Consider the following 61,071-nt stretch of genomic DNA (forward strand, 5'->3'; position numbering starts at 1 on the left):
TTCCTTTCCTTCCCTTCCCTTCCTTCCCTTCCCTTCCCTTCCCTTCCCTTCCCTTCCTTTCCATTTCCATTTCCATTTCCTATTTCCTTTTCCCTTTCCTATTTCCCTAATTTCCTTTCCTCGCTGCCACAGTCCCACATCCCTGTGCTTGGTGCCTGCAGGCCTGTTGGAGCACAGTCTCTCTGCTTTCACTGCAAACCCATTTCCAAAAAGCTCTCCAAGCATTGCCTCAGGGACAGGACAAAGCCGAAGGAGTTTGAAAAGCTCACTTCAGCAGTTTTGGAACAGAGTTCCCCTTGTCCCCTATCCTCTCCCACTAGAGAGCATTAATCCCTTTGTGCCTCAGTTTACCCATCTGCATATCTGCATTAAAGACCCAGAGCAAACCTGTTGCCATGGGGTGGGTTTTTCGCACTGGTTGGCTGTGGGCATTTAACTCTGCTCCCCAAAAATCCACCTCCTCTCTGAGCCATGAAGAAGAGACACCACTACAGAGCAGCTATTATTCATCTCTGCTTAAGTAGCTCCTGTTTCCCTTCTCCACACCCCATGCCCATTACCATCCCTTGGTGCAGCCCCTGGCAGGGCCTGGAGAGGCAGAGGCGTTGGGTTGGAGTTGCAGAGCAGGAATTAATTGTTGGTAACTATTAGCAAAAAATTAAAAAAAATTGGCATGGACTAAACAAAGCGGTTTCTAGGGTGGGATTTCAAGTGTGTAATGTCCTCAGCCTGAAGCAAATGTGGAGACAGACACTGCCTTTACAGGATGCCTTTTTTGCCCCCTCCCCTTCCTGTGAAACTTGGGTTACACTGAGTGCATAAAGGATAGCAGGACGTGGCAGTGCTGTTTGCCATGAAAACTAATAGGGCCATGCCTGCTTTCATCAGCAGTGTAATTAGAGCCACGGATAATGTTTTAAAAAGCACAGCAGCTTCAAGTGCAAGCAGGGATTTATTAGTGAAAATGAAACCATGCTCAAGCCTTTGCAGATCTTATTTTAAGAGTCTGAAGGAGAAAGGAGCGGGCTGGCTGGCTGGGCGGCCGGGGAGGTGAGGCAGCCAGAGCTCTGCCACTGAGCAGCAGTGATTAGCAGCAGTGATGGTGGCTCATGACACCACTGGGCTGCCATTCTCGCTCCACCACAGGTTGTCTGCACTACCTTGGTCATATCACTTAACCTCACAGTGCTTCAGCTCTTAGCCTGCACAGGGGGGCAAAAATCACTCACCTACAGCTCTGTAGAGAGATTCTATTTCTGTATAAATAAGGATAATGCTTCGGGGGCACTTCCAGCTGCTGCAGTCCCTTTGAGGGCCCAGCAGGACCCAAATGGGTGGCCAAGGGACCCCACTGCATCCTATAGGTCCAGAGAGCAGCTCTGGAGAGTTCTCCCACTCTGGCACTGCCACCTGACAGCACAACCATGTATGGTGGGGTGGTGACAGAAGGAGAAAGAGAGAAAATGTCCCAGCAGGTGATCATAGCAAGCAAATGGATGCACAGACTCCTAGGGTCTCTGGTTCTACTACAGACCCAAAGTCTGCTCCAAATTTGAGTTCCCTGGTTTCTGCTGTCTTGACCCAGTGCCACCACTGGAAGGCTGAATTCCCGGTTTTGGCTGGCTCTCCATGCTCCTGATGCTACTTTATAGACTCAAATATTTCCTCTGTGCTGATGGACAGAGGATGTCTCATCAGTACTCAACTAGGCTGGGGGAGGCAGAGAACACAGCTCCTTTGGGTTCAGGAGAGACCTGAATATGACAGAAAAGTGCATTTGAAGGCTGATTTTGGTGCTAGGAAGAGAGGAGACTGTGCTCCTGAGAGCACGACACATGTTTAGGGTCTGTTTCTCCACTCTGAGAACAGTGTGGCTGGTCAACAGGGATAAGCTGTGCAGAAAACATAGTCCTGCATCTATTTTTCTCTTTGTGAGAGAGTGGCAGACTTGCAAAGCGAGCAGTTCTCTTTGGAAAAAGCTTGCTGGAGGGGCTTTCTTGGCCTCAGATGCCCTTGCCATCTGCACACATAAGAAACCCTTCATAAGGTTCTCATTTCCTCTTTACCTTTTTTATATAGTCCATAATAAGATCCCTAATTTTAATGGACTGTATGGATCGCACTAGCAGGGAATGGCTCCAGCAGAGAGGCTTTAACCCTCTGTTTCAATGGGATCAGCATTGGAGCTTTTGGTCCCTTGCTCGGCTCCAGTGCAGGTACTGTAGAATTTCTGTGGCCACCTCCACCAAAGCCTTCCGTACCTGCCAGGAGACGCTGGGGTGCAGGTGCCCTGTGCAGCGTTTGTGGGAACTAACCCCACACCCTCAAATGCTTATGAAGCAGTACAAGAAAAATCAGCAGTACTTTGCCAAATTGGAAGGTGTGGAAGGAGCTGGGCTTGTTCGGCCAGAGGAGAAGGCTAACGGGTGGTTATAGAGAAAACAGAGCCACACTCTTCCTGGAGGTGCCTGGGAGGCAATAGACACAAGGCACAGCACGGGAAATTCTACCTAGATGTTAGGAAAATAATTCCTAGTGAGACTAGTGACAACACAGTTTGAAAAGAACATAGAAGGGTGACTTCCCTGGGCCAATCCTCTAGAGAAAGAAAGAGCCGAAAGATATAATACCAGGGGGGTGCAAGTGGTCTCAGCAGGGCACCACGCCAGATCTGGATCTGTGTTAAAACCCACTAAATGGCTTGGGTGAGAGGCAGGGGAGAGCGTAACCCAGGCTGAAATGTGTTACGGTGTCCCTTGTTTGGGACACAGCTCAACTTGGATGTCAGTAGCCTGGCTGGGATCTCGGCTGGGGAAAGCAGCGCACAGGAGCTGATGGAGCCGTTACGCCAGATGAGCCAGGCAGCGAGGACGCACAGAGCACGTGTCAGAGGCTCTGGGCTGGTTCCTGACAGCTTCTTTCTCCCAGAGCTCCTGGACAGGAGACAAAACGTGATTTCTTGCTCCTTCCACTCAAAGGCGGCTGTGAAAGTCTGATTTATGCTGAACACTCTGGAAAAGAAAAAAGCTTGGCTGTGGAACGAAGTTCAGCTCCCAGCCAGGAAAACCTTGTATGGGATCAACAAGTTTTAACCATGCAAATCAAATTTGGGTCCAAACAGAGCCCTGTTTCACGACTTCTGCCTCTCCCTTCCTCACTGCACAGGGCCAGGATACCTCCTCCCTTGAACAAGCCCTCACATCCATTCCCAGTGGCAGAGACAAGCCAGGATGTTGTAGACAACCTTTTTTTCTTTTTTCTTTTCTTTTCTCTAATCTTTTCTTTTCTTCTTTTCTTTTCTCTATTCTTTTCTTCTTTTTTCTTTTCTTTACTTTTCTTCTTTTCTTTTTTCTTTTCCCTTTTCTTTTCTTTTTCTCTCTTCCATTCCCTTCTCTTCCTTTTTTCCAGGTGCAGCCAAACATGTCACAGCTCCATCTTTCACCAAGATGATTCCCAGCCACCAAAATGTACTGGAAGATGTCTGCCCACCTGTGAGCCTGTCATCAAAATCCATGGCTGAGCATGCCCTCATGCTGTGTGACCACAGACAGCACAGATGGGTGCTCAGGGCACTGCAGAGAGGGAATTGCTTGGCTCAGTTGCCAGCAATGAAGGTGGGCAGGTGATCTTTTTATCCATGCCTTTGTTTCCCCAGGTGGATGCCGCAGACCAAAGGCCACTGTATGTCCTCTTCCCCCAGACCCACCAACTCCTGGATGACCCTGGAAATCGGTTGTGGGAGCAATCTTTGGAAGTTGTTTGGGGTGTCTCCAGTCATAGCAATAGCAAATCCTCACCCTGTCCTAGCACAGGTGAGACTGATTCAACAGCAGTACTGATACACCATGGAAAGGTGAGACCTCGCATCCAGGCATGCTCACAGGGGGACAGTTCAAGGGCCTCAGGGGGTCCAGAAACAGCTGTCTAAGATGGGACCATCTGAAGCTTGTGTCTAACAATCTGGCTTACAAGGCAGGTACAACAGGACCTGAATAGGCCCCTGATGGACCTGGACATCCACCCATGGTGCACAGTGGTAGAAGGAGAGGCAATGAACACATGCTGCAGAAGAGAAAGCTTTGATTAAATATTAGGGGGGGAAATCACCCTGGGGATGGTTAAACACAGGGGACCAGAGAGGTGGGGGAATCTCCATCTTTGGAGACATTCAAAACTTGGCTGGACAAAGCCCTGGGCAACCTGAACTAAAGTTGGCTCTGCTTTGAGGGCTGTTAGACCAGAGAGCGTCAGAGGCTCCTTCCAACATAAATTATCTTGCGACCTACAGCCACAGCACAACCCAAGATGCTCTTGCATCATCTGGAGTTCAATAAACCCATCTGGGCTTCTGCTTCTAAATCAGCAGGATCCTAATTCTCCCTTATGATTTAATCCCTTAATTCATTTGCCATAATCCTGTAGTATGTGGCTGGAGGAAAAGGAAACAACACAGCAAAGCAAGCAGAGAAATGCAACCAGTGCCCCCGAGAATAGTATATTACTCCTCTTCTTTCCTGTTTGCCTTCCTGCCGTTCTGCTTCCATGAAAATTTGTGGGATTTCATCCAAAGCTCCAGTATCTCCTCTCCAGCAGTGGCTGGGGATGGATGCTTAGAAAGAAAATATCAGAAACAGTGAGCACACAGTGATCCTTTCCCCACTGCACCCTGCCAACCTCTAGCAGCTGAAGCTTCAAGGACATCTGAAGCTAAAGGCCACATCCAAACTGAGTGCTTAGTAGTTACCAGCTGAGAAACTGCCAGCAGAGTGAGAGCCACAGCAGAGTGAGTTTTACAGGTCTTTCTTCTTCTTCATATGAAACAGGCTGCCTGGTCCTTTCACCAGGCACCTGCCTGTGCCCTCTCCCCCTGGTCCCAGCCCCAGCCTTTGGGATGGGAACTGGAAAGGGACCAGCATCACTTGTAGATCTGCTTATTGCTGTGAGCATTGCATCTGACCCACAGACGCAGAGCCTGAGCATTTCATCCCTATTCTCCCTTTCCTCTACTTTCCTGTGTCCCTGGTCCCACAGTGATCTTGGGAATTCTTAATAAAAGCTGTCTCAGAGGTAAAACACAAGACCCCTCCCTTGACAGGCAGTGGTGTGATGCTTCTCAGCAGTGCTGTGACTCAGCCCCAGCCATTGTTCCCCCGGAGAAGTGCCATGCGCCTTTGCAGTGTGTGTTCAGGTTGAAAAGCCTTTTGTAGACAATTTATCCACCAACCCAGAACAGGAGCATTTTACACTTTGCTGTTCCATTGTGCTGCCAAAGGAGAGCTCCCCACATACACACACACATACAAATACACCTGCATGCACCCACACCTGTGCACACACGCATACACACCTACGGACATACACACACCTGTGTGCACACATGCACATACACACCTGCACACAGCTGCACACATGCACATACACACACACACCTGCCCACACAAGCACATACACCCCTGCAGACAGGCACAAATACACCCCTTCAGACACACACAAATACACCTCTGCACACACGCACGCACATACACACAAGTGCACGCAGAGCAGAGCCTGCAACAGGAATGGCTGGAGCAATCAACCTGCTGATATTTTAAAATACCACACCCTATGCTGGCAACGGTGCTTCCCTGGGGATGCTGAGCACCCTGACCCTGGGCTGGGGTGCTGGGAGGCAGGAGGTGAGTGCTGGGCACATACAGTGCTCACAGGCAGCAGGTCCTGCCAGCTCACACCATCTTGGGGGAGGAATGATGAGGGATGCTCCAGTCAAGGACATGGCCCAACACCACGTGTGTACCCACAGTTCAGGCACAGCTGTGTGTGCCGACAAGGCAAGGGGAGCTTTACGCCAGACCTTTTCTCCTTCTCTGACCTCCTTGCTTTCCACAGACCCCCCTCTTCTGCTTCCTCCTGCACAGCACCAAGGCACTGATGCTGCATGGCAAAGGTCATCTGAAACGTGGTTATCTGAGGAGCTGGATGTGTGCGTCTTCAGAGGTGTGTTTCTTCAGAGGTGTCAGTGAGCTGAAGTGTAACTTTATGGAGGGAAATAAACTACATGCATATTCACAGCTGTTGCCCACTAATGAAGCACACACTAGCAGTACGAATCCCTCTCTGTGGCATTTCTGGGTACTCGAAGTTCACAAGGAAGACAGCCGCTTCGAGAGGAGAACAAGAGGATGCCTCTCCTGCCCCTGCACTGACACACGGGCTGGTGTAGAAAAGTTGTCAGTGGAGTTTGGAAAAGAAGCAGAAATATGTATTTCCCCAATAATCTCAAAACTTCAATAAATATTTTCCCTCAGTAGGACATAGCTGAGGAATCTGGGGACCATTGCTGGAGCCAGCCGCTCTGAGAGGAGAAAGTGAAAAGCCAGTCCAAGTGCAACAACTGCCAGGACAATAAAGGGATCTGAAGGGTTTCAAGGGTAGGAGGGGTTCTTTTGTTTCTTTAGTGTTGTTTCTTGACTAATATTTACATCTCAGAACCAGCAAAGCACACCTCCAGATCAGGCACAGGATCTTTTACTCCTTACTTGGGCGACAGAACGTATAGGCAGGACAACTGTTGGAACAAAGATGTGTGCCAAGCCCAGTGCACCGAAGGGAAGAAATAAAAATACGGGTTATTTAAAACACTTGTATTAACAGAGGGGTTCACCTCTCCCTGGCTTTTGTGCTCTGCTGACATTGTGGAGGCAGATGAAAAGCCTTGCTCTGGAGCATCAGGCTGGCCCCAGCCCCTGGGGTTTGTTCCGCTGGCCCCTGGCCTCCCTGGGCCACCCATTGGCACCCACACTGTCACCCACACTGTCACAGGCACCTCTCTGCCCCAGCAAGGTCCTGACGAGCGGGACACAGGTGCAGGAGGTGCTGGTTGAAATTCTCACCCCTTCCCTGCCAGGGAAAAGTACAGCTTTGTTTTAAATTGGCGGGCAAGGCGAGGTGGGTGCAGTGTCATGATACCTGATGTGGGAATGCTTCTCACAGGCTGAGCCTCATCTGCACATGGTTTACAGCATCTCCAGAGTACAGTGGTGGAAGACAGCCACAAAGGGACAGGATCCAGACAAATCAACTTCGTGCCAGCAAGACTGTAGCTCTTTCCCCTTCCCATGTCCTTCTCCCCACCCTCCCTCTCTGCCCCCCCTTTTCAAATGTATTCAAAAGATTTCAGCCCAAATGTTCCCAATTTGGGGCTGAACAGCATTCCCAGAATTTGTGCTTTGTAAGAGGGATGGAGGCATGCAGAACAGCAAAGGGCTGGTGCCACCCAGTGCCTTCCCACAGCCTGGCTTTGCACCAGGAGGCTAAACCCTGAAGAGAGGTGCCAGGTCCTGCCTGTGGGCCCTCCATTCCCCAGGCAATTACAGGACATGATCTGGGTGCTTCAGCATGTGGTTAGGAGGGCAACACAGGGCCCTCAGGGAGATAATGGGAGCCAGAAGGTCTTATCAACTTCCTGGAGGGCAGAGCCAAGCCCTTCAAATGAAAGCCCTTGAGAGAGCGGAGAGGATCTTCCCTCAAGTGTCAGGCACGTTTCAGCAGTTTATAAATACCAACATCCTCCCTCTGCCACGCTCAGCCTCACAGCACCACCTGCATCCTCAGCCCTGGACCTGGTCCTGATGGAGCTGAGCATCTGAGCTTAACTTGGCCAGGGGAAGGCAGGATCAAGCCTCAGGGGTGTGCATGTGCGTGTGTTTCTAGAGGCACCTTCAGCTGCTGTTGCTTTGTTCAGCCTTCTCTTGTTTGAGCTACATTTTTTGCTTACACAGACCAAAGAAGGGGTTAAACCGAGCTCACCTTTCCAGGAGCAGGACTAGGCAGTCACTTGGCAGGATCCAGCCCCTTTCTCTCCCCCTTCTGCCCCATCCCTCTCCCCCACTCTGTTTCGCTCCTGCCCATCCCACCGCTGAGTGCAGAGACTCCCCAGGCGCCCAGATGATGAGCTGTGCACCCTAATGATGGGAAAGGGGACAACTGCATCAGACCCCAGGGCCAATCCCAGCCATGTTGGAGGCTCCCCAGTGCACCCGTACTGAGGATCCAACACACAGGGGGGGCGGTCACTAGCTTCCTACCCCCCATCCAGAGATGGGGCTCTCTCCAGGTGTCTGATCCCCATGGCTCCACCACCCAGCCCTTCCCCAGCTGATGCTCTGCTGAGCAGGATCCCCTGAGGACACATGGGGGGTTGCAGCCCCACAGACCTGCTCACCCAGCACTACCAGGCTAACCCTATCCCTCTGCTGTCGCATGCCCAAACCTGCTGAGACCTGAAGAGGATGGGGTGTCACAGGGTGGCCAGTTAGTTAGATCTGGTCTCACCTTTGCCAGGAACAGGACTGTAGCAGCACACCTACTGCCACCTGGGAGCATGGCTAATAAAAGGGTCTGCGTTTAGAAAAAGAGTAAATAAAAAGCTCCTAGGGCTGTTTGTCACACAGACTGGGGAGAGAGGGTAGGCACAGGCATTTTCCTGAGAAGCCCCAATACCTCTGGCCTCCCCGTGAGGCCCCGGGGAAGGAGGTGCATTTGCTGCCGGTTGCAGTCCACATCCAGGCTGCAATTTCTGTGCTTTGCTGGAAAGGGAGCTGAGCCCCTGGTCCTGTTTATCCTTGCCAGCTCCTGCCGCCTGTCAAGGGCAAGGGCTGACAAGAGGAGGAATTAAACCCAGCTGAGTTCTCCCAGCCCTTCTATGAGGTACCTAGCTCTGGTGCCACTGGTTTCCAGTGGGATCCCAGGTCTGGGTTGCCCCTGGATTCACCCAAAGGGTGTGCAAGGTTTTAGGGGTTGCTGGGTTTATTCTTCCAGTCCTGGGAACAAAAGATGCATCCCGAGATGGAGACCTGAGTCTCTGCAAGGGCGATCAAATCCCCCGAATTTTGGGGGCTCGGCAGACACCCCCAAAATTGCACTGGGACTGGTGGTGGGATGGGCTCCCGGGAGAGTGGCTGGAGGGTGTTGACGGGGAGGGGGTGAGACGGGGGGAATGGGTTTGCCAGCGATGCCTCCCGATGGACACCGGCCAGCCCGCCCCGCGCCGGTTCCTGCCTCTGCCCCCGGGTTCCTCCTAACGAGGTTTCCAGCTCGGCTGAACCCCCGCGTTGCCTTCAGGACCGCAGCCGTCCGGGGCTGAACAGGGCTGGCGGCGGGGAATCGCCGTCCCCACCCCCCGATTTCTCCTCCCCAGTATTATCGAGGGTTCGGGTTACATCAAACAAACGTGAAAGCGGGGCAAAATTGAGGACGGGGTGCAGAAAATGTTGTTACGGACTCATGGAAAGACGGGGGGATGGTTTAGAACCCTGTGCCGACGCTCCCTTTGAAAGGGGGCGGCTCGGCTGCTTTCGGCGGTGGTCCCCGCGCCCTGCGCAGGAGTTTGTGATGGAAAGTCTGCAAAAGCCATTAGGACTTTTGTGCTGGGGCACTAGAAAAGCAACGCAGACACCACTCACTTTTCTAAATAAACATTAGTCTTAAAAAGTTTGCACTGCTGACCCCCGCAGCTCTGATTACTTGTAATTCTCTGAACCATATTTTAAGGCTTCAAACCTTTTTTTTTTTTTTTTCTTGCGGGGAGGGGGCGGATTTTGTTCGTTCCGCCCTGCAGCCGTGCCACAGATGTGCCGCCGGTACTGTGTGCTCCGGGGGCGGCGGGCCGGGGCGGGGGGGGGCCCTGCCACCCCCCAGGCAGGTCCTTATTCCCCAGCTCCGCAGCCACAGCCCCTCCGCGTGTTCACTTCCTCCACATTCCCCCGGAGAAGCTTTTTCCTCCTTTCTTCTTTTTTGGAGGGGCTGGGACCACATTCGCCACCCCGGTGCAGAGATGCTGTTCCCCTCTTCGGGCTCCCTGGGAGGGCAGAGGCTTGCGGGCTGCGGCCCCATCCCCACCAGGCTGTGCCCCAAAACAGCCCCGGGACCCCTCCTCAAACAGCCACATCTTCGCAGCGCGGCGGAGGCAGCTGCACCGAGGTATCATCAGTATAATTGGAAGGGTCACATGTTAAACCCTCGCTGTTGTTCGCGGTAATGTAGCTGTGTCCCTCGGTTGCACATTTACCGATTTCTCTCAAACCAACCATTGTCACAAGGTTCATTCCAGGAGGAGTGAGCCAATGGGTTACCACGGCAACTATAATGACATTAAAATAGAGGCGGCAGCCGCCGCCGCCGCCCCCCGACTCCCGGGCACAGCTCTCCGTCCCTCTCCCTCCTTAAAAACCGGCACAGCCCGGCAAAGCCCCGCACCTTTCCCGTCGGGGCAGCCCGGGAGATCACACCGGCACCCAGCTGCAAACTGAGCGGGGCCGGGAGGGGGCTGGTTTGTTCGAACCTTCCCGGGGAAACCGAGCGCACCGCGGCGGGAGCAGCGCGGAGCCGCCCCCGCTCCCGCGGGGCTGAACTTGACCAATTCTGGTCAGTTTCCAGCCGGGGCGCAGGGCGCGTTCCCGCCGGCGGGAAAGGGGCGCGCGCGGCCGGGGTCTGGGAGCGGGACGGAGCGAGGGCCGATCCTGCCCCGAGCGCCCGCCGGCAGCGGGGAAACCGGTACAAACCTGGGGGTTATAAAGCCGCCGCCGAGGCACCTGCGGGCTGGGGTGGGGGGGTGAGATCCTCTCCCTCGGCCCGGCCCCGTGCTGGAAATCCACTTTTTGCCGCTTGGTTTTCGTGGAAACGTTCGTTTCCGATTGATTTTCCTTTATTATTTCTCATCGGCGCTGCTACACTGCTTTCCCGCGTTTTTATTTTCCCCTTGAAATTCCGGGCGAGAAAAGATGTTTTAAAAAAAGGACCCGTGTCCTTGTGTTACCACAAGATACCCTCCTCTCTCGATGAATATTTGCCATCTGTTCTGTCCCGGGCATATAAAAAAAGCGCGACAAAGAACTACTGTGCAAAAGCAAAATTCTGGGAATATCGACTATAACATCAACTAGAGCTGGCGGGGGCCTCCAATATGAGTATTTTCCGTATGGGAGAACACACCGCCTGTCTTTCATTGCCGGCAGCCGATAGCAGCGCCTGAAATCGGGCTCTCCGGGATTTCAGCCACGCTTTCCCCAATATCTCTCCCGATCTCTGAGCGGGGCCGGGAAACGAGTCGTTTCTGTCAGTTTCTCGCCATTTATTTTTTTCCACGGGAGCCCGTGGGCAGAGGCTTGTCCGTGACCGGGCAAGGACGGAGGGGAAAGACCAGACAGCTCTGCTCAGAGCTGTGGTTTCATTTCCTCCACCAAAATGTGCCCGACACCTGCCCGCGGTTGGGGCAAACCCCCACTCCGGGCAGAACCCGGAGCGTGCCCACGGCTCCCAGCGCCAAAAAAATAAATAAATAAATAAATAAATAAAAGTAAAGGGGGGGGATTCGGCGCAAGCAGAACCGGAGCCGCCCGCAGCCAGTTCACACGCTGTTTGCAGCGGTGGAGCGGCTTCCTCCAGCCGGCCCCGACGGCGGAGCTGGCGCCACCGGCACCGGGCCGTCCCCGCCGAGCACCCGCCAGCGCCCCCGCCCAGGCGGGGGGCTCCGGGCACCCCAGTCGGAGCGCCCGTGGCGGGCGGGGAGGGGGCCGAGGGGCGCTGCGACAGGGCGGCGGGGCCCGGCGCTCCGGGGGTGCAGGGTCTGGGGGGCACCTCTTGGCCCCGGCCTCCCTGATGGGCTGCACGGCCTCCGGAGCTGCCGCCCTCGCACAAAACCTCTGCAGTCGCCGTGCTGCCCCCGGGAAAGGGGGACACCCCTATTCCTAATGCCACCCACCTCTCAGCAGAGATGGGGGAAGACATGGGGGGGCCCCCCACAGCCTGGCCACGGGTTCCCTACCTCCAGTTGCAGCTGGAAAACACACTAGGGCTGGGGGCGGGGGGTACGCGGGGTGAGCAGTTTCACCAGTCGCTGTTCCCCGGGGGGACCCGGGCGTGCAGCCTCCCCCCAGGAGCTGGGGCGGGGAAGAGCCGCCGGGATGTGGGGAAGGACCGGCCGGAGCCGCGGGAGAGACGGAGAGGCGGCCGCGGGTGGGTGTCCCTTCCCGCAGGCCTTGGGGGTGTCCGGCCCACTCCACACCTCCACCTCCCCCGGGCAGAGCGCAGGGGCTGTGGGACCCTCCGCGGTGCGGCGGGAGGGGACCCCGGGGCGGCTGCCGGGAACGCGGCCGGGGCTCAGCTCGCCGCAGCTCCCGGGAGGCCAGAAATGCCTTTTTCGACGATCTCCTGAGCTCAAGAGCCATTAGAAACGTCCCTCTGAAGTGATCCTCTGGGCAGGGGCGTATTGAAAGAGATACACAGAGCAGGAGTATGCCCGAGAGGAGGTGGCAACATTGTCGGGCAGGGGAGAAAATGAAGTTAAAACCGAAATAAAAAGAAGAGGGAAAGACAGAGAGAAAGGTGGGAAAACGAAATTATCCTCCTTGTGAAACGTGTAGGGCTTCTCCGGAGCAACTGCGGAAAGGAGGCCTTTCCACCAGGGTGGATAAATTTACTCGTGTCCCACATGACCGAGGGTGGGGGACCCGGGACGCGGGGGGGGGGGAAGAGAAAGGTCATGGGACTGGGATTTGGGTTGTAAATCACAGAGGAGACGTGGATTTCAGTGCCGGGATCCGCGTTAGGTGGCAGCGGCCTCGGGTTTTGCAAGAGAAGTAATTATATAGGAAAAAGAAAAAAAAAATAGAAAAAAAGTGGGGGTTGGAGGGTGGGAAGAGGAAAGGGCATTTCAGAAATAACCCCAGTAAAATCTCGGGGGGTTAGCGGTGAGAAAGTGCGTTTGGGGGGCACAGATCTAGGAAAGCGTCGCTGGGAGACCCCGCTGGCCTAGGAAAGAAGTTGCCCCCCACATCACCCCCGGGCCGGGGTGGGTGCTCAGCACTGCACCCCGCGTCTGCTCGGAGGACGCCCTCCTGCCCGGCCCCGGCTCTCGGCCGAGCCCTGCCCGCTCCCTTTGTTGCCTCTATTTTGTGGCCGTGTCTCTCTCCTGGGAAGAGGAGATCACAGGGGCGCTGCAGGGGTGCGTTTGGGGGGGCTGCGCTTGCCCCACCAGCCGCTTCACGTCTCCCTCCCCTCGCCCCCACGCACCCTGCCGGGACCTGCCGCGGAGGGGGCGCCGCGGCCCGAGGCGAAGGGGGTCCGCCTGCCTGGACCCTGGCATTTTTTGGCCCCAACCCCAGGCGGGGGAAGTTTTTCCTTCTCCACTTTTTGTTTAAATTTAAAGCGACAGCGGCGGCCCCTCCGTCCCCTGCCCGCCGGGGGTCCGGCCCTCTGCGGCTCAGCTGCGGCCGCGGGTGTCACCAGCGCGGCTGCGCTCCGAGGGTTTCCTACACCCGGGGCCCTGTCCTGTGTCCCCCCCGCCTCCATCTGCCCGGGGATGAGGGGGGAGCACGGGGAGGGCACCCCAGGTAATGTCGTCCCGGTGGGGGGAAAAATTCCCACGGATTTTGCAAGGAGTCCGGCTGGAGTTAATGGCGATCGTGTGCCCCGCAGACGGCTCTCGCTGCTGAGGAGTGATTTGGGGGGGGAGTGGGGCCTCATTCAGGTTACACGGACTTTCCGAGGGCTCTCCGCTGGCCTCCGTGGGCAGGGAAAAGCGGAATATCTGGGAATTTTTGCGAGAGTGAAAGGAATCGCCGGTGTTGGTTTAACCCGTTTCAAAACCCCGGTACTAACGAAAGAGGAACGTAATTTCACTTGACAGGCGAGTTAAAGCGGGGAAATCGAAATCTGATCGAAACGGACAGGGACGGCCCCGAAAAGCGCTTCTCTGCCACCCTGCGACACGGAGCCAGACCCTCCTTACCCAGAAAGGCTCGGGGAGTGGGAGAAACACCACCGAATCGGTAATTAGGAAGATCCCGAGGCACCGACACGAAGCCTCCCCTGCAGGAACGGACCCACAAACTCGTTACACCCCTTGGGGCTCCCGCCCGACCTCTCAACGGGAACATGATCTCCCTCGCAGGTTTTCCTCCGGTTTTACGAGACCTGCTTCGACACACGGGGAGATGAACGATTACAATGCACTCCATATCCATTTATCGGCATCCCAGGGGGGCGGGATGCGGGCAGCCAGGGCGCCTGGGAAGCGAGGTATCCCGCCTGGCCGCGGCTCGGGGAGGCCGCCGAGCTCCGGGATCCGGACTCCTCGGTACCGGCGGCCCGGCGGGGAGATCCGCTTCCCGGGCGGCGGGCGGGCGCACCCCGGTACGGTCCACCCGAGGAGGGGAGATCGTTAGCATCTCAATGATGAGGAAGAGTTGAAAACGCGCGATCAAACCCTGCCGAGAGTGGTTTTTTTCCTCCCGCCCCGGATCGCAGCGTCACCTGTTGCCGCCACGGGTTTGGGGCGCCAGGTTGCATCTTATTTGATAAAATAATAAAATGCGAACTGGTCCCGCGCGGGCGCCCGGCCCCGTCCGAGCCCGGGGCAAGGGGGACCGGCACACGCTCGCCCCTGCACCCCCGCTGGGGCCGGGGCCGCCGCCTCGCGCACGGCCCCCCCGAGAAACGCACCGGCGGGACGGTGAGAAGGGGTGTGCGGGGCTGTGCTCCCGAGCCGCCGTGCTGCCGGCCGGGGTGCTGGGCGCCGCTGGGAAGGGCGCCCTGGGCTGCCCCGCAGCCCACCAGGCACAGGCAGGGGAACCGCCGAGCCCGGGGGGCCGCCCGTGTCTCCCCTGGCTCAAAGGAGGGGAGACGCCCCCCCGCTGCGGCCGGGAGAGAGATTCCTGGGGGTGGACAGTGCTGGAAACGTCCTAGGGAGAGCGGGGAAGCGGCCCTGGGTGAACCCGAGACGAAGCGGGTGAGACTGGAGAGGCCGACAAGGAGAGAAAGAAGGAGGAAAAAAGAAAGGTGACAAGAGGGAGAAAGAGAAAAAACAAAAGAGATAAAGGAACGAGGAAGGGGGGAGGAGATAGAGAAAAAGGAAAAGAGAGAGAAAAAGGAAAAGAAGGAGGAAGAGAAAGAGAGATGAAAGAAATAGAAAATAAAGAGATGGGAAACAAAAGAAAAAGAAAATGAGAATAAGAGGGATAGAAAGAGGGGAGGGGAGCGAGAAAAAGAGATAGAAAGAGGGAGAAAGGGGAAAACAAGCAGGTAAATAGAAGAGCGAAAGAGAAAAAAGAGAAATCGAGAAAGAAAGAACGAGAGAAAGAGAGAGAAAGACATAGAAATAAGGAAAGAAGGGAAGAAAGAAGAAATAAAGAAGAGGGAGAGTGGGAAAACAAAGGAGGGGGGGGGAGAACCAAGGAAAAACGAGAGGACGAGAAAGAGAAAAGGTGAGGAAGAGAAGGAGGAAGAAAAGATGCTCCCGTGGTCCGGGAGGTGAGGGCAGAGCGCGGAGCCCCGGCCCCTCTCCTTGCCCGACAGACAGACGGAGGGGTGAGTGAAGGGCCCTGACCTACCGCGAACATCTCGAGGAGGATTTCGAAAGCACCAACTTAATTTCCAATGCAATTTTCCTGCGGCTGCGACAGCTCCTCCCGCCCTCCCCACATCGGAAAATGTTTGGTTTAAAAAAAAAAAAAAAAAACCAAAACCAAAACCAAGTCGTTTCCCTGCTTTTTGTGCCGGGAAAGGAGAGAAACGAAAGGGAAATGGAGAGGGAAAGAAGATGCTGGAGGGCAGTTATTTTTCCAAAGTTACGAGGCAGGAAAGTGGTTTTAGGTCGGGCACTGGGGCACAGGGAGACTAGGCGTTATTATTAAATCCTAAATCCACCGTGAAAACGGGAGTTTCTGCGCAGTCACGGGGAAGGGCCAGGGCAGGCCCAGAGGAAGGGCCGAGCTATTGGAAAAGATGCTCTTGGTGTCTAAAGGTGGTTTCTATAATCCAGGTTGATTTATTTTTGTTCGGGGCTGCGAGGAACTAGAAAGAGAAAACCAAAAAGCTACCGGATAAAGGAATAAGATCTTGACCTTTCCTAATTCCCCAAATCGGCAGTAATGGAAAGCAGAAGGTGCCAGGGGAGGAGGCAGGAGGCGAGGGCCGAGCGGGCGGTGCGGCGGGGCCGGCCGGGCCGGGGTCCCGGCACCCCGCACCCCGCAGCTGGCGGGTCGGAGCGAGGGCCACCCGCGTCCTTCCTCGGGACCCGCTCCGCTTAACACCGGCTTAGTTAAGCGAACACAGAGAAAGAAATTGCCCACATCCCACACACACTTACACACCCCCGCTGCTGTCCCGACGGGGATATTCCGAGGCAGGATCGGTTTATCCCGCCCCGATAAACCCGAGGAGAAACGGCCGTTCGCCGCCTCCCCGGGGCTGCGCGCACACGGAAAACCGCCGCGGAGGAAATCCGCAGAGAACATCGCGTTTTTGTTACAACCCCTTCATCTGACATATAGAAAGGAGAGGAGTGGGGTCACATTTTTAAAAGAAAAAAAAACAAAACCAGAAAAAACCCACAAACTCAGCTCCGCAGATGCCTGACCAAAGCCAAAGCGAGGCGGAGCAATCCGCATCCCCCGGCCCCGCTCGGGAACAGCCGCCGAGACCAGCCCCGGCGCCGAAGGGAGGCGGGAAAAAAAAACCCCAAACCTGCGGCAAAGGATCGGGCCCCGCGGCGGGAGCGGGGTCGCCGCCGGCCCAGCTTTGCCCGGGGTTTAAAGCTGGCCAAAAAACCACTGAAAACAACATCGAGAGCCGAGCGGATTCGCCTACGGACGAGGGGGAAGGGAAATGCCGGGTCGCCTTTTTGGCCACGGACTCCCAAGCAGCGACTGCAACAGCTAATTATTTTCTTTTCAGTGCTCGGTTATTGCTGGTGTCCTCCCCGCCTCCCCCCACCCCCCCCCCAATAAATAAATAAAACCCTCCTTTAGGCAGCGAGGCGTGAAAAATGATCCTCGCTGAACGCTTAAAAATAATGTCCCGTGAAGATCGGGGCTGCGGAGCCAGCCAGCCCCGTAATTAGGAGCCATTATCCGCCGAGGCAATATTTCGCCTTAACCCTGCAAGCCGAGCCCGGCCAGGGGTTCCCGACCTCAGAGGAGCTCTCCCCGGCGGCTGGGGGGGAGCCGATTCCCGGGGGTCTCCGTCGATCCCCCCCCGCCCCCCCGCCACTTTCCCCAAGCGACGCAGATATTTGCAGGCGGCGTGAGTTTGACCGGGGCACGGAAAGAGCTCGGGTGCTTGAGGGAGATTTAGGCGATGGGAAGAATCTGAAGTTAGAGCCACTTGGGGATCTCCCCCCGCCCCCCCGAAAAAGGAAAAAAAAAAAAAAAAAAAGAAAACACCACCAAAACACCAAAACCAACCCCAAACCCATCGGCGCGGGCGCTGGCAGCCCCCCGGGCCGGGAGAGCCGAGCCCAGCCGGGGCGGCCCTTCCTGCGGGGGGAACCGCGGCTCCCCTGAAGGGGGAAAGTCCCCCAGCTCCCGAGTCAGCTCAGCTTCAACCCCGGCCGCGACCTAAAACCCCGCAACGGCTCCGCAAAGTAAAAGAAGGGGAAGGGAGCGGGGAAAAGGTGTCCCAGCCCCAGAACCGCCGGATCCCCCTCCCCTGAGCGTGTGGGGGAAGGGGTCCCTCCGGGGAAACGCCGCTTCCCTGCAGAGCGGACCCCCCTGCATCCCTCCAAAGCCTGAGACCACCAACTTGGAGAACCCTCTGCACCCAGCGGGGGCTGCAGGGCCGAGACGCACCCGTTCATCCCCACGGGCACCGGCCGCTACTTCTCAGCCGCCCCTGCCACCCTTGGCTCATTTTCTTCCCGCACTTCGCAAACAAACAAGCCAACAAAAATTTAAAAAAAAAAAAAGATGCTACTTTATATTAAAATAAGCCACCCCCCCTCTTCCAGACACACAGCCACCACCCAGCCTGGCTGCACATCGCTTTCTTCCTTCGGATCCCGTCCCCTCAAAGCAGGCTCGGTTATTAAAGGAGGCTGAACAAAGATAGCCCCGAGAGCAGCTATCAGCGCATTTTAACTTCATCAAAGACTTCGGGGGAGAGGGAGAGGAGGGGTCTGGCACCTTCTAGTAATGAGCTTGTCAGGAACACCCCTGCCAGAGCAATTGAACAATTTGCACACAAGCAAAAGAAAAGGAGCGGGGAGGGAGGGAGGAAGGGGAAATGCTACAAAAGCCCCTTCAATTTCCAACCATGTGCTTGGCAATCTGGAAAATAGATTCATTGGCCTCCTCTTTTCTCCCATGTCGAGTCTTGTAGCCCCTTTTGTAGGAGCTGGACATGAAAGGGAGACAACCAAGTGCCGGACACGAAGATCGCTTTTCAAAAGCAAATGTGTGTGAAGGCGAGATGTGAGACCGCTCGCTGCGGGGAGGCGGCACGTTCAGGAACAACATCAACAAACTGCGCGGAGGTTCGAGGTGGCACAGAGAGGGGCAGAGGAGGGGGGGGGGGATTAAAAAAAAGGGGGGGAGGAAGAGAAAAGAAAGGCCTTCCCCCCCCCATCCCCAGCGCACACCGCCCGGCTCCTGCCCGCGCCCCGGCGGGCCCCGCACAAAGCCCCGCTCGCCCGGGGACCGGCTCCGTCCCCCACTCCCTGCCTCGTACGTCTCAGCTTTTTTTCTCTTTCTCCTTCTTCAGCTGGCTGCGCGGGCAGAAAGGCCTCGATTCTTTAGATCAGGGTCCCTGCCAACAAACAAACCAAAGAGCACGTTTGGTCCCTGAAATAAATAAATAGGGGAGGGGGGGAGAGAGGTTTGGAGAAGGGAGCGCTTAAAGATGTTTATTTACTTTGTAAGTTGTTGCAAAATTTAGGCGGAGATCAAGTTTCATTCGGTCATTCAAATGCTGCAGGCCCAAGGGGGACGTGTGTGCGGGAGGGGGGGGGGGGGGAACCCTCGAACTTATTTTCTCATGTGTCAACTTTTCCAAACAAAATAAAGGGAGGTGGGGGGGGAGAGAAGGGATAACGTTTCTCCCGGCCCCCATCTCCCTCCCCCTGGAAACAAGCAGAGGGTTGTCTGACTTCTTTTTGTTGTTGTTGTGGGGGGGGGGGGGGGGGGGTGTATGCACCAACCAAAAAGCAAACAAAGAAATAAAAAATAAAATTAACAACAACAAAAAAATTCCGGAGGGTCCTTTCCCTTGCCGGCCCCTGGACCCGAGGCGGGCCCCCCCCGCACCCCGCCTGTGCGGCAGCCTGCGGCGGGGGGAAGGGAGGCGGCGCGGCGCGGCGCGGCCCCGCGCAGGCTGCGCGCCCGGCCGCGGCGCGGAGGGGACGGAGGGCTCGGCCCCGCCGGCTTCGGGCGGCGAAACTCCGCGAGCGGCCGAGCGTCGCCAGCCCGAGGCGGGAGGCACTCGCTTCCCCGAGGCCCGAGCGCGGCTCTGGACTCTCAGCGTGACAAAGGACATCTCAAAGAACGATCGGGATTATTATTATTATTTTTTTAACCAGGTCACAAACATTTATTAATTTACACCAACGGTGGACAAAATTCTGTTGCCTTTTCCACATCAAATTATTCACAGATTCTCTCAATAAAATAGATATGACGGATGCACAACCAGTGAAGAGTTAACTGGACTCCGCTCATTAGCTCCCGAATAATCTATATACAAATAATTACCAATACACCAAAAAACCCACGCACGGAGGGGGTGGGAAAACGGGGGATTAAAAAAAAAAAACACACCGGTGTGGGAATTCTCCAAACTTCCTTACGGATCGGATTTTCTTTTAAACGTGCATTTGAATCCTTCATTGAGGGGGAAAAAAAAAAAAAAAAAAAGGAAAAAAATAAACCGCAGTCCTGAGTTTCACTGACTTTTTTCTTCTTAAACATAAAGAAACCCTAAACAGTGCCTTTTAAAACCAAACCCGAAGCTTCAAAGAAACTAAAAATAAGATCGAGCCATTAAAACATTTTCTTTGAGAGTAGGGGAGAGACAGACACACATGGCAAAACCGCCCGGGAGACAGATTTGCAGGAATTAAAACGGGCTCGCTGCGACCGGGGGCGGCTGCGACTCCCCTGGCCGCCTTCCCGGGCGATTTGGGGGACCCCCGCGGCAAACCCGCACCTCTCAAAGGAAACATTTCCGACCCTAAGACCGTTTCTTTCTTAACATCCCCTCCCTCACCTCCCGCAAGACGTTGCGTGTTCAACCAGCCCAGGTCCCAGCTTATGTTACGGCCACTATAAATACGCTTTGGCGCTTGCGGGACGAGCTCCTGTTATTCCTTTCCCCCTCCCGCCATCCCGATTTATTTATTTTTTTTTCTTCCCGAGCAAGGAGACACAAACAGATCTGGATGCCACAGAGCCTGGAAATAAAGTAAAAATTAAAAAAAAAAAAAAAAAAAAAAAAAGAAATATTTCCTACCTTAAAACACAACAGGAGGAGATTGTGGGGGGACGGGGAGAGGGAAGGGGAGCAGTTTCGGAGGAGGGGGGAGAGCTGGGAAGGGGCCGTTTGCTTCGCGACTCTCCCCCCCCCCCCCACCCCCCCCAGCACACTTTAAAAATGACAGCTGCTCAGGGTTGTGATTTTACTGGAAAAGTTCTGGGCCGGCTGCAGGAGGGGCTCGTGTGCCAGGCTGACCTGGGGCTGTGCCGGGGCCAAGGCGGGGCTGAGCACGGCCAGGACCTGCGCCGGGGGGCCCGCCTGGCCGGCGGGGTAGGGCGCGGCGGGCGCGGCGCTGGGGTTGGTGCTGGGCGGCGGGGGCACGGCCCCCCCGATGATGTTGTCTATGGAAAATGAGGGCCGGGAGGGGTGGTTGGTGCCGCCGCCGCCGCCGGCGGGCGTGGGGTCCGGCTTCAGGGTCTGGAGGAGGGCGGCGGGCAGGGCGGTGGGGCTCAGCTGGGGGTGGTAGAAGGACTTCCTGCAGTTCAGCTCGCCGCCCAGGAAGGAGGGCAGCCCCGAGGCGGCCGAGAAGACGGAGGCGGCGGCGGGAGGCGGCGGAGCCGGTAACGGGCAGTGCGGCGCCGGGAAGGGGAAGGCGCCCGCGGCGCCGCCGCCGCCTCCGCCGCCGGGGTGGTGGTGGTGGTGGTGGTGCGGGGGGTAGCCCTGGAGCTGCAGGCCGTAGTTGTAGCCGTAGGGTCCGTAGGCGAAGCCGGGCAGGAAGGCGGCGGCGTCGGCGGCCCCGGCCCGCAGCAGCAGCTCCGGGTGCGGCGGGTGCAGCTGCTGCTGCCGCTTGAAGCGCTTCCTCCGGCGCAGGAAGCTCCCGTTGTCGAACATGTCGGCGGACTCGGGGTCCAGCGTCCAGTAGTTGCCCTTGCCCGGGTTGCCGGGCTCCCGGGGGATCTTGACGAAGCAGTCGTTGAGGGAGAGGTTGTGGCGGATGCTGTTCTGCCAGGCGGGGAACTTCTCCCGGTAGTAGGGGAAGCGCCCGCTGATGAACTCGCAGATCTCGCTCAGCGTCAGCCGCTTCTTGGGGCTCTGCAGGATGGCCATGGTGATGAGGGCGATGTAGGAGTAGGGCGGCTTCACCAGCGGGTTCTTCCCCACCGCGCCGCCGCCGCCGCCGCCGCCCGCGGGCGCCTTCTCCCCGGGCGCGGCGCCGCGGGCGCACGCCGGCTCCGAGCCGCCGGCGGGGGAGAGCCGTTCCGGGGACCCCCCCATGCGCGCCTTGGCGGCCCCGCTCCGCGGCAGGGCGAGCCCCAGCGGATCGCCGCCGTCCTCCTCGTCCTCCTCTTCCTCGTCGTCGTCGTCCTCCTCCTCGTCCTCGCTGTACTTGCCCCCATCCTGGGGCGGGCCCACCACGTCGATATCCGCGTCCTCCACCTCGGAGAGCGGCTCTTCCTCCGGGGAGCGCTCGGACATGATCCCGCAGCCGCCGCCGCCGCTGCTGCCCAAAGTCATTGTTGTGCGGCCGGGGCGGCCGGGGCCGGGCTCCCCCCCCCACCTAGCGGCGGCTCCCGGGATGGGCCCGGGGCCGTGCCGGAGGGCTGCGGCCGCCGCTGGGACTCCGCGCCCCGGCGCCGCCGCTCCGCGCCCCGCTCGCCGCGCCGCTGCTGGCGGGACCGCGGCAGGGCTGCGGGGTGGTGGCTGCGGAGGGAGGGGCGGCGGAGGGGCGCGGGGCGGGGGCGGAGGGACGGGACGCCCGGGGGCTGGGCAGGGAGCTTGGAAGCAGCGATAATAAATAATAGTAATAATGATAATAAAAGGAGAGGGGAGAGAAAGCGGGGGTGCGGCGGCTCCTTGGCAGGGCGGGGGGGGGGGGGGGGGGAAAGAAGGGGAGGGAGGAGGGAGGGAGGGGCGGGGGAAGAGGGAGGGGGGAGGGCAGAAGTTGGGAAGGCGGCTCCCCCCTCCCCACCCCTCCCGAGCCGGGACCCGGTGGAAACGCTCCCACTCTGCGCCTCCTTCCAGCGCTCCCCAGGCCTTTATACGGCCGCCCCGGCATCACGTGCCGCCGCCGCAGGCCCCTCGGGGCACGGCGAGGGGCTGCCTGGCCCGGCCCGGGTCCCCGGGAGTGCGGGCCCCCGCCTCCGGCGGTGATGCTTTCGAGGAAAGGCGCTGCCCGCTCCCCCGGCGCTTAGATGCCCCCGGCTACGCCTGGAGCCGGCTGGTGCGAGAGCGGGGGGTCGGCTCTGGATAAAGCCCACTTCCACGCCCCCCCGCCCCAAGCACCCCGCGGTGCCGGAGGCTCGCAGGGCTCGTTCCTATCGGATGCAACGGCCCCCTCCCTCCGCCCGGGGGCCACGGAGGGTCCCCTGTCCCCACGCGGGCTGCCCGCCCACGGGGCTGAGGGCTGAGCTGCCGCCCTCCGGCAGCCTGGCTGGCGGGGACCCTAGCTCCACCAGGGCCGAGCCCCCCGGGACCTCCGGGGGGAGGGGGAGTGAATTTGGGATCCCTGCTCCCCTTCTGCACACGCTCACGTCACCGACACGTCACCGAGGCCGGAGTACCCCGCCTGGAAACCCGACTTCCCCGAGGGCTCCCACGGGCCGGCACCCGCGGAGGGGATGCTGCCGCCCAGCAGGTGCGGGGCGGAAGGCGGGGAGCAACGCTCAGTCAAGCTCCCCCCCCTCCCCCCCGCAAGAAAGAACCAAAGGGAAGACGGTGCGTGTCCGCGGGGTGCTGGGACGGCTCCCGCATCCCGGCCCGGCGGGTACCACTTTCCGAGGTGGTCCGCCCGTAGCCCGGCCAGGCCGCAGGACCCCTCCGGGACACGGGGAATCTCCTCCGGCCTGGGGACGGCCCGCCCGCCGCGCCCCCGCCAGCGCTGCCTCGAGGCGCAGCATCCCCCGACGGCTGGCAGGGAGGGGGTGGGGGGCAGCGGACACCCACCTTGCCGCGGGCTACAGCCGCAGCAGGAGGATTTCCCTGTAACCAGAGGCACCCTAGGCCCCCGCGGAGCCACAACGGTGTCCCCACGGGTGGCAGAGCCCCGCTCGCCCGCCTGCGGCCGCGCTTCCCCAGGGCAAGGCCGGGGCGGCCACCCCGGTGGAGGGCGGGGGACACGGACACGGGTGCAGCCGCCCACCCCGCGCCCCGTGGGTGGCTGTAGCAGCCCGGTGTCCCTGTCTCTGCCGCGGACACACCGAGCCACGCTCGCACGTTTTTTCGGTTGGGGTGGGCTTTTTTGTTTGTTGGTTGGTTTTTGGGTTTTGGTTTGGTTTTTTTTTCTTCCCTTAGAAGCTCTGCAAACCCGCAGCCTCTTTCCCGGGGGAAGGATGCCCGGGGAGGAAGGAAGGGGATGATTTACTCCAAGGGGGTGCCAGGGGGAGATCTCCCCCTCCTCCAGGGCCGCGTTCAGCAGTGTGAGAATCCGCGGTGATGAATTGCCAGTCGCTGCCGTTAACAGGTGCGAGCATTTGGTGATAAAATCTCCAGCACTAATACCGGGGAGCCGGGCCAAACAGCTGCGCGGCCCCGCTTCCAAATGCCGGTCACAATTACTCAAGCCCTAACGACTCGGTGCACAGACTCGCCGGGCTCGGGGGGACCCCGAGGAGCGGGCAGGAGCGGCCGGCGCTTCGCCCGCACATCTCCGGGTGAAGCGGCTGCTGCAGAGCCGGAGCCTCTGCGCGGACTCGGTCGCATCTTCCTCCCTCGCCGCCAACGCTGCGATCGGGGAGGAAGATGCGACCGGAGGGAAAAATAGATGAATAACTGTGCTGAGAATTGCTCAGGAAGGTGACTTCCAGCCTGTCCCGCAGGCATGCGTCAGGGCTGGGAGAGCTTTCCTGACCTCTTTCACTTTTATATTCCTCCGATGCTGATAACCTTGCGTTTGAGACACATACGCATACATCTCCCTCTCGTATGTATGGGGGTGTGTGTATATATATATTCAGCTATAGATATATTCATATTTTTTCTTATTTTTCTTTTATAATATAATTAGCTAACACGGAGAAATGCTTCCGAGACGCCGCATCTTTCCTACCGACTTGGTTTAAACTCTCCGTTCATCAGCCCCGCGGAAAGGCGACGGGAAGGACAAATGGAAGAGAGCGGAGAGGGAAAAGACCCGAGCCGCTTTCCATTTTTATTAAGTAAAATAATAGTTATGCCTCCCCTACATAAACGAAAGTGTCATAAAAAATTCCGAAGCAGCTGCCAGAGATTTCGACCACACACACAACGGGGCGATTGAATTTCCACTTGGTGCATTTCATGGCAGCGAGGAACCGCCGGGAGCTGCGCCTTGTGCCTGTGCAGGGCGGCGAGGGGAGGGCGGGCGGGGGGGGGACCCGGGCAAACGGCGCGCTGCGAGCGGCCGAGGGCAGCGGGCACCGCCCGGGGGATGCCCCGCCGCCCCCCGCGCCCCCGGCCGCCCTGCCTGCGGGCTGCTCCCGCACGGCTCGAAGTGAAACAGATGTGGGTGTCCGCTGCCCGGCCCCCCCCGCCCTGCCCCGGCTGCCGCCTCTGCCCCTGCCTGCCGGGGCGGGCAGCGCCGGGCAGCCCGCGGGGGGAACCCCCGGCCACGGCGGGCTCGGGTGGAGCCGTTTATCGCTGGATTCATGGGCATCGGGCCCCCGATGGGCCCGAAATTGGAGGGGGGGCAGGCGAGGAGGGTCGATCCGAGGCGGCTGTCGGTGGGCTGCGGCCGGAGCCCTGTCCCGCTCCCGCCTGGACCTCCCCCCTCGGCACCGTGCACCCGGAGCCGCCGGAGCTCGAGAACCAGCGTGTCCCCGTCAGCCACCACCGGCACCATTCCTGCCTGTTTCAAGGCAAAATATCGTCCCCATTAAAGCAGGGAACGACCCAAAAAGAGACGACCATGAATGAGACCCGGTCCCTCCGTCTGCGAGCGGCTCCCGTTCGCCGAGCCGGTATTAGCTTCAGCTTTGCCACGCAAGACCGGCTGCAGAAACAAATCAAAACGAGAAAAAGTACCCAAACTACACCCGTCCCGAAAAGATTTAGAAAAGGGAAACCCGGGAGTGAAGCAAACCAGATGGTCGGAGCCCAGACACGTACATAGGCGCACACACGCTCCCGGCCGTGCATCCACACGCGGAGCCAGGGGTGAGTTTAAATCACGCGTTTGCACGCCGGGGTAGGAAATGATGCGGTCTCCCGAAAGGGAAACCCTATCGATCTACCCGAAAAGATTGCCTTGTCATCGTGTCACTGTTCCCAGGCGTGCGAGGCTGGGGGGGAAGCATTTTTCCTTCGGCAGATTTTTAATTTTTCTTCTCTCCTCTCTGAAGTATTTCATTACAGCCTCCCTTCCCATCTCCCGTTTTAACCCGACTCTGTTTTACATTTCACGTTAAACTGCGCGGGGCTGAGAGCTGGCGGGGTGGGGAGGGTCTCCAAAAAGTCTCAGTAGTGCGGTAAAAAAGAAAAAAAAAAAGTGGCCATCAACCGATCAGGACTTTTTTCTTCTTTTATTTTCTCCTTTAAATTGACTTTCACTGTCTTTTCCGCCTGTCTTAATGAGGCGTTGGGTCGGCGTTTTGATGCCCCGCAGACCTCTTTAGCAGGTGACTGCCCCGGCCGAGGCTTCCCCCCGGGGCTGCCGGTGCCCCCGCCCGGGCAGCTCCGTGGAAGCCCCTGCAAGCTGCAAAACGGAACAACGACCAGACACAATTTATTTTAATTTTTTCCACAAGGAAAAGATCGTCCCCTGCCTGTCCGCCGAGACCGTTATTTGCCGGGGGGGTATCGGGGTGGGCAGGGACGACAATCCTGGAGCACCGCGGGGTGCGATCGCTGCTCCTGCCCCGGCGCTGGCCGTGCCCCCGCCTAAGGGAGCCGGTCCTGGCCGGGGCAGCCGCCGCCGCTGGGGTTCACGGCGGGGCAAAGCCCTGATCCCGCACCGCTGTGCCCGGGGAAGGGCAGCATCGGGCCCTGCGGCGCTCCCGTGCCCTGCCACGGGCAGGGTGGGGGATTTAGCTCCAGCCCAGCCGACGTTGCTCCCAGATCCTTTCAGATGATCTGTTGGGTTTGCAATACATAATCATTCTTGTTTCCTCTGCCGAGCAGCATCTAAATTCGTTTATTCTGATGAGAGCCGCATCTACAAGTCCCCCAAGGCTCAGTGATGGATTTTTCTGTATTACCTCGTTATCAAGCTTGGCTGACCTCTAACTTCTCTGAAAACATGAACAAGACAGACCTGCTGCTGCCTGGGCTGCCCCAGGGGGCTCTTTTTCCACTTATGTGATTTCCTTTGATATTATTTCTCTTCTTTCCATATCCAAGGCTCAGACCTTCAGTGCTCCCTGCAGTTCAACCTTTTTTCCAGCCCTGTACTGCCAGCTCCCAGCTTGCAAAGATCAGTTTGCAGCCTGCACATCAAGAACTCCCAGCTCAGGGAGGTTAAGTGGGAATGGTGGTGCCGGATAGTGCGAGATGCGTGGAATTCCCAGTTTGGAAACCACGGGAGCCAAGTGCCTATACCCATCCCTGCAGCGCTCAGATGTCGGACGCCTTGGGTTTGCGGACTTGGATTTTCAAATGCAGGTGTCCCAAAATCCACACCAAAAAAGGCCTGGATTTCAAGGGAGGGCTTTCCCAGGCACCCCTCGTGCAGGACTGAACACCCATGAATCTCTGAAGAGCAAGTCTCTCCGTCTTTCCTGCTCTTCCTTTCCTTTCCATATGCACACATTTATTTAGGTGCTGTGTCACGACTTTAGGACCTTGGCTTTGGACTTGCAGTTCAAAAACTTTGTCTGCTGCTCTCTATTCATAACTGATCCCATCCCACATAGATTTGAAGCCCACCAGGCAAGCTCATACACAGCATAACAGCCAACCAATAAACTCTGGCTTGGTATAAGCTTTTTTTATGTACTGTTCTTCAGCAACCTGACATGAAAAGAGATGGGTACTCTCACACACTTACATGACTCAGAGGATCGAAGTGATTTCAAGCCATAAACCACCAGGTGCACTTTTGAGACTCACCAAAGCCAGCCCTCCTGGTTGCCATAAAAAACACATTAGCCAAAGGCTGATGCATGTGGAAGGCAATTATGCACTGGCCCATGGCAATATGCATAGAACAGCCTGGTAACTGTGCCTACTATGCAAGGAAAAATATGCTGTGAAAACAAGACTGCTAAATCACTTCATTCTTCCCTGAATCCCCTGAAAATAAGAGAGGGCTTTGGGTTTTGGTTTTGTTTGTTTGGTTTTTTTTTTTTTTTGGGGGGGGGGGGGGCGGGCGGTGGAATATGCAGGAGGGAATCAGATTTTTCCAAAAGTGCATGCACCAGTGCAAGAACCTAAATAAATGACCAGATTCACAAGGATGTAGAAACTTGTGATGAGGTTTTCAAGTCTGGGTTTTCCATGTTAGCATCTGATCACGCCAATGTGCCCAGGAAATCCCCGCTGCTGCGTTCTCTGCATTCAGCGGTTCAGCAGCCCGAGTGCTCGCCTCACCCACTGAGTTCGCAAAAGTCCACTTCTGCCAGAAACGCCAGCTGAGGACGCTCAGCTTGGGGGTTAGGACCAATACAGAGAGAGGGCCTTCAAAGGAGGAAATTACAGAGAAGGTGGAAAATTACCAGAATATAGGTTGATTGGTACAAAAAGTGTTTGACTCCTTTTTATTTTTTTTCTGCATGATGTAAATGGCTGGATGTCTTTGCATCTGGAAGTGTCAAGCAATCTCCAGCTGGGGATCATGTTGGGGTGAATCTGCTGCATCCTTGTAAAAAATTGTCCCTGCATATACCTTCTGATACCTACAGATCTGCCTCGCAAACATGTTTGTAGGTATATTTTGCCTCTTGACCTCAAAAAAGACTATGTTTCGGTCAGCTGGAGGCTGTGATGTTGCTACTGCACAGGAATATAGTGCAGGGCTCATTTTCTCTGTCCCCATCTTGGGAAGGAGCTGAATAAACAGCAGGAAAATGTTGGCAACCTAAAGTATGGGGAGGAAGGTGAAGTATCTCACCCATGCAGAGAAGCAGAGGCAGAGCCAAACCCCCTAACCCTGTCCCTTTATCTAGTGAAGGTCAGCAGGTAGAAAAAATATCAAACTAGGCATCACTGTAATAGTCAGGGCTGAATCTGCACAGAAGTGTGAATCTCAGCTCCATTGCCCTGCCAGCGTACAGCTGCGGATGCCAATTCCTCTACTGCTTCTCCACCAGGTCACAGCTTCTCCCCACAGCCTGGCCCCAGCACTTCCACACCCCAGCAGATCCTTCCTTCAGGTCCAGGACACAAAGCTAATAATCCCTGCTTTGTGCACTGGGACACACAGCTCTGGCACATCCCAGCCTGACTTTGTGGCAGTGTCAGTGTGACTGCAAGGGACACTTGTCCATCTCTATGACATAGGTGCTCTGCAGCGCACAGTGGGTAAAAGGGACACAGAAGAAACCCATCCCCAGCATCTCCAGACCAGTGTGAACTTCTCCTGCTCCTTTCTTCAAACCACCAGCAGAAATTGCTGCCCTGAGCTGCACAGAGGCAAGAGAGGGAGAGCCTGTCAACACACGGATTGAAATTAATCCAGCCACTCTGGGAGTGTTGAAGCTTCAGGTACTCGCTCATCTCCCCTTCTTTCACTTACTGCTTCTGCTCATTCTTGCTGGGAAGAGGAAGCTGCATCACTCGGATGGAAGGAACTACACTGAGGGCTGCTAGAGGAAAGGCTGATGTTTCACATCTGGCTTTATGTTACTTGGAAGGACCTGACTTCTGCAGGATGGATACTCAGTATCGCCTGGCTAAAAAGATCCCACCAACACTCATTTTGAAATGCCTTTTTTTGTTACCTTTTTCCAGGCTTTTGCATAGCCTAGATGCTGAGCATTAAAATTGCATATAAAGAGGGCATGAGGCATTGGGATAAGTTATCTGCTCCCAGAAAATACATCGCTGGGGTCCTGTGGGGGGAGGCAGGCTGGTGGGGCTTCCCTCCCAGTGCAGAGATAAGCGTGCCATCTAGAGGAAATCCCCTTTATTGCCAGGACTGGCAGCTGAAAATTATCCAATAAAGTATAATTAACCTCTGGCTTCAGAGAAAATCCTCCATCCGTGCCCTGCTGCTCCGGGCTACTGCAGAGACATGTCGCGGCGGGCTGGCAATGTGCCGAGGCAGCGGGGCAGCTTGGGAAGGTCCCAAGCACTTGAGGGCCATCCCAGCCCATGCTGGCATGCGCTGGCCTGTCCCTTCCCCGTAAGCAATGTCAGCTGTTCAGCCCCCCTGCAATGGGCGTTTGGATGTACAGGAGAAGGTGGTGATGTGGGTGTTTCCATAGCACACGTTCTCCACCATGCCTGCCTCTAAGAAAGGTAAGAAGTCTGCACATATCACAGGATAAGAAGGCTGTATATATCATGTAATGCCCTCCAGTGGCTGCTAGCAGCAGTCCTGGACCTATGGGTGCCAATGCCTAAGACATAGGTGAGGGCCCAGGTGCACTAATGGAGGCAGTGGTAGGGTCACCTCCTCCACCACCAGCTCCCACCCTGTGGAGCACTGCCCTGCAGAGTCCCTGGGTGGCTAATACCGGTGTGCAGGGTACAGCCCGCACTGGGTATGGGTGTCTAGCCTCCCATGGGACAGATCCACATGTCCACTCATTTTTCCTAAGGAAAAATCTCTTTCATGGCTAACTTCCCAGGCTGGTCTGCTCTCATATGCTACTGCTTTCATGGGCACCCTGATCCAAACCTTCAGGCATGGTTGTAGGTCTGGGACATGCAACGTGGGAGCATGTGGGACAGCAGGTCCCATAGGTCACGTACCCTCTTGTGGTCAGAGTCAGCCCACAGCATCCATATCCCACACATTCCACTTTTTCTACCACTACCATTACCAGTGAACAGCACATCTGCAGTCACCAGCACAAGGCTGTTGTCCTACTAATAAAAACAAATCCTTCCAGTCCTACAGATAACTGAAAAACCGTGATCTAGATCCAAGCAGAGGGACAAGTGCTACTGCCCAGCAGGTAGCTGTCTTGTAAAAATGGGAAGCCTGGCAAAAACCAATTTCAGAGATAGACAAAGAGCAGGGGAGATCTCACATGAGAGAAAACTTAATCTGCAGAAAAAGCAGGTGCATGCTTAAGTGAAGAATATTTGGAAAGAAGTTGCTATTGCATCAATTTGCTCATAATCTGCACGACTTTTTGTATTTTCTTCACTTTTTTAAAATGAAGATTATTCCTGCTTTTCCCACCATCTCAGAAGCTCCCCAGGATGCTGCTTTCTGGTGCTCCCAAGCAAGGCTGAACCCCAGCAACATCTGCAGCACCTTTTTGCTTTTAATAGCAATCCTATTCCCATTCTGCACCCTCCTCACCTTTCTCTCCCTCACACCTGTAGACTCTCAGGCCCAATACCTAACTCATGTCTTGGACATGCTGCTCTCACTGCTCGCAGCTCGCACAGTTGTTGTTTCCCCTGCTCCATCACAGGGAGGGAAGCCATGGATGTCCCCGTGGCTCATTTCAGGTCCTTGCCACTCGTGTGGATTGAAGGGCTTCGTGGCATCACCCAAGGAGTTTGTGCGTTTTATAGGTCTCTTATTTCCTGTCATTACTGAGAAGAGTCTAGTCGTAATAAAAATCTGGGCTCCGATCCTACAAACACTTATGCCTGAGCTTAACTCTAAGCACGTGAGTCGTCAAAGGGGACTATTCATGTGCTCAAAATTTAAGCATGTGCTTAAGCGTCCGTAGGCCTGGAGTCTGTCAGTGTGGGGATTTGTGCCTTAAGCCCATATTCTGGGTCATTATCCTTTTCATGTCTTCCCTGGCATCTCAGAAGATGCTTCAAAGGGGAATTTTCAAGTTCTTCAATAAACTTTGCTTTCCCGAGCAGCCTGGATTCTTGCCTATTCTATGGGGCAATTCTCCTCTGTTGCGTCCCCTCCCCCAGTTAGCGATAATCCTGTGCTATTTCATGCTTGGCCAGACAATTAAGCCCTCTTGCTGCTTGCCTCTGTCTTTGTTATGTATAATTGTTCCAAATAATTAGCCACTATTGCATGCTATTCTGAAACTACTTTGTATTGCAATTATACTTAGAGGGTGAGCATCAGCTCGGGGAGAATCCAAGCAGCAGACAGCCTGGAAAGAAAAGGCTTTGAGCTGGGGGAAGATGGATACGTGCTTAAACCAACACTGTGGATAAACCTAACAATAAGTAACCAGTGAGGAGTAAATATTGCTTGGAGAGGGTCTGCGGCTGGTGGGGTCTAGGCAGGAGAGCCAGAGGGGGTGGTCTGCAGGTTCCTGGCCAGGGTGTCACCTGGCTGCCACCTCGTGGGTGCTGGCTATGGTGCAGGAGGCAAAACCATACTCTGCTTCCATCACTTCCATGGTGACTTGAAAGGAGCACCTTGGCCAAGTGGTCAGTTTTGCCATCCCCATACAAGGTAGGGAACGTATAGCTGTGCTGGGATGCATTTGGGGTCTGGCAGGAAGACGTTCCCTAATTGTGTCTTTGGGATGGCAAAATTTGTAATTTCTTGAAGGTAAAGACTCCAAATGATGAGCTTGGTTCAGCAGCCTCCTGTTTTCCCACCTGCAAAAACACCTCTGTTGTGGATGAGTGCTGGATAGGATGCTCAGAGGAGTTACAGCTCCATGTGAAGCATCTTTTTGAAACTGAAAATAACGTGGCACAGCAGAGTCCTCTTAGCATTACTCAGTCTCTTGTCTTTCAAGCAGGGAACATCTGAAAAGGATATAACCTGACCTGCACCAGTGAATTAATTCCTCTGCTGAAACGCATGGCCTGCTCTGAGCAAAGAGCCAGGATGGCCAGTGGCAATGTGCTTGGAATATTTTGTGCTTTTTGAGATCCATTTTCTCCAGCCAGGTTAGGTTGCTTGAAGCCTGTTGAAAATGGATCTACAGACTGGGTTTGGTTTCCAGCACCCGGTTAGCAGAAGGAGTTCTAAAACCAAGTAGAGAAGTCTGTGGTGCAGAAGGAAAACACCCAAAATGTCTGAGACAGTTGGGCCCATTCTCTGCAGATGTCATACACTGCTTCCTTTGACTCAGCAGAGCTGATGCAAATGGAAAATTAACTTTTCCCAGGTGCATACATAACTGGTTCAGGTGCACCCTTCATCCATGCAGCACCCCAAGGTGCCATGAGCCAGGGCTCCTTGTCGGTGTTGGGTGGCACAGCTGATTCAATACATGCATAAAACCAACTCTTGCAGTGTAACCACTTCAGCAGTCCCAGGACAAAGACCATGAAATGACTAGACCTTGGGTGCTCTTCCAAGAGCTTGTAGGTGTCACACTTCCAATGCTCAGGCTCTGCTGCCTTGCTGGCTAACCACAGCCTTGCTTCTCAGGTGCTGTAAGGGTCAGGCCAGCCCCCAGCTCTACCATTCACATACACCACATAGCACATTTCAAAGACACCGTCAGGCTGCCAGTGAGGCTGGCTGCTGCAGAGAAGCGCTCCTTCATCACTGCCCCCTCACCTTTGATCAAGGGCCCAGATTCTTGCTGTGCTTTCACTTGTTTCCCTAATTTCACTCTAGGGAGAAGAGCTGCAGGGGGACAGCCAGTGCCATCCAGCCCCGTGTCCTGTCCCTAGCCATGGCCTGCAGCAGATGCTGAGGAAAAGGGCAAAAGAGGGTATAGCCAGAGAAATCCTTCCTCTCTGAAGCGTTCCCAGAGTCAGTAATTGGTGTTTTAGGGATTTCGCAGCCTGGCGGTTGCATCCAGCCCACTGTGTTTAATAACAACCCTCCCAGAACAAGCCTCACCCCATTGTCATCCTGCCCGTACCCCAAACCTCCACCATGTCCTGCCCCTCCCGACGCAGCCGTGAACAGTGCAGGCCACCAAGGCCGGGATGCTGCCGGTACATGCTGAGCCCCTACGGGCCGGTCCCTGGGCCGGTGGCGGGGGCCGGGAGCGGCTTCCCAGGGCTTTCCACTGGAGGTCAGTGTTGGCCTGAGCACGGCGGCTGGCACCCCCCGGCCACGGCCGCCCGCCACCCCCAACGCTGGCCGTTACGCCCGTGGGGTGAAGCGGCAGAGGGCACGGCAGTGTTGCTCTGGCCCTGTTCAAATACAGCGGCTGCATCACCCGCTCCTTCCCGAATACGGAGGACCCAAACATCAGGGACCCAAATATAATGTAGCGGAGGTGGTGACAGACCCCTGATACCCCAAGATGTAGCTCAGTGCTCAGGCAGTGCTGACTCCCGGATACTAATTTCATAAAAACTCATGCTGGCAAAGCCAATCTCACCCGGTGTCACTGCACCCACTGCCCATCTCCCTGTCACTGGCTGACTTCAACACCTCAAGCTTGACCTCTGACAGACACCACTGTCTTCAAGCCATGTATTTGCAAAGGCCAAAGCATTGCATAGAAGAAAAGCTAGTTATGGTATAAAATTTCCAACAGTAGGACTGCCAGCGGGCAGCTGGCAGCATCCAGACACAATCTAACACTACCAGAGGGACCGACAAGTTCTTCAGGAAATGTGCTTTGGCTAAAATTTCAGCTAATGCCGTGTTTGTTTGCAACCAGATGGAAAACACTACTTATAGCTTGGAAATATCAGCTGGAAAGAGCATTTCTTATTGCTTGTTTTAACTTCTGAGGAAGCTGTAGGAAGGTGGTACAAGCATGAAACACGCAAAACATTGTATGCAGACAGACGTGGCAGCTCGGTTGGTCCTCCCTGGGCAGCCAGTATTTCCCAAAGGAAAATAAGCATCTTTTTCAAAGTGGCAGGTCATTGTGGTTATTTGTCTCTGAACGTGCAGCCTGAGAGATCTGAATTCAGCCTGATTTGCAAAGGGCCATTCCCTGAGAGGTGCAACTCTCTTGGTCATAGCCCCAGTCGCTACCCAAATCTCTTTGGTGCTCGGGATCAACTCCAACGCCCCCTCTGCATCTCACAGGCTTGAGACGGGGCTCCCCACTGCAGGATGTCCAGAGGACAACTTGCCATCACCCTGAAGGATAACATTCATTCCACAATCTCGGAGAGCAAAGAAAGTTTTGCCTTTGGCTTTTGTGTGAGCAAGATTGAGATAGTTATGGCTGTCATTACTTAATATTCCTTAAACTCCCTAAATAAAGAGGGGAGGATTTCAAAGGAGACTTGGTTTCACAACTGAAATCTGGGTGATAATTACTCCTATTTCATTCAAATCCCTCTTATTCACTAAACAGGGACGTCAAAAAGACACTAAAACAGATGAAGGGCTCAGGTATAAACTTTACAAGCTTAAAACTACTTTGTCCCAGCAAGGCTCATGCTTTACATGACACTTTAATCCTACTCATTTGCTAGATTCACCCTAACTGTAAACAAAGATTTGAAATGAAAGCTTAAAAGCCTGGTTGGGATACATTAAGTTAACCAAGAGGACACTTTTAAGGCATTAGTTTAATGACAATCACAATACAAGTTGCCAGAGGTTTGTATGTGTGAGGATTAATATTTACAGGGAAAAAAAAAAGAAAAGGGGTCTGTTCCCTGTGCTTTCCAGCTTTTTTGGCAGCATAAGCCCCACAGTGAGGGTGGCTTATTGCCGCTTGCGGGGGCTCTGGGCTGGGTCTGTCTGGCACATGAGGAGATATAGGGCCCTGTGAAGATGTGCAACCCAATGATGCACACTAGGGTTTGTCCCAACACATCAGGATAGGGTTGTCCACTCTCTCCAAGCCATGTTTTCAGGGATGCAGTCCACTGCAGTGACTCTTGCTTCATGCAAGAGCCCCCTTGGCTGAAGAGAGCCCTCTTGCACAGGGACAGGGGAGGCACAGGTCTCCTGCAGATCCCCCTGAGATCTGGAGCTGGGTGTTGCTCTCCAGAGAGCCCTATGGCAGGAGGGCGCAGGCGGCTGGGAGAGAAAGGCAAGCCACAGCCCAGCCCTTCAGGCACCCTGAGCCCCCCGGCTCCACCAGCACTTGAGTTAACACCCAGAGACGCCAGGAACTTGGAAAGCCTTTTCTGACACCGGCTCCACTGACTCCTGCAGGGCTCCAGGGTGACTGGGGAGGAGCAGTCTCAGCCCGGTCTGAGGTGCCCCAGCTCGGCCACCTCTTCCCACTGCATCCCACCCAAGCAGAACAACAGCACCTTCTGCCCACCCCCTCCACCCAACATTGTTTTCCTTTCATGCTGGTACTTGGTCCTCCCCTGCCTCAACAACCCTCCTGCTAGCAGTGCAAACCCAGCAGAGTTCCAGCCTGGCACCTGGCGATGCTAGAGGGAAGCCAGCAGACCCAGCGCTTTGGGCACGTGCCTGGCTCTGACCTCCTGGATACTTAGGCAAGACTTCAAAAGTGCTTTTGTTTGCAAAACACTGCAGGATCAGGCCCTCAGAACAACTGTGAGCTATGACAAGTGTTCTTTCTACTGACTGTCCTTGCAAGCAATTATTTCAGCATCCGCCTCCCCCGTCCATCTATACAGACATGTACATTATGGACAGGAATGGCACTCTGCAAACTTTCATTAGATAGATCTCTGTCTATAGGTATCTCTGTAAAGAGCCCAAGTATTTTAAGTGATAAGTGTTTTCACAACACCTTTTCTGAGCAGGCCTATCACTAAAGGAAAACCACAGAAGCTGCTGCTGGGACCAGTGTGAAAGCTGAAAAGGTGAAGCTGGAGGGACCAGAGAGGAGACCCAGAGCCCAGCAGCTCTACCGAAGGCAGCAGACCAGAGCTAGGCCAGTTTTTAGAGACAGATGAAGCCCCAATTTTAAGGAGACCAAGAGAAAAAAAGAAGCATTTTCTTCCCTCCCCTCCCATACTAACCCCACTCTCAGTTTCTATGGAGTACATGGGATAAAAGAATGAAAAGCTACAGGCTCCCAAGATGTGGGCAAAAGCTGACTCCTTGGGTACCTGTCTGTACACGCAGCCTTCGGTCATGACCAGCAGCTGGGGAATGAGATGCTCAGATTTGCAGCAAAGCTCAACAGACATCTAACTCCTTAAGCAGGAGGAAGGTGCAAGAGTGACCGCAAGAAACCGCTCTGCTTTAGAGGATACCCTGGGAAAACAGGAGAGAAATCCTAGTTTGTCACTTTTACCCAGAGGACGTTTAAATTTAAAAAGCTAAATCCAGGGATGGGGAGTTCTGCCTTCAAACCTGGCAAGACAGTCTGGCTGGCAGTCCTGTAAATAAAGAACAGCAGCCCGGCCAGTGAACAGGTTGGAATTTTAATTGATTTTGTTGCAAGGAAGGAAAGCTACTGTCTCCTAATTTGATGTGCAATATCAGAATTTCACTCACAAGGGACTCCTCAGAGGGAAGACACATTCCCTGCTATGCAAGTGGAAACCATCGAGGCCAGTAAGAGCTGCATGGGCAAACCTTGCAAGTGAGGGAGAACTTATGACAGCCTTCGCACGGCTCGGCAGTGTTAGTTACCAACCGCTTTTTTAAAAATCATAATAAAATAGAGAGCTTTAGAAAGTGTCACTAAAAATGTAAGACATGGCAGTGTCACAACAGCAGCATGAGTCTGTTTCCCACTGATTACAAGACTGATAATTTCCTCTTGCCAAGGTCTGGCTGGAACCAGAGGAACAGCAGCACTGGACATGTTGGAAGAAAAAGCTTTATTTTAGAAAAGTCCTTTCTAACAATAATAAAACAGTAAAAAGAAGTAGTCAGGGTGGGTTTTTTTTCCTACAGAGGAAGGAAATAATAGACATCTTAAATATTAATCTAAAATCCAGTGAATTGGTTTAGAGGGGATTTTTTTGGGGTAACTCTCATTCCCATTACAGGAGAAAGCCCATTTGCAGGACAGTTCCTGCTGTCTGAGTTCCTGCATGTTACACCATGCATCCACCTCCTGGGTGTGCTCCTCCTTGCCCCAGAGGTGCCCCAGGGTGCTCAGGGTGCCCTGCCACAGACTGGATCCCCAGGGTTGGGCTGTGTGGAAGGGACAGCCCCAGGGTGTGGGGAGCCCTGCCTGGCAGATGCAGCCAGAAAGCACCTTTTCCAGGAGGGGATGGGGCAGAAAAATAGATCATATTGACGCCAGTTAAAAATAAGCTCAGAAAGAGGGGAGTTAGATCTCCCCGCAGGTGTGTGTCTGCACACAGCCAGAGGCCGGGGACCCCTGACCCCACCCCAGCCGATTCCCACAGTGGGGAGAAGTCCGCGTGTCCAGAGGTGGTTGTGGGAGCTTGGGAATACCCAGCCAAGTCCTCCCCAACCCCATCACATGTACCGCTCCAGGCCGGCGGGGAAATTGGGTTGCCTCATGTAGGTGTTGCTGGAGCCGAACTGGCCGAGGGGCGATGCAGAGAGCCCCAGGAGCTGCTCGCCATGCTCAGCACAGGCTGGGGGCCGCATGGCTGGCAGGGCCAGTCTGTTGGGAGCCCCGTAGAGCTGCGGGCTGCTGGGTGAGTAGCTGCCCTGCGCCACAGGCAGGTGCGGGGGCGAGGCAGCATAGGGGTAAGCCAAGGTGTTGGGGCCAGCCCGGCCCAACAATCCAGGGCTGACAGGCTGCGTCTGGAAGCAGGAAGGCTCAGAGCTGCTGGCAGAGCAGGCAGGAGCCAGGTCGGTCCCAGGCAAGCCCAGCGATGGGTGGCCCAGCTCAGCAGGCGGTGAAGGCTGCAGGGCCTGCTGCCCGCTGATGAGGCTGTCGATGCTGAACATCCGGGGATGCTGCCCCGGTGGTGCTGCCCCAGCTGCATAGGGGTGGAAGACTGTGCCGGAGAGCTGGGGGCTGTAGCCAGGCGAGCAGAGGGTGTTGGGGTAGGGTGCTGCTGGTGCTGTGGGGCGGCCAGCGGATGGGGGCATGAAGGCACTGGAGTTTTGCATGTAGCCAGGGTAGGTGGTGATGTCAGTGCGCTTGAAGCGCTTCCTACGGCGCAGGAAGCTCCCGTTGTCGAACATGTCCTCAGCAGCCGGGTCCAGTGTCCAGTAGTTGCCCTTGCCGGGATGGCCGGGCTCCCGGGGGATCTTGACGAAGCAGTCGTTGAGGGTGAGGTTGTGGCGGATGCTGTTCTGCCACTTCTTGGGGTTCTCCCGGTAGAAGGGGAAGCGCTCGGTGATGAACTTGTAGATGCCCCCCAAGGTGAGCTTCCTCTCGGCGGCGTTGGCGATGGCCATAGCGATGAGGGCGATGTAGGAGTAGGGGGGTTTACCCCGCTGCACCGGCCGCTTCCTCCGGCGGCCGCCGGCGGGGGGCGGCGGCTCCTCGGGGGGCGGCGGCGGCGGGTGGGGGCTTCCCCCACCGCCCCGCGGCTCCGGCTTCACCGGCGGCGCCTGGCCGGCGGGGGGAGACCCCCGGGGCGGCGCGGGGGAGCCGGGGCTGGCCGCGGCGGCGGGGCTGGGCGCCGGCAGCGTGCACATGCCTCGCAGGCAGGGGAAGCCGGCCGCGTTCATATACGGCCCTGGCCTTCCTCCTCCTCGGAGGATGGGGGCGGGGGGACAAAGAGCCCCCCCGAGGGGAGGGGAAGGGGGAGAGGGAGGGGAAGGGGAGGGGGGCAGGCGCCGCGGCAGCTCCCGGCGATGGGGAGGTCGGTCCCGAGCCGCTTTGCAATATATAGGGCGGCCGCCCCCCCCACCCCCCCCGGAGGGGCGTGCGGTGCCCGGCCCGCCCCAGCCTCTCTCCCCCGGCAGGAGGAGGAGGCGGCGGCGGCGGCCGCCCTGGGGAGGGGTCCTGACTCCCACGGCCAAATCCCCCAGCCTCTCCCCGGGGCTCTACTCCGCAGCCGTGCCCCGGGCGGTCCCTCCCCGGGGGTCCCGGCTGGGAGCGCGGCGGCGGCGCCGCTCCTGGGCGGGTCGGGCCGGGCCCCTCTCCGCGGCGCTGGGCTTGCTCTTTAACTGATGTTTCCTCCCAGGAGAAAAACGAAACAAAACGAGTCCCGACGGCCGGGGCAGGGCGAGTTTGGTGCCGCAGCCAGCCCCCAGCAGCAGAGCAGGTAACCTCCCGCCGGGACCCCCGCATCACTTGGATTTCGTTGTCTTTTTGCCCTGGGAAAAGCGCTCAGAGGCGGCCCCGGGACGCAGCGGCCGCAACGGCCGGAGGTTTCTCCACGAAACCAAGCCCCTCAGTTTAGTTACTTTGCAGCCTAGTGAGACCTCCTGGGTAAGGAAATCTTGGGAAAAGTTTTTTTTTCTCTTTTCCCCTGGGAGGGGGGAAGATGGTTCTCAGAGCTCAGGGCTGCCTGCAGGTACCTCCCGCAGGGTGGGCAAGGGATGCAGGACAGGGGTGGCATCTTGGGGGCAGACAGGGGAAGCGGGGATCTCTATAACTGCAGAGGGGCTGAGCCCACGGCCGAAGTTGAAGGAAGACATCAAACTCAGAAAGCCCTATGGGTTTCAGGGAAAACCTCTTCAGGTCTCATCCTGCACTCCGGAGACGGCTGGGTGGAACCGCAGCCCCCCCCATTCATGGCACATGCCAGTGCTAGAGCTGGGGGGCTGCTGTCTGCTTTATCAGCACCAAAAAAGCCGTGGGCTTTCACACCATCCTTACCCATTGCTGGTGAGCATCAACCCTAAGCCAGATGCCTGCCCATGGAAGAGCCTGGCCTGGAGCAGGTAAGGGAGCCGCTGCGTCAGGGTGGGCTGGACAAGCTGGGGTGACTTTTATAGCCAGATCACAGCTTTATATGTAGCTAGATGTCCATGTCCTGAGAAGACAGGTGGAAATGTCTAATGCATCATTAACGCAGTGGCAGATCCCTCCACATATCCTGCAGTGGAGTAGAAATCACAGCCTTCAACTTTGCAACTTGGTTGAAAGTATTTCCAATAGCAGAGTGGGACAAAAGCCTTCTTCCACAGAGGCAAATAGGTGATCTCGACCAGGATATTCTCCTGTCCTTTTTAAATGTAAAAGCCATCCAGCCCTTTGGATAAGATTTTTCAGCTCTTTCCTTTAAGTATTTTTATGTGGCTTTATTCTACACTCCAAGAAAAAACTCACAGACCAGGTTATTTCCCCCATTGCTCATTCTGCTGTGTGCGTCTCTATGTCTGTATGTGTTTTTATTCTCACTTTATTTTTCCTGCAGATATTTGTGGTTCTTCTGCTCCCTTCAGGGCTCAGGCAAGGAAGCGTGGGTCTAACAGCCACATGGAGTGCAGTCCTGGTTTGCCGCAGACCAGCTGCTGTTGGAGTAAACTCCCTCAGTTTCCCTTCTGCCAGATGAGGATAACAACAGGAGTGTAGGTGCTGGCTGGAGGACAGACAGCAGCTGAGAAAGGGTGAAACGCAGCCTTAGAGAAAGGTGCCTTCCTCCACAGAAGACACAGATCTTCAGTAAGAAAAGCAAATCAAGGGCACAGCAGGGACCATTCATTCACCTTGGGAGAGATGAAGGAAAAAAGGATGGAAGGCTGATATTCCTCCCAGAGCGTGTGTTTAAATTGAGCAAGTATCTGAAAGCGGCCAGATAATTTCAGTCAGAGGACCTGACTTTTCCAGTCACTAGAGAGGGCGTCAAGACAGGCACCCAAGAAGGAAATCACTAACGGTCGCTCCAGGATGCACAGGGAAAAATACTCCCCTGAGGGAGATGAAAACCTTCAGCCCTGCAGTGTTAGCTGGTGAGATTTTCATGTCGATGCTCTGAATTTTAATGTATTCTGATCTAGCAAGAATGGGTTTCAGAGGGAAAAGTGTTATGGGGTGCAAAGGAGGAACAGCTTTTCTTATTCAATCATATCAAACAGCCCTTGCTTATCACTCACTTTCTCCTTTTTTTATTGGTCTAAACATCAGAAAAGGAGTTGAAAATGAACACCCAACAGTATGGCTGGGTCTGGAGCTGCCTGCACCTGAGGTCACATCTAGCAAAGGAAGAGACGTCTCATCTGGACAAAAGACATGAAGACCCAAATGCATGAAGCGTTTATAGTCCAAGGCCCTGATCTTACATCATTTTACATGCGGCGGGGGAAGCCCTGGCCCCATCTCAGGCTTTGGGCTGGCTGAGACTCCAGCTGGTGAGTAGTTACTTTAAAGCTGACGGGACCATTCAAATTGCTCTCAGCTTCACCGGGTTAGGACCCAGATGTCAAACTAGTTTTGACAGATGGATAAAACAGCGGGGTGGAGGTGGGTAGGAGCTAACAGGCAGGAAACAAACTGTGTTTTACCATTGAATAAGGAAAGCCAAAACAGACTCTAATTCCCACATATGCTTTATCACTCAGGGTGCTCTTCCTGGCCCAGATCTTTTATAAAAAGGTGGAAGATGATAATAAAGACGGCTACCAAAAAATGCAATCTGGATCTCTCTTTAAAATGAGGTGATGAGGATGGAATAAATCACATTTACTAAGTATGTGTAAGTTTTGCCAGCATCTGCTGCATCAGTTCATCCTGAGTACGCAGAGCAATTTCAACTGTGCTTTTGCCTCCAGCCCCCAAACCGTTTTGCACTAGAGCTGCAGCCTCCTTTAGAGCTGTCGCACGCACAAATCACTTTATAGCATGGGTGAACTTGCTTCACTGCAGAGGAACAGGGCTGCTATTGCACCTCAGAGGGCTGCTGTTTCAAGCACCCTGTGTGCCCAGGCAGGTGTCACATCAGCGGTACCCAGGCCACATCTCCAAGCTGCTCTTTGCAACCACATGGGTTAGGAAAACATATATTTGCTTGCCCCAAAACAAAGCAATCTTCTGCTAAACTGCATGCCATATGGGGGTAACTGGTGGGATGTTCGCATTCCCTAATGTAGCCATGCTGAGAAAACAGTGGTTTTGCCCTATCTTGAGTGAGACAGCTTAGGTATCTGCACTGGGCAGAGCTGTGTTTGTAGAATCCCTGTTTGCAGAACCCTCCCCTTGTTCATGAAGCAGAGTCATCTAGCTCAGCCACCCCTGGGATGTGCAAGGAAGAAGAGGGGGTGGGAGCCCTGGGAGTGAGGACCTCTCTAGTTCCTCTTCCAAAGACAGCTGCAGTGAATGGTCCAAAGCATCCTCCAGCCTCAGAGCCAGCAGTGGCCTTTGGGGGGTGCTTCAATGATACACGACCTGCTGATGGTGCTCTTAGCATGGCCCCGAAATACCCCATCACTTACTAACAACCAAACATTGGGGACTTCCTTGGCCGAAAGCTGCATGAGTACTGCTGCCTTGAAATAACAGCAGTTGGGCCCATTCCTACCCTCAGCGCATCCCTGTCTAAATCCATCCATGCTCCGAACTCCCCTGTGGAGACCCTCAGAAGAAGTTTGAGAGTCCTTCCCCCCACAGCTATGCTGCGATGGGAAGGCTTTGCCACCAGAAGGTGAATCACATCACTCTACAGCTAGGAGGGTGGGGGGAAATCCATTCCTCCAGGGAGATTTCCCTCATGGGATGCCACCTCTCAGAGAAGGAACATGTGATGGAGAACAGCAACAAGAACATAACAGGAGACCTGGAGGGTCAACTCTGTGGCTTGTAACCACAGCCAGCACAAGAGTTGGGACACCATGCTGCTTGGCTACAGGATCAGCAGTCATGCAAAAACTAACCTAGGACACCAGGCAATGACAGCCTGGGGTCAAAGGAGCAACAATTAAACACCCTTCCTGAGCTATTCCATTTCTTCAAGACACAGGAAGTGGATAACCAAAGCAAATAAATTCTTCCTGAGAACTAACTCTTTGAATCACTGTTGTGTTTGTAGGAAACGGTGCAGCAATGGCCAGGCAAAAATCATTTCCTCACAAAAAGTATAAGTAAAGCATTTACCAAACTGGGGAACATCAGGGAAAGATTTCCTAAAGAAACTTGCAAACTATTTTTCACCTTTGTAGGGAAGTTTATTTTTCATTACAGCTGGTCAAGATTTTCTCCCCCAAGTGCATTTTGATACAAAAATTATGATGTTTTCTTTTATCCTGTGGAAATAAAGGGGATGGGAGGAAAAAAACCTTCTTTTATGTTGTTTGTTTACCAAAAAGAATATTCTTAAAAGAAGCATCTATTTCTTTAAACTTGAAAGAAAACAAAAAAAGATTCTAAGGAACTTGACCTATTGAAAATCATGGTTCTGGGGCAAAAGTCTGAGTTTTGGAGACTCGGCTTCTATAAACTCTTGTGCTTTTTTTTTGTTCAAGATAAACCTCAATATTTGGCATGAATAAATACTTAACTTTCCCTTTTCCTGGAACAAAAATGCCCCCCAAATTCCTACCCCAGGTCCATACTTTATGGCCAAAACCCAAGCCTAAGAAAAGGCCAAGCACAAGGACCAGGCTGAGCTGGTCCCTCTCCCTGGTGGCTGAGCTGTCCTGCCTAGTGGCTTTAACACACTGAGGAGAGCAAAGCGTGGGCCATGCATGGGGTTAGTAAGGAACATTTAAATATTTGTTTTTAGAAAGCGATATTAAATACTCTAGAAGCCCAAAGGGGCTGTTATGATAATTGTAATACAATCACGGCACAGATCCAAAAACATCTCTCCGTAAGCATACCCTACCAACATGCTGCTCTGAGCAGGGCACAGCTTTGGCTGTCCTCTGGCCATCTTTCTAACCTGGAAGGATTCAGGCTGTGCAGCAACAGAAGAAACCATCACACAAAATTACTGAGGACACCCCCTGCAAGAGCAAACCTTCACAAGAAACCTCGGTCTCCTGCTTTCCAACTACCTCCAACTCTCCTTAAAAATTGTCATTTCCCACTAAAACACTGACACACACTGGCCAGGTTTCCCAGGTTTTTTTCAGAGGATGTGAGGTAGGTGGTTAGAGCTCAGTGCCCTGCAGGGTCATTCTATAAGGCTCGTTCATGGCCCTTTCTCAGGAATTTTGATGCTTTCACTGTATAAATAGGCAGCCTGGTCCATGAGAGAAGCCTCTGCAAATCTATTTGAGGATTACGAGAATGGGACAGGAACAGGCAGGAAAACAGCCTGGGCACGGGCACTGAAGCAGGAGCATTTTGTGCACTGCCCACACTATTTCCCTTTCCCTGACTCCACACATTGGCCAGAGCCCTCCCCGCGCTGGGAAGCCCTGCCTCTGCTCCACTGCTTGCTAGCTGCCATGTGAGGGGCATTTCTGCTGCACAGACTCTGTCCACACCACAGCTCCAGCTAGCCCCCCAGACCTGCCAAGGCTTGTGTTTTTCACTGAAATTAAAGAACTGACACCAAAGTGCCCCAGATGCTGCACACCGGGGCTCCCAGGCAAGTCCTTCACTGCAAAATTTTCCTTTTTCTTAGTCCATTTGTTACTACTCTCTTACAGCTACCAGACCAATTAGCTGCAAGCCCAGGCAGACTGTTAAAATCCCACCTTGCTAGCTCACTACCCTCTCTCTTTTCCATTGTTTAATTCTCCTGCCAGCAGTGATTCCATTCACTCCAACTGTAATAGCCTTTTCCCTCCCCTTAGGCCAGGAGAACACCTCTGTCATGGAAAATTTCCCTGTCTTGTACCTTCAGCCCAATCTGCCCGCAGCAGGGCTGGAGGGTTGGTTTTTTTTTTCTCACCACTTAAAATGCTTCTGAAACAAAAGCTCTTTAATCCCCCAGCCTAGCCAGGCACCTCTGTCAATTCCCTCCTGGTAGTGCTGGCAGAGCACGAACCTCAGCAGGAGGTATGGAGTGCCCCATGAACGGCTGGGACCAGGTGGATGGAGGCTGGATAGGACATCGGGTGTCGTGAGGTGGTAGGGACAGAGCAGGGCTGGGAGTGAGGAGAGTGTCCCAACCAGGGCACAGAGGTGAAGCCACAAGATGGTGATGGTGGTCTGGGGGGAAAGAAGAGCAGAGATCCTTCCATCCAGCCCACACACTCGCTTACTAGCCTGGAGAAGGGTCTCCAAGGCCCATAGCACCGATGGGGAGTCAGGAGCTGCTAGTCAAGCATGATGCCTCTGCTGGGCATCCTGAAGCCTGGCAAGATAAGAGACAAGTCCAGGAGCAAGAGACCTTCATGTTCCCCAGGCATAGAGGGGGTGGCCTGGGCACTTCCCAGCCCTTCTGCCCCAAATGGGGACATCTTGCCACATGTCTGTGTTGGAGAAGCTTGCTGTCTGGAAGGGAGACAACTTGGCTAAAGTTGTGAAGACCTCATCTGCCTTTAAGACCACTCCACAAATGACCAATAAATAAAATTCCATGCAATGACTTCAAAGTGCATGTGGTGCAGGAAGAAGGTCTCCAGCCATGACAGGCCAGTGTTCATCACATCATTTCCTCATGAGAAGGCAAGAGAGATGATTCAGACTCAAATCAGACTGGACAAGTATGAATCACAGTGTTTGTCTCACATTCCTTCTAGCCAAAACCGTCCCTGCCTGGTGCTACTTGGGGCTGGGAGAATCAATCCAGGCATTTCTTTATATTGGTGGTCCACAGAGGTTCAGTTAATTCATTTCCATCTGCCAATTCTGAAGTGCTGTGGACACCAGGGTCCTCCAGCTGAGATGGGAATCTCCATATCACAGCAGTGTTTGATGCAGGTAGGCAGCTAGCACCAGAATTCTGGTCCTGGGTGGTTTCTATCAGAGCCAAGTGCCTGGGGAGAGCATTTGCTGTTCAGCCATCACTGCTTGATCTGGAGTAGCTGTTCTGGAGGACCACACCACATCACTTCTGTTTCAGCAATACCCCAGCTGTGTCCTGGCTAATCAAGAGCATAAAGGACTTATTCACCTGGAGTAAAGCAGCAAGCCAGTGGCATAATCAGGACCACAGTCCAAATACTCTCTGGTGGAACAAAAACTCCTACTCATGTTGACTTTGCAGATGCATCTAATTAACATCTCTGGAAGCTTTTGCCACATACACCATGTTGTTTGAGTTACACTGCATATATTGCATGCATTTAGTTTTTGTTTGCATGAAATACATTTTTACCATGACTCTGTAGTATGGTTAAGCCATCAGCTCCATCAAGGTTAAGCTTCCTCTGAACCTTCATAATTTAGCTTTTCAATAGGAATGGATGAATAATGGACTCCGTGGTGGAGTCTCCTGAATGAAAAACCTATAGTAAAAGAGCAAAAGATCCTTCTTTTTCCATTACTGCCAGAACTTCAGTACTTGTCTCACCATTTCCTCCATGTGCTCCATCTGATGAGCTTGAGAGGAGAGGGGTCAGCAGCAAAGAGGCCATCTGCGAAGCATGGCAGGCCTGTTGAGACTGAGGTGCCAGGGGAAGGAAGGGATTTCTTCCCCAGGGATGACACCAAGAGGATGCTTTCTTCTTGCAGAAGAAATGTTGAATGAAATACTTCAGCAGAGCTTCGCAATAGGAGCCAGGCTGGGAGGGAGGTGGTGTCCCTTAGAGCCTTGGGAAGAAAATCTCTTCAAAAATGGCATGAAACCATCAACTAGAAAACTATAGTTGAAGGTCTCCAGGAGATGACAGCAGCAAGCCTGTCAGATTTCTGCAGGCCCAGGAGAAGTCAGGAGGCAAAATTGAGCATCAACTGCTCCGTTCCCCTTTCTCAGCCAGTTTGCTGTACTACATACTCTTCTTTGGAAGATGTTCAGATGATTGAATATTATCCATTTTCTTTCCTCCAAACTTGGATTGCACAAATTTTCATACCTTGTGTTTCTCTTAGAAGGCATGGCATATCTTCAAAGACCTAAAAGATCAAAAATGGGCAGCTTGTCCCCCACCACATAGGGAGGGGAAGCAGTTAGAGGGAGACACACAGGAAACCTGGAACAAATTTGGGAGTGGGTCAAAAAAATGAAAAAGTCAGGATCTGGTCATAATTTTTGCAGCATAAAAAGTCTGGGAGATGTTTCTAAGAGCAATTTAGGGACCCAGCTCCCATCCATACCAATGAGAACTGGGCACTTGTATCCTGCCATAGAGTTTTTAAAGGGCGGGGGGCGGAATCAACAGCAACAAAAAACCGCCGTAAGAGGCACAAGCAAGTTCAGGCAGAGTGGAAGCCAAAAGAACTGTCTCGAGTCCCAGATGAACGGTGCATCGACACCAAGATATTTGAGATACATACTTAGCCACAGGGCTGAAGGGGTTAAGAGGAGCCCCAGTGAGCAGCCAGCAGCATGCCAGCACCCACAGGAGAGTTCAGCAGCTTCCACCACAGAATTAGTTGGTTGCAAATAGGTCCTAATGGCTTTGCCTTGTAGAGCCACAAAATCCAGAGTACAAAAGATGGGCAAAGGAAGATGGAAGGCCTTTTCAACAGTCAGGTGTCTGTGCTGTAAGTGTCCTGTGGGACTGAGGCTGGCCTCCTTCCTAGGGCTGCCAACCCTTGTGTTTTCACCCCAGGTTTCTCAGAACAGGAATGATTTATTCCCATTTAATTTGGGGTCTTTTTTGTTTGATTTTTGGGGTTTTTTTTCCTCCTTACACCACAGCTGAGGAGTACCAACTGCAAAGGACAATGTGAAAACTGCAATCCTTCATGCACAACCCCAGAAGGCAAAGAAAGATCCAGCATTGCTGATGGTGGTAAAAGCAGGCAGATGGGGGAAAATGCTCTTTTTCTTTTTAAGCCAGTCTCAAGAATTTGTCTGGCCTGAGCACCAAGCCTGAGGTGCTTCAGATCTCCCACCATCAGCTGCCAAGAACATATCCCATATGCCAAGAACATATCTGCTGAGCAGACCCTACAGAGGGGACTTCAGCACCTGCTGGGCAACCTTGGCCACTGGAGATAGGAAGTCGCTTCTCCACCAAAGCCAGGACTGACTGAGAACCTCCCCAGGGAGCAAATTGTAGCACATGCCCTCCGTCAGCAGGAGCCATTGCCAACTGCTCTCACGGGGCCACGAGCCAAGAGTTGTGCTTGGGATAACTCTATCAAAATTAATTAATGATTTGCACGGATGCTCTGCACAGGATCCAGACCAGAGTCCTTGCACACCATGTATGCCATAGAGGCAGTAGCAGAGCAGCCTGTGCAGCTTGGTATCCTTGGCCACCTTCAGAGCATTGCTGCACGAATGTCCCTACATAGGAGGAGCTGACAGCAATTTCCCCCCTCTTGGGACTGCTTTCGCTGGATGTCCCCACAGCAGATGCTGTGGTTATTACAGCTGGGGTGATTCCCATGAGCTTGATGAGAGCAGACTATGTCCTGCCTCTCATCTCACCCAGACCAAATGTCTTCCAGATCCCCCCCACAGAGCAATGAAAATCCCAAAGAGAAAGGCAGGACATGCTGGAAAGGCCCTAGACAAACACTTTACCAGTATGTGGCAAGGGTAGAAGAGGTTAGTTTCACCTCTCTGGTTGGGGTAGGGGAGATTTCAGGTGGATTTAACAGCTCTCAGCAGCGCTTTGATCTGTTGACTTGGACGGGAGCAGAACCAGTGCTGAGCACGGCCAACACCCTTCTTCCCAGGGTAAGTAAGACCCAACAAGGACACCAAGTCATCATTCCCCTTATGTATCTGGGGAGCAGGACAGAAAAGATTCTTGGGATGCAGGAAACCAATGGAGGGTAATTTCTCAGGTGGGACATCTTTGCTCAACTACATAGAATAAAAGCATTACCAGCCTTGTTAATGGGTTGATAGCTGCTGACCATTTCTCAGCACAGTTACTTGGAGATGAAGGGTCAGAAACACAAGAGGAAAGGTTGGATTTACACCCAGCACTCTGGTGGTGTGGAGCAACATGCAAGTTCTCACCATCCTACTGCAGTCTTCCCATACTGAAAACAGAGATAACGTTCATCACCTGCCTCAGAGGTGTGTTGCAAGGACTAACTCATTAACCTGTCCATCCAAAAAGGCCCACGGAGCATGAAGAGCATCTGTGCCTGATGTCAGCACTGTTTACTGAATCGCACTCAAACTCCTGGACCAGGAGTCTGGGAAGTAACAGGAAAAAAAAAACCACAGTGAGGTACCACTGCCAGCCTACACCAACAGCAGCGGACCAGAGAGCAGTGGTCACATCACCACTGGCCTGGGCTTCACGTGTCACTGATCAACTCAAGTTTTAATTATGCCCCAATATCTCCATGTCTCCCAAAACACAAAGCTTTCAGCCAGGCAGTTCCTGCCAGCTGAAATTTCATAAAGAGCAGCTAGTGACTAAGACAGCCCAACCTTCAAGTCAGATGCTAACAGCTTTAGACAAGTGTGGGATTTTTACACCCCTATCTGTAGGAAAATCTGATGTTTAGTGCCCTGACTGTGAGCAGGTCACTCTTAAACCCCTGAACATCACAGGCATAAAAAAAAAAAAAAAAAAAAAGAAGAAAAAAAAAGAAAAAAGCGCCGGAGGGGAATTGTACTGGCTCTAATCCCTTCTGCCATTCTGCATATTCATGGAACATTGTCATAACACATCAGCGGGACAAAAGGTCTGTCGGCACCTCCTCCTCATTCCTTTGATAAACCACGAGACAAATGCTGAGTAAACACTTGGAATCCATTCACTGCACTATTCTCATCGGGATGAGAAAGGGCTCCTCTTTCTTGCAGGCCCAGAGCTGCTCAGCCTAATAAAGTACGGCCCACGGCCTGTGAAAAGAGAGGTCTATGGATGATGAAAACATGGATTATCTCATTTCACCCTCCTTGTATCAGACCCTGCTCACATTCTGAGTGCACTTGGTCTGACATGCAATTACACACACAAAAAAATAATAATAATAAAATTTTAAAAAAAGCCAGGGGAAGGGGGTGTTCAGCAAATCGTGGGCCTGTCCATGAAATTTCACAGATGACCGTTTTCTCTAGTGGGAAAATAATTTGTTTCTGCCACAGCCATTGCCAGGAGTTTTCTCATCGATATCAACATTCCTCTGAATATTGCAGTTGGTGGGAGAAGAGATAACACTTACGACAAAGCTTTGCAGGTCACTTTAATGGCCTGAGTCAAGCTGGCACCGAGCCCTTGAGAAGTCAATGGGATGTTACTGAGCACCCCATAAATGGCTCCCCGGCTGTGCCGCTGCCGTGGCTCTCTGTTGCATGCTTGGCAGCGGGTACAGGCAAAGCCCCATTCTCCTCACACTCGCACAGCTGTAAATCAAGAGTCTTGAGGTCAGCCAAGTGCCTGGAGAAGGAGGAGTGACTTCTGCACCCACAGAGGGATGCAAGCACCTCTCTGGGTGAGAAGCACAATGCTCACCAAGCAGTTTGGGGCATGAGGTTTCCTGTACTCGAGGTCAGTGAGCTCCAGTACAGAGGTGAAGCCATCCAGTCCCTTTGGCCAGGCTTGGAGCCCACCAGGGCACAACACTTAGGAGCAATGCAGCTCCTTCAGCCTTTACCCACACCCCACAGACAGGCAGACAGACCAGAGACACATTGTCAGATAACAAAACACCCCCCAAAAAATCAGCATAAAGGGCCTCCTTACCGTTAGGCGTTCAGTGACTTGACCAAGGTTACACAGGACCAAAGCCACCCCCGAGCACTTTCCAACACCTACAGCAGCCTCCTCCATTATCCAGCTTTCTGGAAGCTGAGCTAGAAACGCCTGCAATAAAATAAACAAAAAAACCCTTTAATAACCCAAAACAGGGCAAGGAACTGGCTCTTTTGAAAACAATCATCTGAAAGAAATATTTTCCATTTAAATATTATCCTTTATTTGGAAGAATATGAGCAGTTTTCAAAGTGAAAATTAATTTCAGAGATAGTACGTGGGGAACGAGCACACTTAATGCAATTGTGCCCATAACAGAAAACAAGACATGGTTATGAATTGCTGTCAAATGATTAAGAAACAATAACTAGACTGATGATTAACTAGGGTCTCTTCTCTTTTCAATAAATGGCTCATAAACCTGTCTACTAACTAAGGGATGAGTGTATTTGTTGTAAACAGTGTATTCAATGCTTTTGTCTCTGGAAAATCCTTAAGTTCATCCTTAAGTTTCAAATAACCAACAAAACACATGAGCGGTTGTTCCCCAGCCTGGCACGTTACTTGTGAACGTCGCTATTCAAATATTTGCATTTTACAAGGTGTTTGTTACAAAACCTCCCAGAGGACTTGGCACAGTCTCACAGTGGCTCCAGTCACTCACTGGGCTTGGGTAAAACCCGCGCGAGCCCCCAGCCAAGCAGGCAATCCTGGCTTTTTCCCCGAGCGGGTGACTCCTCTCCCTAAGCAACCAAGATGCAAAAGCAAGTGTGAAACTTGCAGGGCTTCCAACAGGCTGTTTGTTTTCCTGCCCGAATGCAATTTTCAGGCTAAACTGTATTTGCACGTGTAACAGCCACATTTTCTTGCCCCTGGACAGGTGACAAGCAGGCTGCTGTCTGCCACCTACAAACACCTACATCCAACCCGCACAGCAATACAGCACAGCACTTCATTAAAATATTAGACTAATGCAGCAATTTCCTTCTAGATGATGCTTTTATTTCCCAGTTGCTGCATTATATATAAAAAAAAATTCAGCAATGCTGTTAAGCCCAGATCCTCTGAGATTACATAGGCATATAACTCCCATTCATGTCCAAATGATCTCAACCGTCTTTGGGATATGAGCCTCAGAGCTCATCGCTTGATATTTCCTGCAGACACAAGACTCCATGCAGTTTCTCTGTCTGCCCATCAGCAGCTCCAGCTGCAGGGCTTTGGGGCTCTGAATTCAACTCCATGGGTGATAAACATTGGCTCTGAGCATGCAAAGATGCAGAGCAATTTCCCTTTCCCTCTGCAGGCACCACTGGCAGGCACTGGTACCAGACACCTTTGGCTCCCTTCTCCACCAGCTGGGACCCAGCCGGACAACAGATCAGTTTTGAAAGGGAGCAGGAACAACCCTCAGCCTGTCCTGGGCAGTTTTCCAGGGACTCTCCTATGCTTTCCACCAGGTCGCATGGCTTCTGCACCATTTCCCAGTGTCGGGATGCAAGCAGCTGCCTTGCAAACAAGTCACCGGGGCTTTAAGCCCAACCCAGGGCTGCTCCAAGGATGCTCAGTGCTTTGCAGGGTAGGAGGCTTCATATGTCTCATTACAGCCTGTTGCTCTCTGGGCCTGACTCTGACACCCTCAAGAGCTGCCAGGCCCTGGAGAAGGGTCAGAATTTGTCCCTGAAGATTGATGAGGAGTTTCTTCATTGACTCATACAGAAGCAGATTTCGTACCCATTGCGTCCTGTCAGCAGCACTCAGGTTAGAGCATCCAGCCTTAAATCGACAACGTTCCTCTCAAAACCTGATAAGTAATTGGGGGATCTGCTAATAAGGCTTGTCAAAATCAATTGGGGTTAAACACCTTTAGCTACAATAACAGTCATCTGACCCTGGGCTCCAGAAACCGCCAGGCTCAGAGGAACCCCGGGGGGTTATTCCTGGCTTCCCATTGCTTTGAGGCAGATAAAAGAGCAGACGATGCAGAGCTGGGTAATCCGTTCAGCCCATCCCAGCCGTGCACTGAAGTGACAGCTCCCAGAGTTTCTGCAGAGCTGGCTCCTCCTGGGAATTGTGTGTGGAGGGGCCAATTTGTTCAACAAAACCTGGGCAACCAGAGTTTTCTTAAATTCAATTGCCTGAAGGAGAAGGCAAATAGCATTTAAGCGGAGGAAAGTGCATTAAAACCACATCTTTGATACAATGGCCGATACACCCCACACTGCCAACGCCTGAAATGATAATATTTTTTTTCTTAAATAAATAGCTCAGCAGCAGGATCCCAGCCTCCCCTGGCACAGGGAGGCTTCATGCTGCTGCAGCAGCCACATTTCCAGCCCTGCAGGCCAAACCACTTCAACGTTCCCCCTCATTGCTGGGCTCATTATCAAAAGGTGGACCAGCTCAGGAGGGACCGACAGCGGTGCCCACACTGTGTTGAGGATCCACAAGTCCAGAGGGCACTTTCAGTTTATGTTTCCTACTGGTTCCCAGGAAGGAGGTGTAGAAATATAGCAAGGGCATCCTTCCTGGGTTGGTACGAGGGGCTTTTCCTGCCCTTGGGAACTTACTGCCTTTAAAGACCAGCCAGGCCCTGACACAGAGGAAAGCAAAGCAGGGCAGGGTCAGGAAGAGAAACAAATATTCAGCATTTGGGGCACTTCTGTAACCAAATCAACCTCCTGCTATTTCTCCAGTTGTGGGATGTATCACCTCCTCCTCCCTGGGAGATTTTAATCCATGCCATCCTCTCTCCTTCATTTAGGCAGTGTCTGTGACCATGTGGGCATTGGACATCCCAGGAGAGGCTCCTTGGAGACCCTAGACCCTAAGCTAGACAGAAGTGATGCAGGGGAAAGGGACGCAGCTCTTGTGCTGGGTCCCAGGCAGGACACTCGGTGGCTGGCTGCTGGTTGTCCTTTTGCAGAGCAGCAGCTAACTTCACCTTCACATAACGTGATACTTCAGTGAAACTGCCTGGCCAGCATTACATCAAGCCTAGAATGGGGGATTTCAAATTGTCCCATCTGGTCTCAAAATTTCCGTTAAAGTATGAGACAGTCAAAGACAAGCAGATCGGGGCATCCCTTGCCATGCCTCCACGAACTTCAGAGAAAGCTGCTTTCAGGCTCCCTCCCTGGATACTTTGGCTTCTCCTGCTTCTGTGAGGATCCTAACAACGTTGTCTTTTCTGCGCCAGTTGGGCATTTCAGCTTCCCACCTTGTCTGGGGCCCAAAAATCCAGTGCCAGGGTGAAAGCAATACAGACAGTGAACAATTACCCCAACATTTCCAAATGGGCACATGTGAGGGAAGAGGGAGCGCAGAGGCAAAACCTGAGCAGATGAGGTGAAGGAGGTGATACCAGGGAACACCTGTAGGGAAAATGTGAAGGAATTAACTAAATAACGTCTTTCCATCAACACCATGGAAGGTCTTCTACCTGCAAGGCATGTCACACCACGAAGATCTGTGTGGATCTGTTCCAGGTTTCCCCCAAGTCACCCTCTGCTTCTCTCCTGTGACTTCAGGCCCACCCAGCAGCGACCAAACTCCTACATGTGTGATCTCACTAGTGAAACCTTCACTCCTGAGAAGTAACTATAGTCCCAGCGGAAAAAAAAAGGAGCTTTCTGGAGGGATTGGCACAAACTCAACACAAAGAACAGCTGAGGAAAACCTGGGGAAGACCAGCAGCAGAGGGACCTGCCTGACCCTGGGGAACAGCAATACTCAGTCCCCCTTGGGGACAGGATGCAGCCAGGACCACCCATGCAGTCATACACACATGGAGGGCTGTTAGTTATCTGCAAGCCCGAAGAAATAACTAAAATATAAAATACCAAGGTGTCCCTGCATCCAAAGTCATCTCCCCCAGAGGCCAGAGATGCTGCAGGAGGGCTGTACCACCTACCCAGAACAGGTTCATGCTGGTGTAAATCAGAGGCTGCAACCACCCACACAGCAGATTAAATTATTCTGCTGAGATGACTTAGTTCCCCAGGTGACATCAGAGGGGATCAGGCTTCAGGCAGCATCCCTTGGATGTTCCCGTCTATGTAGATAGGGACAGACAGGGCGAGCACCAGGTGCTGGGTGTCCCCTTTTGCCCACCCTTGGGGTGTGGGAGGAGGGCAGCTCCAGGACTTCGTCCTCTTGTTCTGGGTCCACACAAGGGAAGGGGAGGAACTGCTGGTCCCCAGCCCTCTCCTGATGCACTGTGGCAGGGGAAGCATGTCCCCCTGCATGGGAAGGTGGGGCTTGGTGGGTACTGGGGAAAGTGGACACCAGCCACACTGCTTCTTGGGAGAGGTGTTGGCTCAAGTATGTCACATTTTATAAAATAAAAGTGAATTCACCCAGTCCAACACACTTCTGGTGCCAGCAGGGAGACTAACCTGTACCTTCACCTGGGTTCTTTTCAATCAAAACCCCAAAAATATGAAACGTGAAGCGAAATTCAGAGCGAGTTGAAGGACTGTGCATGGCTTCACTGGAAGGAGACTCCAATTTCTAAAGAAAGTCTAAACCAACTGTCATCAGCCAAGGCGCGCATTGTCCCTTGGAGCAGTGGCTGGTGCCACATAGGAGGTATTCAGTCTAAATTAACTCTCCCTCTAATACCTGAGCAAACATTTTCAGCTTGAGACTTAATATCCCTGGACATGTCTGCTGTCTCCCAGGTGAATCCCCAGATAAACAAGGTCAGCTCAGCTCTAATGCGGCCGTAAAAAGCTGTCAGTCAGCCCAGGAGGTCTGGTTGCAAGGTCAAATCAGTTCTGAAGGTTGCTGGGGCCAAACCTGGCCTGTCACTCATTTTAAGTGCAGGAAGGTTTGTTTTCTCATTACAATGTCAGGTATCCCAAATTTAGGATTAGCTGTCGGCTGCCACAACATTGTTCTTTCAAAAAAAAAAAAGAAAAAAAAAGAAAAAAGGAAAACCAAAACAAAAAATCCCCACGTGGATGCACATATCCCTGGCCCTGAATAAATCTGCTTGCAGCTGGGAGGTAAAAAGAAACCTGCCTTTCAAGAAAAGAGAAAAAGGACATTCCCACACAGTGTGACAGTTTCTGGCACAAAAGAACCCCCAAAAGCACAGAGCAACATCTTTCAGTTAAAAAACACACTTGAATTATTATATCTCCACCAGAATAATCCACTGCTGAAAAGCCTCTTTGTCCAGCAGGTTGGGAATGAGGCAGGGCACCCTCCGTCTCAAGGTGGACATGTGGAAGCTGTCCTGGGTGATGATGATTCCCAGATGATGCTCTGGGAACAAGGACCAAACCACACAGCCCACCAGAGTCCAGTCCAACCTTGGCTTGGTCCTCCCGCCTCCCTTGCAATACCAGCAGCACACCACAGGGATAACATTCACAGTCTGGGGGATGAAAGGGAACGTACAGACATGGTCCTCAGGAAAAAGGCCTCCATGATATGCTCCTCTAACCACAACACTCTTTAAGGGGGAGGTAGTCTGTCTGGGGTGGATACTGTGGAAAGAAGTCCACAGGGAGAGATATATTAAAGGGTCTCTTAGGGCAGCTCATCCCTTTCAGAAATGCATCAACCTCCACCATAAAACTCACTGGAGCTTATGCTTCTGTTGTGGTTTAGCCCCAGTCAGCAACTAAGCACCTTTTGGCGCCCAACGTGGAGCTCCAAGGGTTGAAGATAACGACAGATTTGATTGGAATGTACTAGATTGAATTTACAGCTGTTACTGCCTTTTAGCTATTAATTGGCTGGCTTCTGTGCTTGCCATGGGGCTTGCTTGTCTTAGTGTATGTTAAAGACTAATGCTTGTTAGTGGCTGTGTTTTTCCACTTTCGCTGCTCGCTGTAGTGCTGTGCTGCTGCTCACCTTACTCTGCTGTGCCTGGGAACATTCTGGTAACAGCAGTGGCCATGTGCCTGGGCTGGCAGGTGGCCGGGGCATCGCTGCTGTTTCTGTGCTGCTGCACTACACAGGTGGGAACTCCACTGTGAACCTGAGTTGAAGGGACTGTGACCTGTGGGTGAGTCCATGTGGGAGCAGGACACCCCAAAGCGTCTGTGGTGGTGGATAAACCCATGCCAGAGCAGATATACCTCGAAGTGTCTGTGGCCATGGTTATGTCTGTGCCGCAGTGGGTATGCCTCTGAAGGTATTGTGGCCTAAGGATAAGTCAACACTAGAGAATGTACACCTTGAAGTGTCTGTGGCTATAGATAAGTCCATGCTGCAGCAGGTACACCTTGTAGCATCAGTGGCTGTGCATGAGCTCATGCTGGAGCACCTCAAAGCCTGTGACCATAGATAAGCCCACAACAGAGCAGGTACGTCCCTGGAGGGACTGCAGTCATGGGCAAGGCTGTGTTGGAGCAGGTTCTCTTCTGAAGGGTCTGTGGCAGTGGGTAAGGCCATGCTGGAGGCATTGTGGCCCATGGAGAAGGTCACCCTGGAACAGGTGCACGTCAAAGTGACTGTGGCTGTGGATGAGTCTGGGCAGCAGCAGGTGTACCCCTGGACAGACAGTGGCTCGTGGGTAAGGCTCCACTTGGAGCAGGTACGACCCCAAGGCACTGCAGTCTGCAGGTAGGTCCAAGCCAGAGCAGGGGCAAGGGGAGGAGTTCATTACAATGTTAAACCTGATGGTCTGGTCCAAAGAGACCAGGGGTGGAGATTGTAATGGAAATACCCTTAAATTGTTGTAACCCGGGATTTGAGTTGCATATTATGGGAATTACTACAGCAGGAACCACCTGAACCACTGGAGGACAAGCCCTACAAGCAGCAGTGCAAGTGCAGCAGTGACCTGACCTGAGCTGGCGTGGGTGCCCTGTAACTCCATACAACACACCACCTTTCCTGTCCTGAGTGACCTCCAGAACAGATGGAGCCCAAAGTCATGGACTAAATGAACTCAGTGGACATTTTGTGGACATTTGTGTACATTCTACTGACATTTTATAGGGGTGGTCCATAGACTAAGGGAATGATATCTGTGTATTATATCAAAGGATGGGAAGGGGATGGTAGTTAATGAGGATGTATTGGATAGTGTGGGAACTGAGCATGACATAAATGGTATGGAATAAGGGGTGGATACTGTCCTGGTTTCAGCTGGGATAGAGTTAAATATCTTCGTAGTTGCTAGTATGGGGCTGTGTTTTGGATTTGTGCTGAAAACAGTGTTGATAATGTGGAGATGTTTTAGTTGTTGCTAAGTAGTTCTTACAGTCGTCAAGGACTTTTTCAGCTCCCCGTGCTCTGCCAGGTGCACAAGAAGCTGGGAGGGGACACAGCCAGGACAGCTGTCCCAAACTGCTCAAAGGGATGCCCCACACTGTGTGACGTCATGCTCAGCATATAAAGCTGGGGAAGAAGAAGGAAGGGGAGGACATTCAGAGTTATGGCATTTGTCTTCCCAAGTCACCGTTATGTGTGATGGAGCCCTGCTCTCCTGGAGATGGCTGAACACCTGCCTGCCCATGGGAAGGAGTAAATGAATTCCTCGTTTTGCTTTGCTTGCGTGTGCAGCTTTTGCTTCACCTGTTAAACTGTCTTTGTCTCAACCCATGAATTTTCTCACTTTTACCCTTCTGATTCTCTCCTTCATCCCACCAAGGGAGATCGAGTGAGCGGCTGTGTGGAGCTTAGTTGCTGACTGGGGCTAAAGCACGACGGCTCCCCACCAGCTCCTATGTTAACTGGCTTCAGCACTTCACCTTCTGCTGCTAAAAGCAGCATAAATTGATCCATGACCAGTTTATTCCTTTTTGTGGGGAACAAACATCTTTCCTAAACATCCCCCTCCTCCTCTCCCTTGGCATTCAGCCACAGCATTGCTCCTACCAGTGCTTGGATGTGGTGTTTCTGCTGGTGCAGGGGGCTGGCTGGGCAGGGACCATCCAGGGCAGCCCAAGGCATGTGCGAGGGACCCTGTCTGCAGCTGAAGAGGAGGGGAATTTTTCAGCCTGTTTCTCAGGAGGGAAGGATGGGGAGCAGGGAGCTGCCCTGGCCCCTCAGAAAGAAAAGACAAATAAGCTCCTCAGAGGATTAATTATCAGACTGCGCACAAAGTGCTGAACCTGAAGAGACTTGTGCCAGGAATGCCTGGAGTGAGACAGGCTGATGACTGACAGCAGCACCCTCCCTCCACAGCAGGCGTTGCGGCAAGCTTGTGGCAAAGAGCAGGAGAGGCACATTCATCTCAGTCCCATTGTCTCCACACACCGGTGAAGGTTTGGTGTCCCAGTCCTCAACTGGAGCATGACAGCTCAAGCTATCTATGGAGACTAATAGACCAGGTGGATTTTGCTGTGATACCTCAGAGACATATCATCCTCCACCCCACGTGACTAAGCCGATTTAGCAGAGGTGCCCCAAACCCCACAGAGAATCCATCCAGTCTCCCCAGGGCAGTAGAGAGGGCAGGAAGCCAATGCCTCTTTGGGGCACACATCTTTGCTCTCCCAGGTTGTCTAAAGACCCTCTTCACATGTAGTGCATCTCTAGGTTTTGCTAGTACATGGCTATTTCAGTGTGTACATGACTGAGGAAAGCATCTCAGCCACCAGGATGATTTATGGGGAAAGAGCATCTGAATGGCTGAATATTCACGTATAACTCTATAAAGCCTCCCAAGCTCCCAAGGCAAAACCAGATTAAGAAACTGACATCCCAGATGCCTGCAGCTCCATGCTACGGTTCACTGCTGCACCTCCAAAAGGGATTAGTGTTTAACCCAGACCATTTGGTTATCCAGCTAACCACTCAGCCTTATGAAACAGTTACAACTGCACAGCATAGGAGATGGGGAATTGTGGCATAGCTGGAAGAGCAGTTAAGCCAGGAAAAGCTAATTTTCAGCCAAAGTAAGTGAATCATCTACGACTTAAATGAAATTGAGTTGACACCATCTGCTGCCCATCCTGGAGCAAACTTTCAAAATTATATCTCATGGTGAAAGAAACCTCCAGAAAGCAAATAGACAACAAAACCCTGCAGAACGCCAAGGGTGACCGTCCATCACCTGCAAGGCTACAGCTTTTCCCCAGAAAGCTTCTCCTCCATGCTGTCCCTCACAGGGACACCCCACCCCACAGCCAGTTGACAATATCCAAAACTGTCATATTTTTTTTGTTGTTGTTCTTTCAGTTTTCAAGGCACATTAATAATTTCAAAACAAAGAAACAACACACTGTCCTTAAACATCCCCAATATTTCAAGTTCAACTTTGTTTCAACATCCCTAGAACTGTGTTCTTTTCAACAATTAATCCATTCATCTTTTTCAGATCCACTCAGGACCTTATCTAGATACAACATTTATCTTCCTGATCTCAAAGCCAAGGAGCAAATTGGCATTTCTTTCTTCTGCTCCTACAAGACAATACTGTTGCAACATTGGCTGCTGCTTCCAACCCAATCTATCAATGCATTCAGATATTAGGCTTTCCTCACGTTGCAACTTAGCTTAAAACATCCGATTCTCAGTTTCATCCCATTACATCATGCTCTTAACATCCTAAAAAAACCAACAAAACCACAAAAAATGAAACAAAAACACCCCAAAAACCCAAACTCCAACCACCTAACCAAAAATCCACTTCTTGCTGAAGGCTGTGAGAAACTCTCTCCCAGGCTACTCCAGAGAGGTCTCAGGAGCTGCTGTCACCTGCTCCTTGCTCTGGATCCACTGAAAAAGGGGAATGGTCCATCCAACCACCCACTCCTTAGCCTAACTCATCACCACTTAACTATCAGAGCCCTTACTCATTCCGACAGCAGCTTATATGTAGGTGCCACTCCACCTTCTTCTCGCCTCACCTCTCCTTTCTTCATGAGCCTCAGCTGAATCAAGATCCCCTCTCCAGCAAAGGCACTGGAGCCAGTCCTTGATACCCTGCGGTGGTAGAGAAGTTTTGGCCAAACACCAGTTCTTTTCCCTTTCCCAAAAGATGTCATTCCCCACTCTGGAGTGTAGCATGATGGATGTTTTCACCACTATCAACAAACACAATACACGATGCAACACAAATGCTCTCACAGTTTACAAAGCATGTTCCTCCCCTCTCCTCCTGCCTTGCCTGCTTGAATTCAGAGATGGCCAACAACTATTAAACACATCAATGTAAATGTTAGTAGATTGCTTCTAATAGGAAACAAAAATGTTTTGAGCAAAGCTAATTACCGGGAAATAAGGTCGTTCCAATATTTCAGCAGGGGGTTATAAATCTCTTGGTTCCTGTCTCCTTCCAGCGTTAAGGTTTTACAGATGTTGCTGTCAGAAGGAGAAGAATGATTTCAGATGCTGGTTTCCACTTTACATTAAAAAAAGGCATAAATGCATGCAGCAAATTGCTGGGTGAGTTTTCTTTCTACACAAAAACCCCACACAAATCTCAACAAGCAAAACATAGAAAACCTGCATTGGGACTCCTAAAATCTTATAATGGTACAAAATACTCAACACACCAACAACTGGCAACCTTAACATGTAATTCAACTTGGCCAGTTGCATTGACTGCC

General features: G+C 53.2%; 2 protein-coding genes and 1 long non-coding RNA gene across 4 annotated transcripts; 1 reads left to right on the top strand and 2 right to left on the bottom strand.

Moving 5' to 3' along the window:
• Window positions 1-18,965: 18,965 nt before the first annotated feature.
• Window positions 18,966-22,089, bottom strand: FOXD2 (forkhead box D2). The gene is given in 3 exon segments (XM_064455139.1): window positions 18,966-20,898; window positions 20,900-20,958; window positions 20,961-22,089. Coding segments are annotated over 3 exon segments (1,341 nt in total). The 5' UTR covers window positions 21,757-22,089; the 3' UTR covers window positions 18,966-20,412.
• Window positions 22,090-22,170: 81 nt separating this feature from the next.
• LOC135313943 (uncharacterized) lies at window positions 22,171-27,456 on the top strand. 2 transcript variants are annotated; one of them, XR_010373446.1, is made up of 3 exons: window positions 22,171-23,701; window positions 23,823-25,371; window positions 26,335-27,456. It is a non-coding gene; the product is annotated as an uncharacterized LOC135313943 (long non-coding RNA). The 2 variants fall into 2 exon arrangements; XR_010373447.1 differs by having other exon boundaries at window positions 26,554-27,456.
• Window positions 27,457-37,498: 10,042 nt separating this feature from the next.
• On the bottom strand, window positions 37,499-38,671 carry FOXE3 (forkhead box E3). The gene has a single exon (XM_064455746.1). The coding sequence runs from the start codon at window positions 38,669-38,671 to the stop codon at window positions 37,499-37,501; it is 1,173 nt and encodes a 390-aa protein (XP_064311816.1).
• Between the last annotated feature and the right edge of the window lie 22,400 nt (window positions 38,672-61,071).

The sequence above is a fragment of the Phalacrocorax carbo genome, chromosome 6 (genome assembly GCF_963921805.1).
Source record: "Phalacrocorax carbo chromosome 6, bPhaCar2.1, whole genome shotgun sequence".
NCBI lineage: Eukaryota > Metazoa > Chordata > Aves > Suliformes > Phalacrocoracidae > Phalacrocorax > Phalacrocorax carbo.

What these genes read in the sequence shown, in the direction of transcription:
- FOXE3 (XM_064455746.1), bottom strand. Translation starts at nt 38,671, where the DNA reads ATGAACGCGGCCGGCTTCCCCTGCCTGCGAGGCATGTGCACGCTGCCG.